The sequence below is a fragment of the Numenius arquata genome, chromosome 1 (genome assembly GCF_964106895.1).
Source record: "Numenius arquata chromosome 1, bNumArq3.hap1.1, whole genome shotgun sequence".
Lineage (NCBI taxonomy): Eukaryota > Metazoa > Chordata > Aves > Charadriiformes > Scolopacidae > Numenius > Numenius arquata.
In genome coordinates, this window is record NC_133576.1 from 51,154,442 (window position 1) to 51,226,530 (window position 72,089).

Below are 72,089 nucleotides of genomic sequence, written 5' to 3' on the forward strand. Positions count from 1 at the left end.
AGTATAGTCTCTGTGGACATTCTAATGCCCAAAGAGATGGTCCAGGTTTAACTGGCGACAAGAATCTGCTTGCGTATGTGGCATAACGAGGGTAAGAGAGTAAGACAGTCTGCTGTCTGTACATGGCTTATCCTGTGAATAAACAAAGGGCTTCTGTTTGCCATACTGCCAAGTGAACACCTTTAATTATAATTTAAATTAGCTTTCCTGAGAAATTAACACAGTCAACAAGTGTCTTTTTTTAAATTATAAACAGACGGTACTTTTCAGCAAAGGCGAAATGTAATTAAGAAAGCTAAAACAATTCTCTGGTCTTTGTTAGGAAAAACAATTTATGCTTTAAACTTTTAATCAGTCAAAAGATTCCGATTTGAAGTAGAACTTACCATAACCATATAGAAGTTTTTTTGTATTGCAGTTGTTTATAAATGACATAATTATATATAATTTTCTCTCAAGTAATTTGTGGCATTAATTTAATACCACCTAAGTGGTACCAGAAAATGATGAAAACATCAAAGAAGTAGAAGAAAAGTATGTTTGTTGAAAATAAACATAATAAATAACATAATAAATATCTGTGCAAGTGGCCTTTGAGTACAAAACATGCTTTGCTTAAATAGTAAGAGTCCCATGCATAGGGACAGCAATGTCTAGTTACTCGGCTGATCAAATAGGAGGTCTATTTTTAGAGTTAGGACCACATTTCCTTAACATCTGCTCTGGTAGGAACACCCGATGTGTGGACTTCAGCCATCTCCATAGTGCTTTCTTTTGGACTGTAGCTACTTGGCCACCTGTCAAGATGAGAGAAGGATTATGTCTATAAAGGTGGGTAAGAAGTATATGCTCTGAAGAATGTATCTTTAAAGCATGATGTTGCCTGGCATCTAGACACATTATTACATGTGCCCTAAGACTGGCAGACATTATATCACTAGAGAAGGAGGGTGAGGGAACAGATGGAGAAACCTGGCTTCTTGTTACTGTTGTGAAATGGGAATGCTTTTACTGACATGGAGTCCAGACTCAAAGCGATGGAGTAGATGAGCAGACACAAAATAATAAGCCAACAGCTGGTAGCAGCCTTCTGAATGGATAGAAAATGTTTCAGTTTTTTTTCAGGGCCAAAAAAGAGAGAGGGAGATATGTACAACAACACACACAGCATGGGGAATAAACAGGAAGAACTAGAGATCTGTGTGTGGTCACAGGGCCATGATATCATTGCAATTGCAGAGATGTGGTGGGATAGCTCATATGACTGGAATGCTGTCATGGATGGCTAGGTACTTTTTAGGAAAGACATCCCTGGAAAGGTGATGGAGCAGCTCATTCTGGATGTCATCTCTATGCATGTAGAGGAAAAGGTTATTGGGAGTGGTCAACATAGATTAAGCAAGGGGAAATCATGCTTTATCAATCTGATAGCCTTCTATGATGGCATGGCTGGCTAGGTAGATGAGGGGAGAGCAGTGGACATTGCCTACCTCGATTTCAGCAAGGCTTTTGACACTGTGTCTCATAACATCCCCATAGGTAAGCTTGGGAAGTGTTGGTTCGATGAATGGACAGTGAGGTGGATTGAGAACTGGTTGAATGGCAGAGATCAGAGGATTGTGATCAGCAGCGCAGAGTCCAGTTGGAGGCCTGTAACTAGTGGTGTTCCCCAGGGGTCAGTACTGAGTCCAGTCTTGTTCAACATATTCATCAACAACCTCGATGAGGGGACAGAGTGTACCCTCAGCAAGTTTGCTGATGACACAAAACTGAGAGGAGTGGCTGACACACCAGAAGGCTGTGATGCCATACAGCAAAACCTGGACAGGCTGGAGAGCTGGGCAGAGAGGGACCTAACGAAGTTCAAAGAGTGTACGTGTAGGGTCCTGCACATAGGGAGGAATAACCCCATGCACCAGTACAGGTTGGGGGCTGACCTGCTGGAAAACAGCTCTGCAGAGAGAGACCTTGGAGTCCTGGTGGACAACAAGTTGAGCATGAGACAGTAATGTGCCCTTGTAGCCAAGAAGGCCAGTGGTATCCTGGGGTGCGTTAAAAAAAGCATGGCCAGCAGGTCAGGGGAGGTCATCCTTCCCCTCTACTCTGCCCTGATGAGGCCACGTCTGGAGTACTGTGCCCAGTTCTGGGCTCCCCAGTTCAAGAAAGACAAGGGACTATTGAAGAGAGTCCAGAGGAGGGCTATAAAGATGATCAGCAGACAGGAGTATCTCTCTTATGAGAAAAGATTGAGAGATCTGGGTCTTTTTAGCCTGGAGAAGACTGAGGGGGGATCTCATCAATGCTTATAAGTATGTAAAGAGTGGGTTTCAAGAGGATGGGGCCAGACTCTTTTCAGCAGTGACAGGACAAGGGACAATGGGCATGAACTGAAACTCCATCTCAACATGAAGAAAAACTTCTTTACTTTGTGGGTAACGGAGCACTGGAACAGGCTGCCCAGAGGGGCTGTGGGTTCTCCTTCTCTGGAGATAGTCAAAACCTGTCCGGATATGTTCCTGTCCAACCTGCTCTGCATGAACCTGCTTTGGCAGGGGGGTGGACTAGATGATCTCTGAAGGTCCGTTTCAACCTCTACCATTCTGTGATTCTGTATCTTGGACGTGGCTGTGGAAAGGTTGTAGTTCAGTGTAATTTCAATCATCACAATAATGAGAACCCATGTCTTATACACTGCAAAACCTCTAATTTCAAAATAAAATTGAAAAAAAAAGAGGCGTGGATCCTACTTACATCTGTTTTCTTCACTATGGAATATCAGTTCATTTCACAGTCTAGGCAAGATTAAATATCCATAGAGAGAAGCAAATTACCTAATTATACTTTATGGCTACTTTGTGGATATGGGCTATTAGGTCTGTGTGTAACCTTGGTACTGGAACTTCATGACTTTTTGGGTGAAAATATATAACATTAGCAATCTTAGGGGAACTTCTGTAAACAAGAATTACTACACCTCTTGGTTTTTATTGTATTATGAAGGATCTCACTGTGTTTCCTCATATGTGTTTAGCACTACACATCCACTGCAAATTAGATGGGTAGTACTGATTTACAGCGTGTAAATGAACCGCTCATATGCTGATGTTATCTTTGTTTCTATTGTAAGGTAGTCCAGCTGTGACTCATGATTTTGCATAAATATTTAAACTACGATTTCAACATTTTCATTTTGAGCATACTGTGCCAAATGCTGCTGTGATAGCTTCAACAGATGCTACTTTCAAAAGCAAGTGGGAATAACTGATTTTTTTTTTTAATGAAGGTATAACAAAGTCTTCCAACGATTTCAGATGTTCAAAGATATTCTGTAAACCAGTATCATCCTACTGTTATGACCTTCAACCACCCTGTTGCTTGTTATATTTATCTACTATTGTGTTACTCTGGGTTCTGAACTGCTAAAATTCTGGTATGTTTTTTTTCCTGCCTTTCCTAAGTGTTTACCTCACACATTGAATACTAAAACCGTAGCTGCATGTTCCAATATACAACGTGCCTCATTTACACGTCAATTGGGACTGGGAATTTCACATAGATTCATAGATTCATAGATTGGTCGAGGCCGGAAGGGACCTCCAAAGGTCATCTAGTCCGACCTCCCCGCAGTCAGCAGGGACACCCCCAACTAGACCAGGTTGCCCAGGGCCTCGTCGACCTTCACCTTGAATATCTCAAGGGAAGGGGCCTCAACCACCTCCCTGGGCAACCTGTTCCAGTGTTCCACCACCCTCACGGTAAAGAACTTTTTCCTAATATCCAATCTAAATCTCCCCTTCTCCAACTTAAAACCATTGCCCCTCGTCCTGTCACTGCAGGCCTTTGTAAACAGACCCTCCCCAGCCTTCCTGTAGGCCCCCCTCAGGTACTGGAAGGCCGCTATGAGGTCTCCCCGGAGCCTCCTTTTCTCCAAGCTGAACAACCCCAGCTCCCTCAGTCTGTCCTCATAGGAGAGATGCTCCAGCCCCCTGATGATTTTGGTGGCCCTCCTCTGGACCCGCTCCATCAGGTCCATGTCCTTTCTATATTGAGGGCTCCAGACCTGCACACAGTACTCCAGGTGAGGTCTCACCAGAGCAGTGTAAAGTGGCAGAATCACCTCTCTGGATCTGCTGGTAACACTTCTTTTGATGCAGCCCAGGATGTGATTGGCCGCCTGGGCTGCGAGAGCACATTGCCTGCTCATGTCCAGCTTCTCGTCCATCAGCACCCCCAAGTCCCTTTCCTCAGGGCTGCTTTCTAATACCTCATGCCCCAGTCTGTATTTATACTGAGGATGGTTTCTTCCCAGGTGCAGAATCCTGCACTTGCTTTTGTTGAACCTCATGAGGTTCAACTGGGCCCACCTCTCCAGCTCTCCAGCCCACATACTCATGAATAAACAAATAACCTATTTCGAGATTAGCAAATAAAATCTTTCAGCACTATTATAATATGTTTAATTTAATTAATTAATTTAATTAATATGAATTTCACTTATTACTTAACATTACTTAACACCTAGAAGTTTGACAAACCTTGCATTGTGCAAGCTTGTTTGTTGGTGTAATAACAGCAGTCAAACAGGAAGACTGGTACCAATCAGAGAAACGAGGGCAGGATCTGAAATCTATTGCTGGGTATGACAGCCCTTTATAACTCTTGAGTCGGAAGTTCATCCATGAACTGAAACACAAACCAAGGTAAGGTACAATTTGTTTACTTTAGGGCTTATGTATTAGAGGGTCATAGAATAGAGGCATCATCTCCCATACGAAGTGTTTTGCACCTTGTTGAAGACTAACTAGAGTCCAAATAAGAATAGCTTGTGCTGATAATATGAACCTGTTTCCTGGGGGGAAGTGTCTTAAAGAGACTTAATAACATGTCTAAGTTTAACTAAGACACAACAATCATTACATAGGAAACAATATTAAAGTTATCATCTCGCATTTTCCTTCATGATGAAGACAGGGTTCTTGCACGTTCCCGGTAGGTCACTCCCCCCACCTTCTTCCTTAAAACAAGAACAAAAAACTTGGAGAATATCTGATGCCTCCAGTATTTGTAATGTGAGAGCTCTCGAAGCTTTTCTTCTTGTTAAAGCAGTTTCTTCTGCTGAAAAGTCAATTCTCCCTGAAAAAGCATGGTTGACAAGCAGCACTAGCACATTCGTTTCCAGAAAACATTGTCCACAAAAGATTTGGAGTTAGATTTTAGTTATAAGCAGATAGAGAGTGCAGCTATTTACGTAGTTTTTCAAGTAAAAGTTGAAGTTTTCCCTTCGTAATGTGGCAGCACTCGGCTTTAATATTTGTGGAAGAAGGTGATGTTGATACTAAAACATCACACAGGGTGGGCATTAATATTTGTGTTATGCATCCTCTCAGGTGTAAACCGACTCTGGAGTAGTAATACAGAGGGATTTCTGTGCTCGTGAACACCAATGAATCTTGAGTCCCTCTGTATCAGCCAGTAAGCTCTAGGGCAGGTTTCCAGTAACCTGCTCATCTGCGAGACAAACACAGGCAAGGGAGATGGAGAGGACTGATGTAGTCAGAAAACTTAGCAAAAAAACAGTAGCTGAACTGATACACTCAAAACTCCTGAAGCTGTTTATGAAGTAGCGCAGGAAAAGTGGGTGCTGTTGAGCTGTTTGGCAACCCATCCTGTTGCCAAAACAAATAGGAGACAACTCCAGTGGCTTTACAGCTGGGAGGGAAACCACTTGTTCTAGACAGTGACAACTGATCCCCAAAGCTCTCCTGTCTGCAAGCTCTTGCCTCATTGCACAAGACCCGGCAAGGGTGTTGGGTAATGGGGAAGCCAGACCTGCTGGCTCTTCAGTTCCCAGAGCGCTCCGTCCCTGCAGAACTGAAAGTAATGATGCAGGAGATCCTTCCAAGGGGATTGAGTGTACTTTCAAGGGCAGTCAGAGATGGAACCCTCACATCAGCAGCCCATGGATTTAAAGAAAAAAATACTACAGACAAAAAGAAGCAACTCCCAGACCAATGCCTTCCATCACAAAAATGTAATGAAACCATATATTTAGGTTTTGCTGACTAGAATTTAACTGTGGTCTCTTTGGAAGCACGTTACCCCATGCTTGCCTTTTGGGCTACTTTGAAGCACCTGACGGTATAATTCCCTGTGAAAAATGGGGCATTAGACTGAAGCAATCACGAATCTGGAAAACAGTTATTCTGTTTAAACCCCCACTAGAAACTGCTTAAAAGATTATCTCTCAAAACTAAAACAAGGGAGATAATAAGCCCACACAATAGGGCTGACTCTTCCAAAACAAGTGCACACATGGGATAACACAGTAATAACTCCAGGTGAATAATGTTGAAATAGAACAGTGGGTGAAAACTGACTCATATAAAGTGAACTGGTTTTGTCCAAATAAACCAGCATTTCCTTTCCCCTGGCATTTATTCTTAGGTGTCTCAAGCCTTCAGCCTGTGTTGGAGACAAGCTGTGACTGACCTAATCACAGACTCACAGACCAGCAGAGGCAGGAGGGCACCTCTGATCATCTGGTCCAACCCCCTGCTCAGAGCAGGGTCAGTGAGAGCAGGGCTATGTCCCATTGGTTTTGAGCATCTGGAAGGACGGGGACTCCACAACCTCTCTGAGCAATCTTCTCCCATGGGTGCGACCACCCTCGAGCTAAAAAATGTTTTCTTTTGTTTGAATGGATTTTCCTGTGTTTCAGTTTGTGCCCATTGCCTCTCATCCTGTCACGGGGCACCACTGAGAAGGGTCTGGCTCCATCGCCTTTACGCCCTGCATCAGGCGTTTATACTTGAGCTCTCTCCAAGCTGAGCACTTCCAGGTCTCACAGATTCTCCCATATGACAGATGCCCCAATCCTTTAACCATCTTTGTAGCCTGTCACAAGGCTCATTCTGGTGTGTCCGTGTCTCTCTCACACTGGACCCAGCACCCCAGATGTGTCTCACCAGGGCTGATTAGAGGGCACGGATCACCTCCCTTGACCTGCTGGTGATGCTCTGCTTGATGCAGCCCAGGGTGCTGTTGGACTTCTTTCTTGCAATTGCTGCCTCATGGTCAACTTGGTGCCCACCAGGACCTTTCCTTCAACACTGTTTCCCAGTGGGTTGGCCCCCAGCACGTCCTGGGGTTGTTCTTCCCCAGATGCAAGACTTGGCACTTCCCCTTCTTGAACTTCAGGAAGTTCCTGGCAGCCCATTTCTCCAGCCTGTTGAGGTCCCTCTGGACAGCATAAGAAAATCAGCAGCAATGTTCTTGTGTCATTTCTGGGCTTTAAAGGACTGCTACTCATTTGCCTGCCCTTATCTCCAGGACTGATGACTACTACTTACATAAATGCAAGTACTGGGCTTATGTTGCAGCTCTTAATGGGACAGCATTCCAATAGCTACAGATCCAGGATTCTTTAGATGAACAGATTATGGCTTGGATGCTAATACGGATGTTAGGAAGCTTCTTTGTATAACATACCAATAATAGACTAGACATTGTATTAGCTTACATCGAACAAAAATAAAAATTCTTTATACATACAACTTGCTGGTACTAATTACATTAATGAAGTTCCCATCTCATAATATTCCAGCTTGATGAATCATGAAATTTGAGTATGCTCTTGTGCAGCGCAGCTAAGGGCAAGGCTGTAATTCTGATGTGTGAAAGGAAGACTTCAAAGTCTCATGAGCAGAGGGATAAGCCTGATATTGAGTAACAACATGTTACCTAAGGTTTCTGCGCCGGTATGATATTTAAATGCCTTTTTTTCAGGGGAGGGTGGAGAGTGGGGGTGCTTCTGACTCACACAACTGATTTCGATATAGGGGACTAAAGGTTTTGCAGAGCCTATGGATGAAGGCTATATCCTTGCTATACTTATGCAGCGCTAGATGTGTACAATACAATAGGGAGCCACGTGGAGACAGAACAAACAGGTGGCCAGCAGGCACGCTGCACACGGGTACCCTCCTCATAGACACATGCCCCCGCTGCTTCTTTCTAAAAACAACAGAAACACCTTACGCTCCTGCCTAGTGCCCCCAGCCATGTTTTCTATTCCGAACGTTTCTTCCCCCAACTCATAATGGCTTTTTAATCTGTAGCAATTACCAGACCATGGCATAAGAGCAAAAACTGTTTGGCTCCAAGCAACATTGGTCGAGACCTTCGGATCAAACCTGTATTGCAACTGTGTTCCTTTTCATCATTTTACTTGTGTTTTCCTGCTTTCTCCTGAATACGGAGGAACTTGAGGAAACGTAAGGTATTTAAGAAACGTGTAGACATGGCACTTCAGGGCATGCTCTAGTGCCCGAGATTGTTGGTTTGTGTCTGTTTGTGGGTGGGATGTGGTTGTGGGCGTTTGTTTTGGTTTGGTTTTGGTGTTGGTGTTCTGGGATTTTTTGGGTGTGGTTTTTTTTGTTTTGGTTTGGTTTTTTTGTTGGTTGGACTCGATGATCTCAAAGGTCCCATCCAACCAAAAATATTCTGTGATTCTGTAATTTCTAATCCAGTCCTTGAAACCGAATATGTCACTGAAAAGCAGCACACGATGATCTGAAAGGTCCCTTCCAACCTAGACAATTCGATGATTCCATGTACTTGAGCCGTATATCTCAGCAAGTCAAAGCACGTGTCTGTGACACTTAGAGGGCACGCTGTTGTTTAATACGCATCAGTGTACGCTACTGCTCCATGTCAAAAAAAAAAAAAAAAAATCAATCAATGAAAATGTGTCTGAAAGATAATGTGCAAGAATAAACTGACAGCTTACATCTATTTATTTATGGTATTTTAATACCAAGTTAATGCATTTCTTAAGTAAGAATTTATAAATCTGGTAATTTATAGAAAAAATAAATCACAGCTTCACAAAAAGCTAACTTTCAACAGTTTGTCCCCTCCCCCCAACATGCAGTTTACAATATATTTCAACTATGTTGGTAGAAAGTTAACAGTGATGTGAAATTCTTAAAAAATATTTGCAACAGCAATTGAAAATAAAATAATGATTTTTACTCAGTGAAAAAGTAATAGGAACTGTGTTTCCCAGTAAAAGATAAGTCAGAAAAGCAGCAAAAAATCCCGCTCCTACTTCTTATGTGCTACCTTTCTCCCCGCCGCAAACATCACTGGCAAAGGCAACACTTTGACATTAATCGTTCCCAGGTTCAGTGCTTCAGTGATTTTGGCAAGAAGTCGTACTCAGAAGTCCAGTGTTGGAGGTGTGTGCTGCCCTTCCCCCGTGTGCTCCAAAGGCTGCTGGTACTCCTTTTCCTTGGGGTAAGGTGGGATCGGCAACAGCTCCCAGTAAAGGTAAGGAGTATAAAGATTGTTCTATGGGTTGGTGTTCATTTTTCACTCTTTCTTCACCTCTCCAATACAAACTGGAAAACCCAGAAATTTTTGTTGTCACACCTCACATTTGAGTATTTATAGGAGATTTGGGATTTGATTGTTAACGTTATATTTTCACCTGTGCACAAAAATCCCTTCTGTTGAATTTATACATGCAACCACAGGACGAAAAATGTTCCTTCTCTAACTTCTTAACTAAAAGTCACATTTTCAAAGGTCATTGCACTTGACAATAAAAAGGCAATTAATACGCATTTGATATTAAATACATTGTACAGACCTGAACTTCTGTGCAATCCATTGCTTCAGACACACACATATTTAACATCTTTTTATAAACTAAGCCTGTAGTCATAGTTTAACAAACAAAACCAAACTTTGCTAACGACTACTTTTTTAAAGACAAAAACTTTTAAGAACAAATGCACACAAAAACCAGCTCCCTTTAACGCCTAGTGCATTTAAACACATCTTTGAAATTCTCCGTGTTGTTCCCACATTTAACCTTGCTATATCATTCTGTACTGATCTAGTGACACTATACAAGCGCACGTTTTCCCTGACCCAACCAATAAGGCTGGCATTTGTCACACTGCTGGTACAAACCGGAAAGCTGAAGATAAGATTATTGCCTCACTCCTTCACCTGTGGAGGACAAAAAGTTTCAAAGTGGACGCAACCCAGTTGTCATGCAAGTTGCCTGTGAATTCCAGTGGCCCATTTCAGATGCCAAGTGCTTACTCTTCCAAGCCAGGGTTTTGGGTTGTCCCAGCATATTTTGTGACAACTTGCTGTTAAAACTATGGACATGGAAACTGAAGGGGAGATTTTGGTCCCTGAGATACACTAAATGACATCAAGAACTAAAGCACTGATATTTAGTTTGGAGTGGACCCTCTTTAAGGAAAACTAAGGTAGCTTCAACTTTCAAAACTTTAACAAATATCCTTAAGCAGGATGACAGAATATATGCAGTATTGGTCAAGAAAGTGCATTGTACAGAGTAGTTTTAAGAGTTATCAGTTGCTGAGGACCAAGAAGCTGTCCTGTCGATAGCTTGCTGTATCAAGTTCGTCTTTCCAAACTAATACAAAAGCACAAGAACATGAAACATGGCCTCAGCCAAAACATCTATCACCTACTCCTCTCTCACACGACTTAGTGTCTTAAATACTTACAATGGGTAAACTGACTACATAGGCTAGAAGCCAAACCAAGCATTTTAACTTTGTAATTGATCATCTCAGCAGTGCTCTGTGGACCATATCAGCAACCTCTTCATTGCCAAACCGGTGGCAATGTGTGCTACTGATAATAGATTTTGAGCTAGTGTTTAAAAGGTTTGTACCATTGAATATGTTTCAGACCAGTGGCCACTACAGTAAAACATCTTTGGCAACCATAGACAGCAATAGAAAGGCAATTCACAGCAGCTGGAAGAATTGTAAGATGTTTACAAAGTTCTATAGTGCATCATTAACTTTCTGCAGTGTGTCGTATAAAGTACCAAAACCCTGAAAAGGGTAGCTAAACATCTGACATCATTACCTCAGAAGCTGCAGGGTTTTGTCATACCAGCTTTCTCAAACAAAGCTAGGGCTTGTGAAATTTAAAAGGGTGATGTGAGATGGTCCATGCAAGGGCCTCCAGTGCAGTTGGAGTTGATGAGGAAGGGGACAGAGTAATGAAGGGCTGAAGACTCAGGGACTTGCAACAGACAGCTTCAAGAATGGATTTAGTCACAGAAGTAGTCTAATCACATTGGTGGTGGAATCTCTTCAGACAACAAACCAAAATGAAACAAAAATATCAGCTGCATCCAGAGAGTTCACTAAGTAGTCTCATTTATCAGCACCTTAAATGAGAAACAATGTGCATTAGTAACAAAGAATTTACTCTAAAACATTCATAACACTCTATTACACAACTGAGCTGTAAGAGGAATTCAGTATAACCATCTTTTGTTTTCAATTAATACAGTTATGACTTAGATGTATCTTGCGACACCAGATAAGCCAGCACTTAAGTGTGTGGGTCAAGTGAAGAGACCACACTATTAAGATGGGTAAATTTTTAACAAGTAGAGGAATAGAAGAAACATACTCTAAGCTTATTTTTTTTCTGAATATGAGCTCAGCTTTCAGAAATTTGGGAAATATTATTGCAATTAACTTGCAGAACTGCATAGTGATCCCTATATTAGTATGCAACTTGGCAGTAACTTTCACAACACAAGAAATTAAAAAGGAAAATCAGAATCTTAAAAAAACATCCAAAGGATATTTTAAGCAGGAAATAAAGGGTATTTAAGCAGGAAAAATATAGTAGTACTATCAGCACTGACAGCTTACTCTGTGAAAATAAAGTCAAAGAACTTTATACGTCAGATGTCATGTAAGATCCCATATATAGCCAATCCCCACTTATACCTCACTTGAGAGGTGCCAACTTAAGCATGCAAAGGCATTTCTTTAAATTTGAGTCTAATAAAATACTGTATCAGTTTCAGTTAATTTCCCCCCCAAAAAAAAAGTACAGCTACAGAATATGTTGAAATCACTCAGATGTCCATTTCCAGAACTAGTGTGAAAAACGTAACAGAATCTTAGCATAAGGACTCCAGTTGCTGCACACAACGTGCTTTGATATTGAAATAAATCAAAATATTGTCCCTTTCTGCCTTGGGAGAGAAGAAGAAAGAAGATCATAAAATAAGGTACAAGTAATTGACCTGATTTTGACAAAATTATGAAATTATAACATGAAATACGCTATTGTTGTTCATATTCAGTCATCAGGTGCTGCACAAAAAGGCAATTAGTTTAGCAGTTCTGTAAAAAGGTTTTTGCCACGTTAGTGTTCTCTATTCTGCCACAGCAGATTTTCCTTCACATTTCAGTAGTTGTAAAACCATGGCCCTGCCCTACAGAGACATGTTCAATAACAGCACTGTTGTCATGCAAGACTTACTGCTGTTTCAGCACATGAAGGATGAATTCAATCCTCAGTAGATTCAATCCTCAAACCTACTACACTGATGACTGCGTTGGAGTTCCAGTGTTTCATTAAAAGATAAAATGTAACAATTTAATTAATGGAGTTCCTGTACTGAAGTAGAAGGAAAGTCTGGTCAGCTAGTTCCAGCTTTTAAAAGCAAAAAGATAAGGGGGAAGCAGCCCTGCTCCAATCAGCAACATAAATTCTGTATATCATGTTCTATCCTAACACACAGCTGAGCAAAACTGCAACCAGTACATATCATCACTGATGCTATTCCTTTTTAGACATCATCATTTTTAAAACAAATAAAAGCTGGAAATTTCTTGCAACTTCTCCTGTCCCCAAGCATACCATGTATATTTGGTCTCAAAATTCATGGATGGAAAAAACTCATGGATTCGATGGATGGACCACTCGGTGGATAAGAAACTGGCTGGATGGCCACACTCAAAGGGTTGTCAATGGCTCAATGTCCAAGTGGCGGCCAGTGATGAGTGCTGTTTCTCAGGGGTCAGTACTGGGACCAGTGCTATTTAACATCTTTGTTGGAGACATGGACAGTGGGATAGAGTGCACCCTCAGCAAGTTTGCCGACGACACCAAGCTCGGTGGCGCAGTTGACATGCTGGAGGGAAGGGATGCCATCCAGAGGGACTTGAGAGGTGGGCTCGTGCAAATCGCATGAAGTTCAACCAAGCCAAGTGCAGGGTCCTGCACCTGGGACGTGGCAATCCCAGGCACAAACACAGAGTGGGCAGAGAATGGCTGGAGAGCAGCCCTGAGGAGAAGCATTTGGGAATGCTCCTGGATGAGAAGCTCAACATGAGCAGGCAGTGTGCACTGGCAGCCCAGAAAGCCAACCGGATCCTGGGCTGCATCAAAAGAAGTGTGGCCAGCAGGTCCAGAGAGGCGATTTTGCCGCTCTACTTCACTCTCATGAGACCCCACCTGGAATACTGTCTCCAGCTCTGGAATCCTCAACAATAGAAAGGACATGGACCTGTTGGAACGGGTCCAACGGAGGGCCACGAAGATGATCAGAGGGATGGAGCACCTCTCCTATGAAGACAGGCTGAGAGAGCTGGGGTTGTTCAGCCTGGAGAAGAGAAGGCTCCAGGGCGACCTTCCAATATCTGAAGGCAGCCTTCCAATATCTGAAGGGAGCCTACAGGAGAGCTGGTGAGGGACTCTTTTTCAGGAGATGTAGTGACAGGACAAGGGGTAATGGTTTTAAATTGGAAGAGGGGAGATTTAGATTAGATACCAGAAAGAAATTCTTTGCTGTGAGAGCGGTGAGGCACTGGAACAGGCTGCCCAGAGAAGTTGTGGATGCCCCATCCCTGGAAGTGTTTAAGGCCAGGCTGGATGGGGCTTTGAGCAACCTGCTCTAGTGGGAGGTGTCCCTGCCCATGGAACTTGATGATCTTTAAGGTCCCTTCCAACTCTAATCATTCTATGGTTCTATATAATATACCAACATGCTGGTATATAAAGTTACTATATTGGTATATATAGTAACTATATATATATAGTAACAGTTACTATATCAATAGTTACTGTTATCTGAAAACAAGGGCAAAAATGGGCTCTGAAGTCAAAGTGAATTGAGATGAGTAAGTTTTCCACTTGTGGGTGAGAAAAGCACTGAAAAGCTTAGGGAAGGGAGAAAAAATAATTTTTTTAATGAGTTCCAGCAGTGCAAGTTTAGCTATTTATACGCAGGTTACTGATTAGTTATTTTTAAAAAGCAATACACCCAGAATTTCAGTTGCTTATCTACCCAGTTAACATTGATCTTCATATTATTTCAGGTATCATCCATGTGGTGAAGAACCTGACCTGGAATTAATATTCAAGTTGCTTAGTTCAGCTTGTTAAAAATTTACCCACTTATTCAGCGCTGGTTTTATTTTATACTTCATAATCAAAATCGTTCTCATTCACAGATACATTACAGAGTTAGTAAATCAACATCAATCCATTTGCTCAGCGTAATTTTTGCCTAGCATTTGTTTAGTTTGATTTTCATTCTCCTACAAGCTCAGTCAGTCTCTTCCATGCAAGGAAAATTACAATTGAATAGTTAATGCAGGCTGAATGAGTATAAATAAAATACAAACACATCATCAGAGGAGTATGCTAGAGTCCTCAATTGTCTGTTTAATTAATACCCCCACCCATCCTGCCAAAACCAAAACAAAGAAAGAAAACTGAACAACCACCCCCTAAAAGCTTACTAAGCAGCAATAATGGCTATATTGTAAAATATATTTTTTGGAATGAAATTATGAAACACAACAACAAAGAACAAACGACATCACCATATAAACTTTTTCTTACCATAAGAATATCTTAATGAAATGTCTTACTTCTGGCATAAGTAACTAACACCGTCATCCATATTAAGAACTTTCTTTTAAAATAAAAGATATATTAATAGGTTGAAGATGCATCTTCATTGTATATGCACACAGTCCCTTTCCCCAGTTTTGTAGCTAGGCCTTTTAGGGTCTCTTCTCTTTATACAAAATTAATTCACTTATCCATCAAGAGCAAAGTACAAAAAGAATATGCTATAGGTTTAGTAGATGAAGTTTTCTAACCATATAATAGTTCCAAGGGATCCAGAAAAATGAAAGGAACGCATGAAGCCTTTCAGGAACAGAAGAAAAGTCTTCACTTTATTTAAACAAGATCCTCAAAATAATTTTAAACATATTGAGAAGAATTACAGAATAAAGGATGGAACCTTACTCTATCTGCAATGCACACTATAATGCAGGCAATGAAAAACTCAGGCTGCTCCAACCCGCATCCCTCTTATAAATGGTGTAGAGTCTGCATAGCTAGACAAAGGGAGAGGAGTGTTCAAGGTTTCATGTGCCTCTAACAACTATGAATTTCATGGCACATGAGGATGAATTCGAGATGGCATTCACTTGGTTCCCTTAGGTACCATATATCTAATTCACACCCTCAAACACTCGTGTGCATGAACAACAAAAAGCATCAGTCATTTTTGCTAAAAATAAACAGATGGAATACAAAAAAACCCAACACTTAAAATAGTGTAGATAGCTTTTAAAGTGATCTAGTTTCAAATAATAACTAACCTGAGACGTACTTTGCTCCGATTAACATTATCATGCTACTGATAATAAAAAAACCCAAAGGCAGACTACAGAAGATACTAGTGTCACCTGATGTCATCCAGGGGAGGTGTTTCCAGTCAAGCAAATCAAAAGAGAAATATATTTATAAATTGCAATATATGTGTTAAAAATCATATGAACAGCAAAAAGTAACAAATGTAGTGACATTTGCAGAAAAAACTAAAAAAGATCATGCATAACCCCCACATAATTCAAAACAGGCTCTCAATATAAGAGTTCAAATCTGAATTCCACCGTTAGCACTATCTAGGTTGAGCCCATTTCTAGTATTCTTCAATCTTAAATACTCCTAGCAGGCAGAAGACAAAGTTTCAAAGCAAGAACTAAGAAAAATAACATTTCCCCCCCCAGTGTTAAACCAGATAATCACTGAGGGTAAGTTTTGATAAACATCCCTTTTCTCATGAGCTGAAGAACAAGATCTAGTTTTATTTTCTGCAAGGCAGAATTTTCTATCCTTCAAAATGAAATAGAGGCATATAAGTAAGATACACATCAAGCATTTGGGATTTTAGGATACGTAACAGAGAGTCTAGAGGTAAGGCTAGTAAATCATAATGGACAATACTGAACCGAGTCTTGTTTGTTACTCATGCTAAGTTACCTATTTCCCTTCCAAATTGTCTTGACAGAATTGTTTGTATAACCATGGTGTGAAATAAATTAAGTAAACCAACATATAGGGTGGTAAAATGAAAATTTTAGCTTCAGCTTTCAAGAATAAAGTAAAAGACTTCACATAGCTTAAGGCCTGCAACTGTGGATTGTAGGGAGGTTTACATTTTGAGGATTCTTAATACTTTTCATTTCAATAGTTTTTCCAACAAATAAGAAATGAAATGAAGATAAAGCCCATCAATGAAGTATTGTAGGATGATTCAAGACTAAAAACTTATCTTGAAATAGTGCTGAAATATAAATTCAAATTATAGATCATAGAAGACTGCAGGTTTTATTTAATTCAAACCTGGCAGATGAAAAAGTTCTCTACTTCAAAAGAAAGATCTTGTTCAGTCCCTCAAAAGTGTTTGTATATTCTCTGTGTGTGAACAATAGGTCTATGCAATTCTTCACTTTATGATAACTTCTTGCTCTTAGCCCTTGTGGGTCAGATTTTGATGTGGGTATCAATTCTCCTTCCTATACAGCAAGTAACAAAGGCAAGATATAGCAAGAAAAATCACAGGATGAAACTTTTCTCTTGCAACATGAGGTCATAGTCGAAGAAAGTTTATGAAATCTCTGAACTGTCTTAGAATTATGCTGTATCTCTTCTTCCAGGTAAGACTTTTTCTTTTGTAAACCAATGCTATTCTACAAAACCTGCAGTTAGTCTTGATTTCAGGTCCTGTTTTCAGAGCCCTACAAGATATTGCTTGTGCTCTCCTTTCAAGTGAAAGACCTATCTATCTGCATTCCTGTTTCATTTTGACAGTGGTTTTAAGTAGTAATTTTTAAATCTTTGGAATAGTCCAGAGATGGTATGAACAGAAAAGGTCACCAAACTCAAGATTAACTACCTAGGCTAACAGGTTAATTAATAATATTTGACCTGCATTAATTTCTGGTTTACCATTTGAAGGAGCTTCAGATGTCTCCCAGCCCATAGATTTCATCACAGCTTTCTTCCATCTAGCATAGCGAAATTCACTTTCTGAAATTGAGAAATCAGCAAACAGAAAGGCCTCTCAATGCATATGAATACAAGTATTCAAGATGCAAAGACTACAATATTAGCTTTCCACTCTTTTGCACAGAACAAGTATTATAAAATGCTGTTTTGTATAGACAAAAACCCCCTACCAACCCCAAAACAAACCAACTCAAACCTCCACAGTTATGCACAGGAAGGAGAAATAAACCTTAAAAACAGTTTTCTGCACGTTCACCAATAAGAAGATTTTTAAGTAGGACAAAATGAAGCAATTTTTATTCATGTAGAAGCCTTTCAGTGCTGAAAACACTGTCCTGAAGTAGGGATTATAGCAGGAATTTTTATCAAAATAGTAAGACAAATTTCTGTACAAAAATTAAGAAATAATTGAAAAGACAAAAATTCATTTGTGGATTATGTCAAACACGTGCTTTCCATCTTTAGAAGCACTTAAGAACTGATGAAAAGTTAGCTAGCTAAAACCCAATAATTCATGTAGGCTTCTTAAAGCCAAAATAAAAGTCTCTCCAAAACAGCCAGTCTGTCCTTTCTACATTTGTGAAAACTCACCAATGCACAGGACCTTTAGGAAACATCTTTTTCAAGATTTCTTTGATTTCACTTGCTATAAATTGAAAGCTAACTGCAATGACCAGCGCCAAGCTTCTTTCAAAAAGAAGAAAGAAAAAAGACCCAACACATCCCCCTGTGGATTTATGTTGTTTTAACCATTTTCTGATCTTACTAGTCAATAAACTGACAAAACAGCAAGTGCAATGCACTTTTCTCTAAACCAAACACTACAAAGCTGATCTTCAACGTTTGTGAGGATATTTACATATAGCTGGTTTTATATCAGCATGTTAACACTGCAAGGAAGAAAAAACCTGATCTGTTGGACATAAAATATTAAGTTTGCAACTTCTTAGATATTAAGAAAGGCTTTTACCTTCTGGGTTGATCTGTGGTTCAAATCTTTCACATGTCACTGCTGTCAAGTCTCCAGGATTCAGACTCCAAATTCCAACTCCTTCTGCAGCTCCTGCTGCCATAGCAGCTCCTAGAGCTGTTGTTTCAGGCATTGATGGCTTTACTGAAGTAAATTACAGAGAAGGTCATGATGATTTTTAATGAAAATCATTGCTGACATGATAACTAAAGTTTTACATATACATCTAGAATGATATATATTTTCTGCAAGTGCTATATGATTCCTTTAAGTTTACCAAATGCAAATCTCATTTTATTGCCATTCACATAGTTATGAGTCTAAGTTCACCTGTGAGTTGTCCAAGTCTGAAATATCTCAGATCACTACATCCTTCAAGACTGAATCATGCAATTGCCATTTTCATGCTATGAGCAGGGCTGCTGGCCTCAACCATCCATTTCCTTAGAGTAGACCTGGGTTTTTTAACTTTTTTTGTCTTCTCCCCCTCCTCAAAGCAGTGATCACTGGCTAAGTTGTCAGTCTTGTTCCCATGCTATAGATATTATGTTATTAAAAGCATTTATATTTAGAAAAGAGATCTTAAAAGAGGCTACACACCTTACTAGCTTATTTGCCTTCCACAGACACTATAGAATACCATCCCACCCCCAAGATGTCAATCGTAAATCTGTTCCATTAATTCTAGAACTGCCTGCTTCTCTGCTTCAGGCAGCGGATCCTTTGAAATCTGATTTTATTGATCATATCCTTTTATCTGCTAATTATGCATCTGCACTGATAGTGTGATTCTCGTGTATTATGTATTATTAAAGGCAAGCTACAGTATCTCTCGAGTCAAAAACTTTGTGTCTCATGTTTATGCATAAGAGACAACATGAAGTTTTTCTAAATGATTTTCTAAAAGTTGCATGTTAGGTAAGATTATTTGTTATTCAGTGATATACTGCATCCTTAAGGATGCTAATGTATAGGTTACAATACTCAGTAACCAGGGATCTGCTACAGGTGTTAAAACACGTATTCAGAAGGATGGTCCCTTTTCACTGACACTGAAATGCACCAGGTTTCAAGTGAGGTCTTTGAAGAGCTCTAGCGCACTGAAACACATCCTTCAAAAGCTAAAAAACCGTTTTATCATTCTCGGGGCCTTCTGTGAAAGAAGCATTACATGATCATTTCTAAAATGGCTGCATTGCTGTTGGGTCAGAATTATGGTATTGTAAACTTTCATTGGTTTAGAGAGGAACAAACCCATTTGGGTTTGTATTTCATATCATGCATGCTAAGAAAACTGGTTGCAAGATTCCCACTTTTGTTGTGACTTCTATTCCCTTCTTCATTGCTGCTGTGGGAGGAAACTGAACAATGTGTTTTGTGGGTCTTCTTTTACATTGTAAATGAAATCAAAGGTCTGTGCAGGCAAAGGGAATGGAAAAAAGAGTATCTGCCTTTTGCTGAAAAGCAAGAGCAAAACATGAGCAGTGGAGGTGCAAAGTTCTGATTTATCTCCCAGCAAGATTCTCTGGGCCAACACATCGCAGGAGAGAATTTCACCAATTTTAAAATTGTTAGGTGTTTAGAAATTGGTATGACAACTTTAACGTTCAGTACCATCACAGTGCTGTAATATTTAAACACAAGCAATAAATCAGTGATTTCTGTGAATCTCAAAACTGGATGCAAGATCACAAAACTTTTTCTGAAAAAACCCCCAACATTCTCAAGTAGTAGCAAAAGACCAGCAACAACAACAAAGCAAGCAATCCAAATTGCCCTCATTAGCCATTGCAAATCAATGGTGTTTTCAAGTTTAAAAAGAAAATAATTTAAAAGAAAAAATTACAAAGGTTTGTAATTTCATCTTACCTACTGGAATACAGAGAATGTCTGATTGGAGTTGCATGAGGACTTTGTTGGTGGTCATTCCTCCGTCTACTTGTAACTGACTTAGTGGTATCCCACAGTCCTTGTTTATGGCATCTAAAATCTTAAGTAAGAGTAATATATGTTATGATTTAATTGCAGAGAAATCCATAATACCCTCTGAGTGTAAAATACTGGTAATTCAGCATTTGTTGAAGACTGCTAAGTAGATAATTTCCCCCCTCCCCAATACATCAGGAGCGCGAAACAGAGCTAGTGACAATAGAGTTTTGTTTAACATACAGCAAATGTACTCTATTTATTACAGAAGTCCTAGTGTAGGAAATGGTGCTCCTCTGATGCTCTATAACTAGCCTATGTGCTGCTTATATGGTCTGAGAAGAATTTTGAAACAAAGCTGATGACAACTACAACATTTATCAAAGCTAACAAAGGAAGAAGTAATACTAAGTGGAGTCCTTTAGCTCATTACAGTTTGTCTAGATACTTTCTCTAATTTGATGCATTAAAGAACTGAAAAATTAAAACATTTGAACCGGCAATCTGGAAGACACTTTAATAGGAACTGCTGAATGTTGAACTGCTTTGAAAAAGCAGCCTCTTAAAATACTTTCACTTAGTTACTGAAAATTGAGATTTTTACATTATACGAGATAGACTGCAAAAATAAACTTAGTGTAATTTCTTGTAAAATTTTGTTCTCTTTTTTTGGGCACAGTAGATAGCTGAAAAGAAATGAAAAGTGTTAAAGTGTTTACAAGGGATAATTAACTAAAAGTGGAGCATTTAATTCACCAATATCAATATGTTTTTAGAGGGTTTCCTAAAAATGTAAGATTTGCCTTAAACCTTAGCTACTGATAACACTATGGCATTATCCTACAAGCACCTATTAAATGCAGAATAGTGGGTTTTCTAGGATTTTGTAAAAGCAGTCAATTAAATGTTTGATTTACATTTTTTAAGGGTAGTGCATAATTTTTGTTGACAAAGTTAGGAATTAACTAGTACAGAATGATAATCTCTTTATAATTTTTCAATTTATTTGAATAAAAAAGAGGTGTGCTTTTCTCAGCTTTAAATGATAAAGCAACTGTATGCCACAAAAAAGAACAAAACTCTAACTCATTCTGTGCTGTTCCGTAGTTCACAAAGTACCCAGTTATACAATTCTTACTGGGAAAAGTCAACATTTTTTTTTTTTTTTAAAGAACAAAAATTCTAGGTTTGTAAGGCAGTAAAAACTATATAGAGATGAGTTGTCCCATAGACTCTACCCATACCCAGAAATTAAGTCAGCAAGGTCCCTTACCAGAAAATTTTTAAAGGAACTAAAAGAACTGCCACAGGATAAATAATGGTTAAAAACTAGACGGTAAAAGGCCAGTTTTCATGGTGGCAGTATCTGTCCATGGGCCTGCATTGTTCAATATGTTAGAAATAACCTGGAAAAGAGGATTCATAATACAGCAGCAAAGTTTGTTGGCAGTACTTAGTTAGCACTGCTCCCCACCACTTATTTCCTTCACATATACCATTTCACATTTGTCTATGCTGATTTCACTGGCCTTTTTTACCATTCAGAACTTCAGCAGTGTCTCGTAATCTCATCTTTACACACACATATTATTGGAGGCTCTGGCTTTGTTTACCACTGTGCAAGAGCATGTTGGATCATACTATGTACTCAGTAGGGATTAAAAAAAATGAAAAGAATTCTAGAAATCAGGAAGGGATGAAGGAACAAAACAAATTATGATCATGCTACTGCTATCTCTATTGTACTGAGATTGGATGAAGAGCAAGGTACCCGAGTATATAAATTTGGTCTAATAACAGCATTGTACAGCTGTTAGAACTGAAAAATTACTTTTTTTTCCATAATGCCTTCTGGAAGGAAAAACAAGTGTCATCTGTCTGGACGAGGAAGGAGCTTTTTGGATTACCAGGAACAGAGACTTAGAAGGATTGGATGGCACAACAAAACAAATAAAACTCCACTGAACATGAAATTTGAGGGTTTTACTGAAGGATACAAAAGACTTCCATTTTAACTGGAATTAAAACAGAAGAACTTTGTTTCTGACAAGACAGAACTAACAATGTATCTTTGAAAAATGTACACATATTTTATATGTGTCACTAGGACTTAATCTGTTAATTTAATCATGTCCAGAAACCTAATCAGGCACTCCTGTCATTGTGATAAAAGCACATTGACTAAAGTATGAAGAAGTATTAGATCTCCTCAAACAGTTAACTTCACTCTCACTCAGAGAGCTTTATGCCCTTCTCTCTTACTCCCAGCCACATAACCTGTCTCTTGTTCTGATATTTGCTACACTCCTCTGTGAGGCAGCTGAGATCATTAATCCAGCAGAAAAATAGCCCAGCAAAAAGAGGGATAATTTTCTGCTAGAAAGTTCACTGAGCTGTCACATGAGAGGAAATGGATGGGAAGAGGGACAAGAAAAGAGAGGAGAAGACAATGAACTAGACTATCAGTTCAGTTCCCTGCAAATTTACCCTGACTTCTAGTACTAGAATTAGAGATATATGCTACTTCAAGCTCCTTCACAACTTTCTGAGGACTCAACGGCTGTTAGCACATTTTCAAAAGCAGACATCTGGCCCACAGGACTAATTTTTCAACATTAGCACCAGGTAAAAAGAAGAAGAGCATCCAAGTACAATATAAAGCATACGATTAATCTTCATTAAATCTTTTCAATCCTCTCTCTTCCTGAAGAGCTGCACTCCGTGTTACCATAATAATTTACAATAAATTTAGCAGTCAATCTGCCGTTACCTCTCGTGTTTGAAAGCAGACCGCTTCTAGTGCAGCAAAGGCGATGTGGTTTTTATTTGTAAACTGAGTAAGGCCACAGATAATACTGTTGAAGAGAAAAAAAAAACCCAAACAGTCAAGACATACTTATTTACCAGACACACACTATTACTTCAGACCTAGGCCTTCTAATTCAAAGCTCATTCAGTTCCATTGTATGAGGACTGCTTTTTAATATTAAAAAGCTTGTTTCTCTTAAATCTAAACTCTCTCATCCCTGTTTTCCTCACAAACATGTTTCCAGTGTCCAATCAATAAAATTGCCATAAATTAAAATTTTATTGCCAGTCTTCATGCAAATGGGTGCATATTAACCCATACATACACAAACACATACAAATTCTAGTCTTCCTTTAAGAAAAGGAAATGTATGATTTAGGCTGATTTTTCTTTAAAAAATAGTATTGCCTATCTTTAAAGTCTTAATAAATTCTCTAGTGCTTTCAGTTCTTAAGGAAAAGCCCCACTGGGTCTGTGCTCTAAATGCTTAAAATTGTTTTTAGATCTATTCTGATCATTACTTGCTCCTGTACCTTCAAAGAGATTTTTGGATATGGAAATTATGCTACATCTAACGATGAGTAAGCTGAACTCTGTCTATGTACTGTGAACTGCAGAACAAATACTCATCTTCTTATTCTATTTCAACATCTGAGGAATAGTAAGTAGTGTACTACACAGAAGTCCTGCTATATTTGGTGCTGGATACATGCAAGTTCAAAGACATTAAAGGACATTTTTGTTTGTTATAATTCAAAAGATCAACTTTTAACATTTAAAAAGTTAAGCACTATGTTCTGAAAAACTGTAAAAACATCAAACTCAAAGATTTTTTTTCTTCCCCATGTACAAAGAGCATCTAAATTCTAAAGATGCAACTACTTGAAACCTTGGGAACTAGATATTCTTCAAGAATTATTTTCTCACTTTAGGAAAGTTATTTTATATTTAAATTTGTTATGGTTCTGTGACTCCCATGGCATGTTGTGATTCCAGCAACAGTAGGCAAGCTCATAATAGCAGAAGAGACCAATATTAGATTATTCTTTGAACTAGTAGCTCTAATTAGTACAAGATAGTTAAGTCTTAACTACAAAAGGGACTGGAAGGAGAGGAGAAAAGAGTGTTTAATAGACTGGTAAGAAAGCTGGACATAAGGGGAAGAATAGGAAGGAGAAGTGGGGAGGAATTAATAGTCTGTATCATTTAAGATACCCAATACAGCAGCCATGGGAAACTGAGCTCAAAAAACCTAATCAGTACTAAATTCTTCACTCTCTACTTTTGTTGCCTGACAGGTCACAGGTATGAAGATCTCCTCTTTCTCCTTAGTGAGATGAAAATCCTTTCAGAAACAGAAATGTGTGAAGAAAAAAAGCTGGCCAGAGTAGTGGCAAGAATGATAGAACTATCTTGTACTTGTCCTCTGAAATGCACAACTGAGACCAAATGTTTTCCCTGGCCCCCGCCACCTTTTTTTTGGAGGTGAGGGAGAGGAGGGTGAGCAGCTGAGCTACCTAATCCTTCTTTTTATCCCAGTAGCTGTTGCTGTTTTGAACAGATTAAATACAAAAGAGAAACACAGTAGTTGCTTGAAAATGCCACAGAGAATGATGTATCCAGACACATCAAAGAAACAAAAAAAACCAATTTCACATACCTAGAAGGACTAATTATAGTATTTGTAAAATCATTAAATCTCCCTGCAAATGCAGTATTTAGTCAGATCCTTACCCCCTTGCACTGGGTTCCCAGTATGGTGCATACAGTCCTGAAAATGCTGGCACAAAGTAGCAGCCATAGGAAGTCCCCGCTTCAGCAGCCAGTTTTTCTAATGCACACACACAAACAGTCTTCACTTAGCTTTCCACAACTCTACTAACACTTAATATTACACTTAAAGGTGTTATTATTTAAATAGAGAAAACATTCAGAATATGTTAGGTAGCTACAAAAATAAGAAAGAGACATACAATTAGAAAATACAACTAACTGGCCCTCTGTTCCTCATTAACTAGTTGTCCATTTTCAACAATATGAATGGAAGATGGGGCATAAGGAGTTGTGGGAAATGTAAAATGAGAAATCAAAACTGAAAACCAAAATTGTGTACTTAATATTCTGACCTAGATTCCGTGAGGTTTTAAAAGGATATCCTGTGGATAAAGAATGCAACCTTCAAAGCAGTCCAAAAGGTCACAATTTACTTGTATTTAAGTCAAGGCAAGCAAATGAAACTGGATCAAGACCAAAGGGAGTTCAAAACTAAATTCCCATTAATTTCAAATGGATTTAGAGGTCTAAATTCTCAGCTTACGTATATAATCACAAGGCCAGCTACAAGGAAATCTGAAGTTTCTTAATATCTGAGTAATAACTTTGGATATCTTAACTCCCCAATATTAAAACATTTGTAATTTTTTAAGTTATATTAAAACATCTAGAACTGCAAAGGAATTATTGCTAATGTGCAGCTCCTTCCTATAACAAGAAAGTATCTTTTTTCTGCTTTTGTAAATTTCTTCTGTTTGCATTGATCAGAGAAGCATAACAATAGAGAAAAGAAGTAGCAAAACTTATTCAAGAAGTCTTTTTAAAATAGTACTTTCATAAAAACTCCACATAAAAAAGGAGTGAAGGGAGAAGGAAGGACTTGTTCAGGGAAGCAGGAAGAGAAGACGAAGTCTGACATGATTTTAACAACACTGACAAGATTAAAGTTCTTGAAACTCAAACCTTCCAAAGGTCTAGTCAAACTTGTGAAGCCAAGAGGTACTGTAGTGTTTCTACAGCTGGCTAATTCATGTAACAGTAGTATCTATTCTTCTGTATTATTTGCGAAGCTTTCTTACAGAAAAACAGACTGATGCTTTAAGCATTTGCCTAATCTTTGAAGTTTTACATAAAATTTTAATTCTAAATTTTTTCACCTGTGAATAAGATATCAAGTTATTAAAAATATGTAATGAATTGCTTTTTAATCCTAAATCTCATTAAATCAGTCACTTTCAGACTGTTACACTTGCATGCTTCTGACATTTTCTCCTTTTTCAGAGTTTGATATATTCCTAGTTTCCATAATGTCACACAGCAGCTTGTTTCAGTTCAGCGCAAGAAGAAGACATCAGCTACCCAAACACTAAAGGATTATTGCGTTCTTACACGAAATAAATTACCATCCTCCACAATTCCTTTAAGAGGCAGCCTTGCAAACTGAGGTCCCTAACTCAATGTATGTGAAGCCTTCTACATAAATTGTTGCACATGTAGGGCCTCAGGCTTTCATATTTATGACAGGGATGAATATGTAGGTTTAGGATCAAATATGCTCTGGCTTCTGTAATAGACACTTAAATACTCTTGGCTCTGGAAAACTCAATATTGTATGAAACTAGGAAATACACTGTAAGTATAGTATCTTCCTGAGTTTCCTGGCTAGGAAAACTACTAAAAAGTACAGATTGCAATAGAACAAAGCTGACAAGGAGTTTGAAAGACTGTATTGATATGCTGTATGAAATACATACATTAATAAACATTGATTTTATGGATGCAAAACAAATTGTTCAAACACTGCAAAATATATACATCTTCCAGCTTTTCTTTACTTGAATATTTTGAACTTTCGTTCATCTTTAGAGACATCAAGACACTGGAAAACTTAAAAAACTGAACAGCTGCAAATTGTGAATACTCACCAACTTCCTGTGAAGTCTTAACGATACCTAGATTGTCCCTCAGCCAACGAACAACAGCACCAGCTATTGCAACAGATCCCTGAAGGAAACAAAATCACTACAACATCAGGAGACAACAACTGGTAGCTTCATTATCCTTTCTACAAGACTGGAGAGGAGGGATAGCTGCGGCCTCCAATTGTAGGCTTACAGTCACAGCTTAAAGCACTCCCAAGAATGCTCACAACCAAATCTCAAGTTTCTTGGCAACTGGAGACTGCCATGTAAGAATGGCAGCCTGTTATGCAGGTTCTGTGTAGAAAAGGTGTACATTGCATGATTTTTTTCCATGAAGGGGAGTTACCATGACATTTCTTAAGCAGTCTTCTTGTCTATCTAATTTAGTCATGAGGTCCAGTAGCCTCAGCCTTCTTCTTCCAACAAAATAAGATTTTTATGTTTTGATTTAAAAAAAACGAGACTGATTATGTCTAGAGTCTAAACATAAATGCCCAGACAGACATAAAATTTAGGCACTTGCATTTCTAGCAAAATTCCTCTGTTGCCTCAAGAAATGGCCCTAAATAGCTCCATCACATCATAAATGAATGGCATAGCTCCCATCTCACTCCAAAGTCCAAATGGACTTCTCTACATGACAGTTTCAAGTCTACCTACTAAGCTTCAAGTAATATGGGAGCAGCATTGTATTTTCACTGAAAGCCATTGCTAGAAGGAGCAGGGGTGTTTTCTAACCAGCTAGCTATTACATCTCTGCAGTATCTTATTACATCTCTTATTACATCTCTTGCATCTCTGAAAAGTGTCTCAACCAGCAGATTGTAGATGATACTAGCATGGATACAGGAGAAAGAACACTGAATATCTTCTGTTGAAGCTGTTCAGAGAAAGACTGTAGATGAGGAAGAAGCTAAGTACACATGCATGTGTTTCAGCATGCACAAGTACAAAGCACTCTCAAGACAGTTCTAGTTCTTGCTTTAAGAACGCGAGTTAAAAATATAACAAATCTCTCACACACCTGCACAAAATGAAACCCCCAAAGTTTGCCAAAACACAGCAAATGCAAGATCAACTTTCCTTAGGGAAGGAAAAGGAAATGAACACAGCCTCCCACACCCTAGTAAAGTACTGCAAGCCCAGCAAAGAAAATCCTGTGTGTTGTCTTTGTCTGTTTCACATGAAAAACATGGGCTCTCTACAGAATGGCAATGGCAGCAGAGAATTCAGTATGCATGTTTTGAGAATAACTATTAGATCAAGCCCACCAAGCAACAGAGATGAAAGAATAATCATTCTATTTATCCTAATGAAGCTCTGGTGCCAAACAGGTGCTCAGCTGATCTGTGTTTCAGAAGCATAGCTTTAGAATAATGAACCCTGAAGTTCCACTAAAAAACCAATTTTCTACAGAATTTGGACGCCCTCAGAGTTGTGTGGAAAATTGAGGAACCACATTCTGGAAGTAGGTACCTAAGTCTTAGTAGGTAAAAAAAGTTCAATTGTTAGAGGATTCTTGTCCCAGAAATTTGGTTCAGATCTTTAAAAGTTAGAAGGAAAATTCATTAGAATGAAATAAAAAACAAAGACATCTAGTGATGCCTTTTATTATGAGAGAATAACTCAAACACTAGTACTTTTTCTCCTTTTTTTAAACCAAATTTTAGTATAAATTTTTTTCTTTTTTATTTATTTATAACATTTATTAAGGATTTGGAAGATTGTGTAACAGAAAAAATGTTTTAGCCATGATGCCCTGAAAATATAAATGATGTAATGTAGAAATATTTTTACTAGATTACATGATATAGATTGGAGATAGGGATAACCAAAAGCACACATAAGCCTTGAGGCATAAAAGCTATAACACAAAGCTGTTTTGATTTCCATGCAACGGATGATAACATAAGAATACTAGAAAACAGAAGTAAACAAGAACATGTATCACTACAAGAAGGAAGAAATTACTAGACTTACCTCTAGTGCATAACAAACAGGTTTGTCTCTACCCAGTTTGTAAGCTATTGTTGTTAGAAGACCATGCTCCGAAAACACAGACTAAATGGGGAAAGGGGAAAGAAAAGGAAAATCATGAACAGAGGCAAAAAATATTTAAATAAAAATATTCAAGTGATAATGAACAAGAGACAAAACCTTCACTGGAAAAAAAAAATGAGCTATGGAAAGTTTAAACAGAGCAAATTATCAGTCATTCTAAATAACCACCTAAGATAGAACCCTCAGCTTGCTGGTGTTAATTCTCATTTCCACAAGCTGCCTCAGATCTTTCCAGCCTCCTTATAGCAAAGAATTGGGGGTTTTTAAAGATGTGAATGAGAAATAAGCCAAACATTTGCATTATTTATTCAACTACAAAGAAACAATGGGAGAAAATGAAGGGAAGAAATAAAATAGCCAAGACAAGGAGAAAAGCTTGTGGTTAAGTAACACAATACTCAGCACTTCTGGGTGAGAATAAGAAACATATAAAAAGGAAAGAGTAAGAAATTTGATATGAAAAGTTCTTTTTGGAAATTTAAGAAGCTAGGAAATGAAGTCTTACTGAAAACACCTTGAACAAATTATTACTTTCTATTCTTTCAGATTTTGGTATGCACTTTTCCTTATCTCTAGCAATGTAACTGTTGCTAATAAGTTTAAGAAAGGTTAATATATAGTTGCACACAAGAACTTAAATAAAGATTGTAAATAAAAAGTGAACACCTAAAAAAATGCAACCGACCTTCTGACCTGTATTGCACAGCAGGAAACATCCTGTTCCATACCTAGCGCGAAAGCAAGGGAAAGTTAAAACCAAGTTGTTTAAAGGATAACACGTTACTGCAGTTCATGAATCCGTGACTCCCCTGTGGAGAATCAGGACACCACATTTTGCCCCTTGAAGGTTAGGTTACCATTAACTGATGATAAAGCCATCCTCAAAAAGTTGATTAAAGGCAGCCTGCTGCTGAAAAATCTAGTCCCACACCTCTCTGGTAATTTCTTGTGTAATACTTGATCAAGGAGCAGATACCGCTGAAAACCAAGTGTGAATTCCTCTTTGGTGGCACTGTTTACCTACTTCAATTTAAGCTGATTACAAAAGCTCCTTTATAAAATAAATACTTCACAACGTTAAATTCAAGCTTTTAAAGGGGAAAATTTAAGAAACATTGTTCCTGTCACAAAGAGGAGGGAATTCTTTGAACATATTCAGTTCAAAAATTTCTAAAAATGGCATGTTTTCCACTTGAAGGCCACATTTATGTGTGCATACGCACACATATAAGGACACAGTCTAGTAAAATGACTACAAAATACTTTAATCCACTCTAACCTATTCTAAGAAATTATGAGTTTCCTACCTTTTTAATACCCTGAAAACTAATAACTTAAAATAGTACCGAGAAAGTCTTCAGTTATATTTGAAGAGAAAAAGGGTAAAGCAGTAATATAAATAGGTTAAAAAAAATAATCTTACTTTTACTTTTCAGTTTAGTGGGATTTTTTAAAAAAAATCTCTTGTGTTATAAAGTATTTCTTATCAAAATACATCGTGACATTATCACTTAGAACCATGTTTGGTTTACTAAAATAGAAGGCTATTAACCATTAAATTTGTGTATAAATACAAAAGATAAAGTGAAGGTTAATTGGCAACAAGTATAGATTAATGTGTAATTAAATCTGTGGAAGTCCAATACTGTGTATGTACCTACATGCTCAGTTAAGCACATGGTTGTAAATGGAACAGTAAGTCATTTAAGCAGAGAGCTTTTCCTCAAATGAATGTTTGATTACACCAGTTGCCTGATTTAACTGATCAGCTATTTTAAACAAGGGACAATAAGAGGCTGAGAAGTAGAAAAAAACAATATAAAATTCTCCACACTGAGCTAGACACAGAAGCAAAACTGAAGACTGCAGCTGAAATGAACTTTTCCCACCTAGCAATGCTGTGGGTTTTCTGTCATTCAAGTCTATGCAATCTAACTTATATGGCCTGTATTTCTTTAACTTTTCACAATTTAAATGATACTGCAACTGTTTTAATCTATGTTTTGGAGAATTTTAAAATTAAAAACCTCCTATCACACAGAGATATTTCATCCCAGTGACTTTGATCCAAAATATGCCTCACAAACAATTTAAATTTAATATCTCCACTCTTTTATATAAAATTTAGGACACTGTTTACTTTGTAGGTCAAAACAGCCAAAGGTAGAGCTGTAGTTATGTGGTAATTACAACAGCATTTAGCAGTTGTCTTGAAAGAGAACATAAAATGAAATTCAAAACAGAACAGTGACGTACTGTTTATCTTACAACTTTCATAATAACTTACGTATTTTTTGCCTGCCCGTCTTGAAAACACATTTGCCCAACGAGAGCTGCAGACTGGTCACCCAAGCACTGAAAACAGAATCACACGCATGAAAAAAGTACATGAACAGATATATTTAACTATAACTCTAATCTTTTAGGAACACGTGGGTAATTGAAAGTGATAAAAAAATACAGAGAGACAACTTGTGCTTTTTACTATTCTTCCCTTTGTAAGAACTGCAAATGAAATGTGTCGTGCTACTTATGGTGAACAAGTTTAAGAAATCAAAATTAAAATGTACTATCTTTATGCATGTTGTATTGGAAAAAGATTAGAATCTGCCCAACATATCTGGATTATGTATATACTAAACTCCCTTTACATATAAAGCAGAGCTTGCTTCCATTTTGTAATGTTACTTATTTACTTAGAGATCCTATATTTCCAACAGCACTACACATAGGCATTAAAGCTGTTAGCTGTATTTCCACAGCCAGACCTTAACTTAATAATGAAGAATCCAGTCAATTAATAATTCAACTTCAAAAGTATACTTCATGTTTAGCATGAAGTAAAAAACCATTAACTTAATATGTAGCAGGATTCACCCATCTTAAAGCTTTTACTAGTGAAGATATGTTCATGCAGTATCAGGTTCTCATGCTAGAATCTGAGTTGAAGTAGGACTTACCCCAGAAATTGGTACACCTGTCAAAGCTCCAGATTTCTGATTTGCAAAAACAGAAAGAAAAACTTCAAATTAGGTTTCAATGAATACTATTTAAGGCAACAGAAAAAGAAGCTAAAATTGTAATGCTCAAAGGAAAACAAAGAAGGGTCACGTAAGCAAGATGGTTCAGTTCAAGTGTACATTGGACTTCAGCTTAACGCAGCTCATACCTAAAACACCAAAAAACAGAGAGCGGGAAATTTACAGCTATACGTTATGTCACCTCAACAGTTCTTAAGATAAATTTTGTTGAAATCATAGTGTACAGAAAACTAGGTTCAGGGTAAACTGTGCTGTCAGTGTCAAGTATAAAATGCAAAAGTGCAAAATGGTAAAGTGACTAGAAAAAAATGTGATTGTGATGGTACACTAAGCAAAGACAGATGCCTCATTTTAAGATATAGCATTTTGAGTCTCATATAGAATTTCTTCCAAACACTACCATGCAGTTTTTCAGTTGCATTCTCGCAATACGTATAAGAAATTTATATCCTAACAATTTTTACTTCTTTAAATTGTTTCTTTGCGCAATTGTGAAAATTCAGTGAAGCCATGCAAGTGCATTTCCAATATGAATTTTTTTTTCTTTAATTCTCATTTTCATTAACTGGATTTAAGGTAACTGAGTTTATAAATGCACTACAAACCCCTGCATGAATCTGATGTTTCACTGTAATAGAATCAATATTTGTAGACTGAATGTCCTGCTTTTCTTATTTATAAAATGAGACAGCCAACATTTATTAGCCAATAGCTGTATTTTTTGCTTCACTACAAAAAGAAATATTCAACAGCCTGCAAGTTAAGGCAAACATATACATCAGGACTACATTTTAGAAACAACTTTCGCATGAACTCCAATTTTAGTATCTCAAATTTGGAAACACCCACCAAATTTGTTCATCTAGAGCATTGTTCATGCTTTTACTAATCCTTAAACCAATGGAAATGCACAGTATCTGAATAGAATGGATAAGACATAGGTGGTCAGCCTAATGGAAGCCTCTACTCACCAGGCTAGGACAGATTTTCTACAGTCAGCAAAAGGAAGAAAAAGAAAAAAAAGTGGAAGGAAAGAGGAAGAGAAACAGAAGTTCACATTTAAAGTGACCAGCTATTCTGTTTCGGTTGCCAGGTAGTATCTTTTTCCATTTACCTCAGTTATTCAGCTTAATACAACTCACTCTCATCTGAGCTTCACATTAATAAAAGTCAGCAATGACTTCTAATGGCATCTCCATTAACAGGTTAACAAAATTACTTACATTTTAGGCAAGTTAGAGTTATATTTTAAATAAAAATCTCGTAACTTGTCTTAATTACAAAATGCTTGTATGTTCTTAGTAAACAGCAGGGCAAACTACCAGGAAAAAAAAAAAGTAATATGACAACATCCAGTTTATCCGATTCTGAAGCTAACAAAGTAGATGTCACTGTATCAGAAGAGTTGGTGCTGCATCAAAGTAAACTTGAAAACTCAGCCCCATGATAATAATTAATGATTTACTCATAAGTAATGTCCAGAGCTGCATTGGAAGCAGTGTGATTAAAAAGACATCACAATAATCCAAAATATTTTTTTTTACTAAGTGCTATATAAATATACATTGCAAGAGATGTTTATTTTTAAAAAGAATGTAATCTAAGGTGTCACCTGCGATTTCCCAGTTCACGGAAACTGACTAATCTTGCCTTCAGTTATGTGGAAATAAGACATTACATGTCTTGTCCAGTCTTCTTAGGTCACGAAGACTTCCACAGCAACTTTCATCTCTACTTTTCAATTGTACGAGAAGTAAAAATATTGTGTTCTAATAACAGCAATCTCATTCTTTTAATCTACTGATTATACATTGCATTCTGATCGGTAGTTTCTAAATTGATAAGTAATTGTAATAAAAAAATCAAATTTTTATCGTAATCAAAAAAACTCTCCCATCTTGTTATGTTTACTTGACACTTAAAAGAGAAAAAAAAAAATTCAACTTCATATATTATACAACAGTAGATAATGACACACTAATCATAAATCAAACAACACTGGTCTAGAAAAATCCATTAGTCTTAATCTATGGAAATTCTGTCAAATCTATATTGATACAGTTATATTTTTACAAGATTCACACACACACAAGAAAACATACCATTAGGCCATAAATCTCAGAGGAGCTTCGTACTTTCGGGAGTATTTCTACAGGAATATCAAAGAACCTGAACACAATACAAAATAATTTATATGTATGGCCAGTGCTAAATCACAAAGCATTTTGCATTTATTTTCTTAAATAAGTTTAAGCTCTAAAGAAAAAAAATCTGTAGAAGGAACTTTGATTTCTAGGGTTTAATGTATAACCATGTATTTTTCCACTTGCTACAGTATATGACACTGCATTATGGAGTAAAACAGCATATATTTGAATATTTTGAAGACATATCCAACTCTTACATGTGGGAAATCATTCCTCTTCCACCAATATCTTTATGATATTGCTGTTAATAAGTTTACATTTAAAATAGAGACATTATCATTGTAACTGTCTTACAAATTCAATAAAAGAATAAAGAAATGACTAAATGTCATAGTTTCCATGAACCAGTCTTCTATCAACAGCAAAAATCTGCTACTTTTAATTAATCCAGACAGTTGTTATTTGGACATCTTCAGAACAACGAATCTTAATTACTAATGTTAACAGTAAATACAATAGTAATTGCTGACCTTAGTCTAGAGAAGAGATTCTTACTATTAAACGAATTTCTTCACACATTACTTATAGAATCTACTTAAATAACAGTATTCCTGAAAAACTGAACTTACTGGCAGAGCTCAGGATCCCATTCCAAGGAATGAATGTTAAACAACATTGTTCTACTGGCATTGGTTACATCTGTGCAGTGAACGCCTCCATTCTTTCCACCTGTCAAACTCTGAACAGAAAAAATATCAACAGTATTCACCAAGAAAAGATATAGGTTTACTTCAACAAATTACAAAAAAAAAGGTTCTAAATTCACAAAGCTTTCAGCTTGGGACTGGGTACTCCAATATTTCTGCAACAACTAAAGAGGCACACCTAGTAAGAGTGGAACACAGGCATGAGAGAGGTAATAGGGCACAGCAGCACCTCCTGGATTCTTATATTGCGAAGGTGGCTAATACACCTTTCTGAAGTCCAAGATTTTTCTAAAAGCATGAACAAAATTTTAGAGCAACTACAGTAAACTACACATAAGCATCTACACACCAAAAAAAAAGAACAGTGATACACGGACAGCGAAAGTTCGTCTTGTAAGGAACTTCAATGGAATTTCTTTAGTGGCTTGTATTGACATCACTTTGTGATAAGTAGGCATCATGTGTCACAGTACTCTGCACAGGAATTTGCATTATATGGAAATTTGTTTTAAAAAGAGTGATAATAAATTCACAAATACATACCCATATAAGCCATGAATCAATAGTCCCAAACATAGCTCTTCCATCATCAACCGCTTGCCTGATCTCTTCCACATTGTCCAAAAGCCATCGAAGTTTCACTGCACTAAAATAAGTGCTAAGTGGAAGACCAGTCTTAAACTGTAAGATAAATAAATAAAAAAAATCATGTAAACACCATGTAAGTATTTTTTCCATGATACAGTAGTTACATATAAAAATGGTGATAGTAAGTGAAAAACTGAAGACAAACTTCAGAAATTACACAAGCTTGCTATTTAAATAAGTACTAAGCACACAATACACAGGTCTGAAAATATCAAAACCAAATGACTAGTGCATTAATGGACAAAGATCAAAGCTGATCTAAATACAGTTCAAAGACCAGTTATGTGGAAATAGTTGTTTGCAGAAGTCCTGTCTTATCTAGGATATCTCCATATGACTAGACAGCAACTAAAGACAACAAAAATGAGCAGCATGACACAGTAAAGACAGAATTTGTATTTTACTAGACTTAAAAATCAAATAAGTTTATATGCTTTTTGACATTCATTTCCTGCCTATAGGAAAACATATAGTACATAAAATAAATAATATTTATACAATCAATCAAGGAAAATATAAATAAAAGAATTATGAAACCTTTTCGTAAGCATTTATTTTCCAAATTGTTATATATATATATACCCATATTAAAAGAAAAAAGAAGTAATTTGCTCTTTACAAACTGTCTTCCCAGTTCTCAGATTGGTTGCAATTAATTTCAATATTAAGGCATAAGATGCGAAAGGTTAATATATTTCATATCAATAAAGTATTTTCCAAACTGTTTTTTCTGCTTGCTCCTAATTTTTGTGTGTGATGTTTACTTGTCATTGGATAAGTAGCATATGATTAAGTCACTAATGATTACGCATTTAACTTCTTTAGTGAGATACGTAAGGAGTGTTAACCACTCATTTTGAGAAAAGTAAACATTTTCCAGTCTCAGATTGGTGTATAGTATTATGCACATATTTTTTTTCTTATTTGACAAGCTAAGAAAGAACTAGAAGCTACAACTTACTTTGTTTTGTGGAATTTTAAGCACACATCTCCAAAATATTATATACTGTAGCAATAAGAGTTCAGCTAATACTTAAATGTTCTGGAATATCTTTTACCTTAAAAAAGGCTTTGTTTTTTCCCGGAATTCTTTTAAGAAGCCGTTCAACTGTCGACTGGGTTCTCAGGTCAAGCCACACTAAAAACATGAATAAAATTACGATTTAATACATGAAAAGTGACATGTACGAGCTGCTTCTACAAAACTAGAGCTCTTGCCAGTAAATTGCTCTCTATTTTTAGCTTTTCAAGTAGTTGAAAGAATATTGTAGGGCCATTGTATTTTAAATTCACTGTTGTAAAAATTAAAAATGGTTAGAGAAACTCATTTGATTTAAAAGAAAAAATTATTTGAGAAATCAAACAGGATTTTCCACTTAATAGGATATATACTTTTCTCTATTAGACCATAAGCAAATGACTAATACTACTTTGTTTACAGCAGATGACTGTCATTAAACTAAAAGGTTAAACCAAATAGCAGGTTGTTTATTTACTATTCCTATGAAAACTTTGAACTAGAACATTATGTCAGAGTTATCAGGGTACAGCTGGGCTTAAGATAAAGCTGTTAACAACATATATTTGAATACAGAAGAATTCTGGATTTTCAGTGATACTATGCTAAACTAAATCTGGCACTTGACATGGCCTAAAAGAGCAAATGTAGACAATTACCATTTCTCAGCTGACATATTCTGAAAAGCCAAGGTAACAAATATAAAACTCCAAATCAATAAGTATTCATTAAACCTACTTAACAGGGTTTTCCTTTAAGTTAAACCAAAAGCATCCTGAAAATTTAGTAAACTTCTTCATTTAAAAGGAAGTGATTGGGCTTAAGTCAGAGCTTCATTATATGTCAGGGATGTACAAAACCCCTCAGGAACATTTTTTTTTTTTTGTTAAGAGCCAGTAAAATGATTTATTAACTATTAAGCAATAATTTTAGCAGAATAGGGGGCTTTTTAATTGCACTGGTGTATACAAACAGACAGCTTATGACATAGATATCAAAAAATCAAAGAATTTAGTAGGCTAGGCCACAATGAGATCTGCACAGGAAGCTAGGAAAGCATTTTTCTACAACACGTTCATTTTATGATATTACATATTCAGAAAATATAGTAGTTACCGATAGCATTATAAAGCGGTTCCCCAGTTGTCTTGTCCCAAACCACTGTTGTTTCTCTCTGATTGCTGACTCCAATGGCTTCAGGACAAAATAGAAAGAAGTGTCCTTTTCAGAAGGTTTGTTTTCCCCTTTTGGGGGGTGAGGGAGGGAAGGGAGAGGTGGAGATGAGGGGGGAACAGGTAAGAAGAGGAAAGTAAATGGGAAATAAAAAGCTTCCAACTTTTTAATGTTATAATGTAAAAATAGTACTTCTGAAAACTCATCATTCAACTTTTGCTGCTTAGCCTACGTACTCTATCTCTTTTTTTTTTTTTTTTTAGCCCCAGAGACAGCAAAAACACTGACAGGGAAACTAGCTTTTCCCAATAAGTCCTAATTTAAATTTCAGAATTTCTTCATTTATACTTGTCTCTGTGTTTTTGCAAGATTAGGTTAAGTTTACTTTGTATATTTTGCATTGCTAATATACATGAAGGACTTATTTTCTCATTATTCCTCCCAAACAAACTGATCTCAATTCCAATTTCACATCTTTTTTTTTTTTTTTTTTTTTTTTGAGGCCAGCACATGCTCACACCTTTCTATTTATTAACTTAAAAACTAGAGAATCTGACTTCCTCAACCATGAGTATGTTAAAGCCCTCAGTTACTCTTAAATACTAGGAATACCTTTTATGTTAGTGATGTCTATGTTCAGTTGTTGCAACTTCTCACAGGTCCTTTCCACGCATTCATGGACAGACTTTAATATTTCCTTTGGCTCTTGTTCCACCCATCTTTAACAAACAGTAAACAACAGTTAATAAAAAGACAAAAAAAATACATTTAGGGAAAAAAAGAAATTCTAGTCTGAAAAATCAACTGAACATTTTGACACAATGGTAACTACAAAGTATGCTTTACATATTTAGAAAAGGTGTAATGAATTTCAACCCCTTTTTAAACAGCTGTATTTTCACAAGAAAATCTTCTGTAGAAAACAAAGACCTTTGTTTTGTTTTATTCTACACAGAGGGCTTTTGCAGCAAAAAGGTAGGTCAGTTAAGAACAAACAAACAAAAAACACCTCAGAGAGCAAACTAAACAATTTCTATGGAATAAGCTGAAGATTATGATTAAATTGTAAAAATGACCAGCTATACCACTTTAATGAGATGTTAAGTCTCATTTAAACCTTAGTTTTAAACTTTAAAGTCTAAACTTTAAATATGATAATGAATGGTCAGAGTAAAACACTAAGTATTTCTAGTTTACGTAACTCAGAGCGCATACCAGACACCCAATGTCGGGGTTTTTTATGCTAATTTTTTCTACCACACAGTCTTTTATAGCAGATACTATGTTCTTAATAATTATTAATCAACTTCAGTTTTGATCATTCATAGATAAAAAGGCATAAGCTCTACCAAAATGTGCACAAACAAATAAAAAACCAAAGAAAATTCATACCCTTCTTTAGGGAATTTCTGCTGTATTTCAACTTGATGGTGACTTAAGAGCTCTGCTGTTTTCGCATTAAAAACCTGCAAATAAATTACACAACAGAATTTTCTATGAACACAGAAGCTTAAACAACAATAAATTAACATTTATTCTTTTGAACAATTACAGTGTCTTGATAACTGAAAGTAATTTTCTATCATCGACTCAAATATGAATATAACCTGGGTTCAGATATATGAATTTTTGTAATTAAGGTGAGCAAATAACATTTTGATAAGCTTTGCTGTGAACTATAACTGCTTTTTTTTCTTGATGGATTGGGAAAGAACCAGATTTTTTCTTGTGGACATTGTAGAAATTAAACTAATGATGCATTTTAGAACATACCTCTCAGTAAAATACCCATTGCTAGTCATAACAACATTTCTCTAGTTCTTGCTCTGACACTCTAATGCCAGAGCTACTCCTTTTCTTGGATTAGCTCACTTCTAGGAGAGTCAGACAATCTCATGTAGTTTAGAAGTCACAGAAGGGACCAAACTGTGAAGAAAGAGGGTTCCTAGGCAGCACACAGTTCGTTTCAAAACAAACTATAAATACAGAGCTCATGAAGAATCTGACAAGAAAAGATCATCACTGCAGCAACACAATCCATTAAAAAATGAGAACATGCAGAAAAATGACTTATATTTGGATATACTACAAAAAAACCCAGCAGAATAGAAAATCCTTATGACTATACTCATGGCTATTCTTAAGGAATTACCAGTTAGAGGCTCTGCTTTGCAGTAGAAGTTCAGCTAGAATACCCAGTGATCTTAATTAACCATCAGTGGCCTGTTTCCACAAGTAATCTACTGTGGCCAAGCTAAAATGACATCTAGTAAAACATCCAGCTTAATTGTACAATGAGTAAACCAGCATAACTGACTGAGAAATGATGACATTCCTATGAAAATGGTTCTTTCTCACTAGCAGCATGCAGAATCTTTTGCTTGAAGAACGTTCAGGGACCTACAAAGTAAAATCTTACAGCAGACTCAGGTGAACTGCAGAACATGCCAGAAGGACACAATCCTATCTTTTTATGGCAAGCAGAGGAGGGTCAGATTTAGACACCACTCTCATGCTAAGGGTACTAAATTCAGTTATACCCACCTACTCTCTAGGATACAACCGAATCTCTTCTAGACTTCCTTGGTAATGCTCTCTTCTCATTCCACAAATTTTAGGAATTTCTCTTAAAGCTTTTAATTTCTAAATTCTTGATTTCATTTAGATAGTACAGTTTACTCTGAAACTATTAGAACAGTTCTGACAAAGAGCAGATGAAGTCCTGATTCTACAGTTTCTTTGAAACCTTAGAGTGTATCTTTAGGGTGAAACTTTGAAGTTTAGAAACATTCTACTTATATATTAGAATCACAGAATAATTCAGGCTGAAAGGGACCTTGAGAGATCTCTAGTGCAACCTCCTGCTCAAAGCAGGGTCAGCTATGAGATTAGACAAAGTTGCTCAATGACTTTTTCTATGTAGGTCTTGAAAACCTCCAAGGATGGAAACAGCGCAACCTCTCTGGAAAATACTAAAAGCTAATTTTTCCCCTCAATGCCCAGGAAAGAAGTCTTAAAAAGGTATAGGTTCATTATTTTGTTATCATTTGGAAAGATTACATAGAAAAAGCACCACTGTATTCTTTTTACCATATTTACTTATCTGTATTTCACCTACCAGCTCAGGTTTGACATGAACCTATCCTAATAAAAGGGTAAGCTTTGTCAGTACTACATGTTTGGAAGGAAAGAGTATAATAGGAAACAGGTCTTAAAACATAGTTAATAGGAGGGATTAAGTTTTGCCTGCATGCAAGATTTTTTTTACTTCAAATTGCCTTTCTGCTAAAAGCATAGTAACATTCACTAAGTTTTATAATAAAGATAGAAGAGTTTTTATTGAACCTGTATATATCTGACCTAATAACAATTAGGTAATATCAATTGGTAGTTAAATATCAATTGGTAATCATTCACTATTAATCATTCAATATTCCTTGAAACAAAAGGCAGTACATAAGAATTCCTACTGTTAGCAAGGAATAAATACAGATTGAACTAGACAAGCCTATTCATTGAACCTGGAGTGTGTGACCTGCAGATAATAAAGGGTGAAGCTCTAGCACAGCAAGGCTTTTGCCTCCTTCTAAGCAGGCCGTTCTAACAGCAGTAAATTCTCAACAGAAGCAATAACATTATAAATGCATAGATTTTTCCATGACCATAGAGAAGAACTAAGTAAACATGCACTCCTAATCCATCACAAACAAAACCGCAAACTTCTGACATCCTCAACGAAAGCAGCAGACACTCCCTGTACCTCTGGGCAAGGGATTAAAAAGTTTCACTGAGAACAATACCATGTTCTACAGTGATAAATAGAATTCTGATACACGAAAGGATGCCAAACATAAATGAGTCATTACACTTAAACCTAGAAGACGATAAACAAAGCAGGGAATTAGAACAAATAGGATGCCCCCCAACAAATAAAAAAACAACCAAAACCAAAACCAACAAACAAACAAAAACCTCTTGCCAAAAAACCCCAAAGCATTCCTTGTTTTTATCTGACAGTGGTGAGAGAGAGAAATAGGTGAGAATAAGTCTGGGTAATTCAGATAAGGTCAATACATTCCTGCTGAAAGAGGTTTGAAGTGTATTTCTGTCACTGCTTTCCTTCCTTTCATATTCATTAAGAACTGGTTCCACTTTACGATATTGATCTCTCACTTCTTGTAGGGGGAAAAAAAATTCCAAGTCAATTTTGCCCTAGGTCTATCAGCAGTAGTCACAAAAGAATTGTCTAGGATATTTGGACATATAGAGCTATCTTGAACAGAGATGATTTGATGAAAAACAGTGAAAACCATCATGTATGTACTGAATTATCTGGTGAGAGATTAAAGAAAAGGAATAAATAACACCCTTCTTCCACTTCCAACAAATTATCATACAGAGAATTAGAGCTTGAGCCTTGAATCTTGGAGTGAAGGAGATAAGAAAGACTTACTTAGCAATGCTGTATATAAGCATGCAAACTAATATATATAGCACGCAAACTAATATATATATATAATAAAAGCACCATTCATTCTCTAAGCAATCCTGCTCATTCTCTAAGCAATCCTGCTTCAGCAGGGGAGTTGGACTAGATGATCTATATGGTCCCTTCCAACTCTAAAAAAAAATTCAGTGAAATTCAGTGAAATTCAGTGAAACAAGCATAAGGGCTGATCATTTAATTCAAGCTCTTTGTAAGGTCTCTAATATAATACATGACATCATATGAAGGGGTGCAAACAGCTGCATGGCTTTACATTAAGTCTCTATTATCTTAGTGGAAAAGATCAATCAGTTGTAACAATTTTCAAAGTATGAAAATAAATATGAGACAAACAGAAACATGAGGCTCATGGTAGTGACTGAAGAAATTGCACAGCTGAAAAGACAACAGCGAAAACACAGATTTTAGAAGCAACTTTTCATGACTTTCAAGCTTTGCCATGTAACTCTGCCTGCAGAAAAGCTACTTTTATTAACCTATGCTGTATCTTCATGGCTTTCTGTTAAGCTGGAACAGATATGGCTTTGCAGGCAAACAAGCTCAGGGCTGGAGTTCTGAAATTGCATTGAAATCAACCCAACTGGGGGAAGGATGACAGAGGAACAATAATTCCACCTTTAGCTCTTAACTAGGATTAGCAATGAGTCAGAATTTATGAATAAGCACAGTTTAACAAGTCTCTTAGAAATGATCTTGCCTGGAAGACTGCTGAAGAACAGACCTCCCTCCCCCCTCAAAGAGGTGTTTATGATTATGGGAATAAAAAGCCAAAATACAGTGTATTTTAAGTGATAAAAGCTACGACTTAGAGAAAAATGGAAGTATTTGCAATATCTTTAACCCTTCTTGATAGCTCTACAATCAAGTTTTCCTTTTTCACAAAAGATCATGTTAGTTCAGTAGAGTGGTGAAACAGACTCTGCTCTGAAGGGTAAGCTCTACGGGTACTAAGTTTTTCCTTATCTAAAACTGTTTTTTGTTTACTGAAAATAATGTTTATAGTGTCATATAGCTTTATTTTAATGTTTCTTCTGCAAATGAAGTAAAGGAAGAGAGAAATATTTCACTGAGGTGGGAAAAAAATGTTTGCAGCTGACTGACAAACTTAGAACTTGATGTATATGTACTATATGTATTTCACTGGATGTGTACTTCACTGAATATTTCAATTCTTGCTGTTCCTGGATAAAATGCCAGAAAGATTTTACCTAGCAAATACCTTTCAAAAGATCAGGCAGTGGTTCAGCTGGCCATTAGCTCCTGCTCCCAAGACTTTTAGCAAAAGAAGTTACAGTGGATTTTTTTGATGTGATTCTTGAATGAGATAAAATGGAACATGAGAGATGCAAGTATTTGATGTAAATATTTGGCAAAACATCTAGACCAGAATTTAGTTATCTCGGTACACTTTTTTAGCCTACTCAATTAATTTTCCTGCTTGATATCTTTAAGAAAATGAGCCTTATGCAACTGCAGTGGTACTCAAAGCACTGGGCTCTCCTTGGTGACTCTGAATCTGCTGTCTAGATTCAACCCAACTTAACGAAAAGTTGAGATCTCAAAAATAATTACAGTTTACTTTGCAAAAGCAAGTAGCTTACTGAAGAAAAGATTCAAATTAGGGTCCTCGGATGGTAAAACTACAGCATAAGCTAAAACTGTATGTGTATTGTGTGTGACAGGCAAGGATAAATAAGGAGTGACAGTAACAGAAATGCACCGAAGTTCTGGTGTTTCTTTATCGTCTATGTTCATAAAGCCTCATTCACGCAAGCAGGAAAATCTCACAAAACTTGGGTCCACGCACAGAATAACTAATTCTGGAAGGAGTCTCTGGAGGTCGTCTAGCCCAACCCACTGCTCAGGTGAGCTTAAATTTAAAGTTAGACTGGGTTGTTCAGGGCCTTTTTTAGTCAGGTTTTGAGTATATGCAAAGGTGGAAATTCCAAAGGCTTTCTGGGCCTCTGATCCAGAGCTCCCCATACTGCAACATTTCTTCCTGGCATATATTTGAAACTTCACTTGCTGCAACTTGTGTTCATTGCCTGTTGTCTTTTTCTGTGCCCATCTCAGAAAAGGCCAGTTCTGTCTTTAACTGTGGTTAGACAGCTGAAAACACCCCCTTAAGACGCCGCTATGATGAAATAACCCCTTGCATGCCTCGTGCTGCAGTGCACTGACCGTGTTAGTGACCCTCTGTTGGTCAAAATCCAGTCCCTCAGATTCTTTCTTCCTCTGGGGGGACCAAAACCAGACACAGTGTTCTCGATGCTGCCTCCTAAGTGCCACACAGAGGGCAATAATTACTTCCTTTGATCTGCAGTCTGCACTTTTCTTAATGTGGTTAATCTTCACCACCATAAGGACACACTGCTTACTTATATTCAACTTGCTGTCCAGCAGGAATCCAGGTCCTTTTTCACCTAGCTGCTTCTTAGCCTTCTGTCCCAAGTGCTAAACTTTGTTGAACTTCACGAAGATTCTGCCAGGTCCTTTCTCCAACTGAAATTCCAGGCAACTCCTCCCCCTGGTCTGTGGTCATCTGCAAACTTGAGAGGGCATTCCAACCCATCCCCCAGGCTGCTGGTGAAAATACTACAGGGTATCAGCCCTTGCTACTGACTGCTGTGGAACACCACTTGTAAATTGGCCACCTGTAATTGTGAATTTAGCCTTTGAACTGTTGATGCTACCCTTTCACCCCAAATGACCCATCAGTTTTTCACCCAGGAATCTTTAACCTGGTCAAAATCATGTCTTCCATCTTAAAAAACTAGGTAACAGTTGCATTGTACTACTGAATAGACATATCCAAAGTAACCAACAATTCGATTTTGACTGGTGACCTGACAAAAACGAAAATTGTTGGAAGAGCTAGAGAAAAAAAAGTAATGTAGAGAGATCAGTGAGAAAGGTATGCAAAACAACTAACACAGTAAAAGATTGAGAGGTAGTAAGACAGCCAAGGAAAAAACTTGAGAAAAAAGAACACCACATTACATTTTTGTTTAAATTATTTCAAAGCAGAGTCTCTCTTCTAACTGTGGCAATCTCTTTCCAACACAGAATTCTCCAGATACATGTGTATCCAGATACATGTGTACCTGAATGACTGATGTGGCTTGTAGCAGATCCCTGCACATTTTGTCCTCTTCTTCCTCCCTAGCCTATGTTCTGATTTAATGTAGTGATTATGTACCTTTTTTTCTCAAATTCACATGACTATCATAATAGTTTGATCACACTGCCAAGTTTAAGACAATGCTGTATTTTGAAATGAATTGAGAGAAACTGAGATGGATACAAGAATAATTTAAGATTGACAGGCATAATACACTTTTTAAAAAAAAAGAAAAAAAAGTTATGGCCTCTTATTTATTTGTGTGAACACCTGAATCTTCAAACAGGGAAAACATACCTCATGTAGACAGAAAACCCTCCCAACTGTATACAAACCAAGATGCATTCATCAAGTGCAAGAAATTCCTTGTTATAAGAACTTGTAAAAATACTTGCAAATAGAGCTTGAGTATAAATAAAAGCTTTCAGTGTTTCTTTTATTTCTACTAGTGTTATCCTTTTAGGCTAAGAAAAAAGTTAACTTGGGATACATGTAAAGGAGATAGAATCTATCTTCAGGTGCTGCAAGGAACTTCTCCAGATTCTTTTCTGAAAAGGACTCCTGACTGGCATTCAAGACAGCCTGCTGGTGTCATTTGTCGGTTTGGAGTTTCTCTCCACTCTCAGAGCTGTGTTTTGTCATTTGTCAATCCCATAAAGGTCATGATATTAAGTAATAATGGTAACAGAGGTCAAGAAGATACTCTAGTCTCCCGCTTCATGAAAGAAAATTGCACATGGGGGAAGCATTTAAGAAAAAAAGAAAAAAAAAGAAAAAAACAAGGGCAACATTGTGCATATTTGACAACATTTTGTATCCAGCCATTATCTATCTTTGTATCTCTATTCCACTTCCACAGTGGAAATTATCTCTGCGATCTAAGTCAAAATACCATGACATACTGACTAGGCAACAAGACATTTGTAAAGATTTGCAAGCAGGAAGTTTATATAGCAAGTGTCGTATATAATAACATTAGTTACTCTCTATTGCATAATATGGAAATAAGTTCCCTAAACTAAAGGGCTTATATACATATATATATAGTTAATATATTAATCATCCCAACCTTAAACAATCTTCCTCCAGTGTTTAAACAGGCCCGTCTTTCATAAGGTGTACAAGTTCAGTCACCTCAATACCTACAGTGCACGGGATGCACTGACACTAGGATTGTAGCCTCCGAGACTGCAGCAGTCACTCCATCAGGCAAAAGTTTTAGAGGGGAACACAGCAGTCATTGAACAAGCAGTTTGAACAGCAGCTTATCACAGTCACTGAACTCACATGGATCTGTTTCTCCAGTGCCTGAGCGCTGTGTCCATTTGACTTCATTCAGGGGGAGATACCCGAGAGATTTAAAACACAACCAGCTGGAAGCAGCAGGATTTTGCACCTCCCTCAAGCAGCGGGCTGAAACGCTGGCCTCGGGCTTGCTCTGGAACCGGGCGGGCACTGCTGGCACCGCGGCCGACTCTCTCCCCCTCGTTCTCTGCGGGACGGGCAGCCCTGCTCGCCTGACAGCGCGGCGGGAAGGCGACGGGGGTCTGATCCCCGAGGGACACCGCCGGGGACACCGTCGCTCCGCCACACCCGCATTGCCCTAGCGCCCGATTCTACTCGCGGCGCGGCAGCTCCGGCCCGCACAGTGATGCCGATTCCGGGCAGGAGACAGGAGCCGGGACAGCGGCATCACGGCCCTGCGCGGCACGCTGACCCTGCCCTTCCCCAAGGGCACGGCAAAGGCCGGAGGCACCCCGCGACGATGCGGTAGATGGAAGGCGCCGAAGCAGCGGCTCCCTCAGGCCTCGGGGCCGTCGCCTGCCCCCCGCACGCCTTAGCGCCCGGGGCCACCCCAAGCCCCCACGATGTGCTCACCAGGAAGCGAGTGGAGCTGGTACCCTGATCGATGGCGCCCACGAGCGGCCCCAGCACCATCCGGTCCGACGCGGCCATGAGCCCCGCTCAGCCGCCCGCCGGCTCCCCTCAGCGGTCCCTCAGCCAGCGGGTAACAGCCGCCCTAACGCTCCCCGGGCAGCTCGCGGCCAGCAGCGCGTGGCTGCCGGGTGAAGCCGGCGGGGCGGGGGAGGCGGGGCGGGGCGGGGGGCGCTGCCGCCCGCATTGTCAGCCCGCAGCGAATCAGCGCTCGGGGCGCGGCGGGGGTGGAGAGGCGGGGGGCGGGGCCGGGAAGCGGCAGGAAGTGGGCCAGAGGCGGGGAGGGGGTTGGAGTCACGTGACTTCGCCCGGCGGCCGCTGGCGTGAGGGGGGCAGGCGTCGGGCGGAGGGGAGGCGCGGGAAAGCTGAGGTGTTTCCTGAAGGGAATCCGTGTCGCTTGGCGAGGGCTGCGAGAGGCGCCTGGGATAACCTGCCGAGCGAGGTCCCGGGGCCCCAGTCCGGGGTCGTGCGTGTCCTGCGGCGGTGTTCCCTGAGGCGAAACCTGTTTCGCTTGTCACTGGGGGGAGCGGCCGGCTTTCCCCGGTGCTGCCGGTCTGAGGTGGGATGAGCGCTCGGGAGGTGGCAAGTCGGTGTGTCCGCTGGAAATGTTCTGTTCAGAGCGCATATTGCCGAGGAGGCGTTCAAAACTGAGTCACCACAGCCATGACATCGGCTGGAAAACGTTAGCAGCCTCGAGGGGGCTTGTTTCATCTTTCAGAGCTTTACCCTCCGTCAAGCAAAAATATTCATTAAAAAATGCGATCTCGACCCTCCTTCCTTACTATGTGTTGGTAACTAGTGCTTCAAGAAAAACTGCTGGTGTTGCAAGACCCGTGATAGAATTGCAAAAGCTAATAATGCTGACTACAGCACATGAGAAGTTACCTAGTAACACATGTTGCCAGTAACTCAGCCCCCACAGACGCCAGTAAATAGATTTGTCTTTGTTGTAACTCCCCGTTAGTGGTAGTTGTCCAAACTCATGGTGTTTTGTCGGCATTGCTGCCTGATAAGCAAAATCTGATTGCTGGAGCTTGGTAATGTTTTGCGTGACATCTTACCCAATGCTCCTGACATATCCTTTTTTTTTTTGTTTGTTAGTACTTCAGCTGGCATCTAGGAGCCTTGGTTGGGATGCGAACAGCACTATCTGCTAGTGTGTAAGAGATAGCAAGGGATTTAGTTGCAGCCCATAATTAAAAAATCTATTTTCAAGAGTGAGCGTAATGGAACGCTGGAACCACTTACCAAATAGCATGAAGGCTTTTCTGCTATTCTAAAATTTTATAACTGGTATTTTTTCTTAAAACTTAAGCTGTAGTTCAGGGATCAATTTGCTCAGGGACGTGCTGCAACCCATAGAGGAGGATCCCCAGCAGGTCATACTAAAAGGTCATTAACGATCCCTCCTGGCTTAGCAAGAGACACCCCCCACCTACTTCGTCATGTTGTCAACTGCAGTTGACTCGAAAAGCTTATGCAAGACTACACCATCTCCACGTAGATTCAGGGAATTAATCTCATGGGACCTTATTTAAGTCTGAATTCATTAGTATAACTGCTAGGAAAAGTGTGGGGTTTGTGTTATTTCTTTTGTTTCTTTTAAAAACTGCAATATGATGGGTGTACTGAACATATTTTAACTCAAGGTAAGACCTGAAAATTTTCTGCAAATGTTGAGGTCTCTCAGGATCCAAAAAGGGAGAAAGCAATATCGTGACTGACACTTATGCATAACATGAAATAAGACCACAGCTATGTAAAATTTATAAAGATCACTGAATTACAGAAATTTTCTAGGTGGTGCAGATCTACCATTTTCTTGGGTATTCTTTAGCAGTGCCTGTGTATTTTCATAGACAGGAAACAGGAGGGGTGGCAACGATAACCTATGCCATTTCTTTAACCTGCAACAGATATGAAAATGAGATAGACAAGAGGGGGAAGAATTTTGTCCGAAACTAGAGAATGCTGACTTGGGGGGAATAGCTTATTCTTCCTAGCTCATTGAACAGTGTACTCTCCCTTCTTTTACATTTCTATTCACTGTTTGAAGAGAACAGGTTTTTTTCCTGTGGTATTTATTTTACAATAGGTGAGCATTACTATTTGCAGAGTTATTAGTACAGATAGTGGGCACTGTCCCAAGGAAGCTGACTACAGGCGAAGGAAGGGTGGAGCTGGGGCCATACCTTTATGGTCAGATAGTGTGAGGCTGTACTCTGCCGAGATAGTTTTAAAGGGATTAACTTCATTTAAAGGAAGGAGCATAGATATCTATGTGGACTAATTTCTTCTGCTTCTAGCTCAGATCTTGCTGAGGCAAGTCTACACAATGCAGCTTAAGTTGTTAGTTATTCTATTCCCCAACTGAAGAACATATAAAATGGGGGAAAAAAAATAGAATATCAAGCTCATGTCTAGCAAGTGCTAGTTGGAATCCTTGTATATGTCATTCATGACAGAGAGATTTTCGAAGTTAGATATACTTACTATAACAATCTCAAGCCTGGCAGAAATAACGGAGGCTCCCATTCTTTTTGGAGAATTTAATGACAACAAAGTTGAAGTTGTTTCCCCAAAACATTACATTTATGATGATGGCGCTTGTTTTCAACAGCCTGTGCAATGTGGGTTCCTGCAAATGGTGCTCTTGTTCCATATGCAGCTTTTTGAGCTATTTTTCTGCAGTCTGGACTCGCATGGAAGTTTTCATCACCCCTCAATATAGCCCCACTTTTTGGGGGGATATTTTAAGGCAGTGAACACATTTGAAACACATTCATTAAGCACTTAAAAGCGCATTTTTCAGAGACAAAATAATTTCGTTCCTAAAGAACTATTTTCAATAACAAATGAATCCATTTTGCTTTTGGTTTGGGTTCTTTTTTCTGTTTTGGTTTGTTTTGGTTTTTTTGTGGGGGTTTTTTTTTTTTTTTCCTTCTCAGCAGAATGGAGGGATATTGGTAATTACATTCTGCTTTTTCTAGCTGATTCTTTTTTATTGACCTCAAGTTAAGGACAAAATGTGACTGTGTCAGGCTACTCCAACCATGTGATACAATGTGAATTAGAGAGTGGATGCCAGAGGTCCCCTCTTAGTGGCAGAGGGCTTGGCAGACAAATCCTGCTCTTCCCTACTAATGTCTGATCTTGGTGTTCCCCCAGGAAGAGCTGAAGGCAAATATTTTGAACTAGCCTGGAACAGGTGTAGGTATAAAGTGTACAGTGTGCCAGGATAACAAGTCACGCTGTCATGTACACCCTTTTGCCTACTGGGAAGATGAGTGGTATGTGTGAGAGTGCCTATGCCTGCACACGGGGATAAATTCAGTCTCTCTCACTGGCTCAGAGAGCAACCTCAAACAGATCATGACCTTGGCTGCCAGTGCCGTTACATTTATATAGATCCTCTGCAGCACCCGTATGCCGGGAACCTTTTCATAGATCCAGAGGAAGGCAATTAGAATGAGGAATTCTACATTCTGTCTCCTCAGTTTATTTTGGAAGGTGTCCACATGTAGTACTCTGTCACCATTTGGCAAGAACAGTTTTATTGTGAAGCCACGACTGTGGTGATGCAATGAATGTCTCGCAGGATGTGTTTTACTTCTGACCTGATATTAGACAATAGTTTTCCCTGAATGACATTTTATATTTAGAATCACTCTCACACTGTTCAAACCCTGAGCAATCGTTGTTGCAGTTGCTGTCTTTCTGGTGGACAAAAATAAAACTTAGATGAAATAATTTCACATTTTAAAGACAACTAATACTAAATACTTTGAAAAGCAGTTATTAAGCCATTAAGTATTTACATGCATAGTATTATTCAAATAAAAATAGGGAAATCAGAAAACAAACAAACAAACAGGAATTTTATATAGATAAGAGTAAGCATTCTTGGGAATTAAAATGAATAATTCAGAGAAAAATGAATATTTATTAGTGGTATAGTAGATGCTCTGTGCTTCCAAATCCTTAACTGAGATTCTTGGTCTTCTTTTCTAGCTTCCATACAAAAATATGGCAACCTACTGTAAAATTTACTCCTGAAGGAAAACGTACACTGCATTGAAGGGAAGCATTAAAACTGAGTTACTTTTCTACTGTTTTCGTAGCAGCTGTATTTTGCTAGCTTTTTTTTTTTTTTTTTTTTTTTTTTACTTATTTTTATCGAATGAGTTGATCTAGTTCATGTTCCATAAACAGATAATAGGACCAATTCTCATCAGCTCGTTCTGTTCTTTACTTTCGCTTTCAAGTTAGCACAGGCAAGGCAACCGCTGCTCATACAGGCCATATTTTCACATGCTTAATTGAAATTTCTATGTGTGATAGTAGGATTAAAAAAAAGGTGAATTGCTCTAAATACTGATATTTGACACTTTTGTCTCTAAATCCTAGCTCAGGATTGAAAATTTAATGATACACACTCCAGGCTCTGGCTTCCATATATGGTGAACACATTAAAATCGAGAAACAGCAGTGGAATTGTATAAGAACCCTGAGACTGACTCTACACTGGATTTAAGCAAATTCTGGTAATCCTGCACTAACCTGAGCTCTCACATGATGCAGAAAAACTAAAGCAAAGCAGAAAAAAGTAAAATTTCAAGTGAGAGGTGCCACATGTCCACAGAGAGTACAGAAGGATAGTGTTTATTAAAACATACCATCAAATCTATGTTCATTTTGTAGAAATGTATTTAATTATGTCAAGGAAAATAGACATTTCATATACTGAAGAAAATATATCCTATACTTTCTGTTTTCTGTTTCAGTTTGGTTATTGAATGTTGAATTGCTGGGCAACATCCTCAGACAGGGCATTGAGAATTTAGTACTGATTATTATATAGTGGTTTAGTCATTTACTCTAGGTAATTAGATGTCCCCGGGATCCATACATTTCTTTGTCTATGAACTTCAAAAGCTTTTGATGTATTATTTCTACAAAACCTCTTGTGCAAGTGTAATGCTTCTAACATTTCTTTACAGATACGGAGGAAGGCTCAGAGCAGCTAAATTACGGGCCAGCAGTCACGTAGCAAGTCCTTAGGAGAGCAGAGGTAAAGGAGAACTTTCCATCACATCTAAAGGCACTGTATTCCTTAGCCACTGCATTTCTCAGGAACCAGTAACTGCATTCCTGTTGACTCCAGAGAAAAAAGGACTGAGTAATCTAATAATAACCAACAGAGGCAGGATTCCATAGGGTAAGTTGATCTAGCCGCACATAGGTCCTAAAAGATGATCTTTTTACCCCTACCAATCCGCTTCTGGCTGTGCACAGTTTCTGCTTATTGTGCAATGGGTCTGGTTTTTGTTGGATCCTTACTTGAGTTGTCTGAGCTCATTAATATGGCAGAAAACATACCCAGACAAAATAAAAGCAGATTGTTTTCTGCCAAGAAACTGAATTGACTCACTTGCTGTAATGATTGCCAGAGCTGGTGCAAAAGCAGAGCTTTTCACAGCTAGGAGCATGGGAAAGGTTAAGAATAAGTAGGAGGTGATGTGGAGGAGACTAGGGACAGCATGAAATATTCAGCAACTGTAACCTCTTAGATTGCCTCAGCTATGGACGACCTTCAACCTTCATATCATCAAATCTAATGTTAGCTATCTGTTGGGAAACTCTGGAGATTTTAATGGCTACACTATTGTCATGAAGACTGAACTAAACTGTGGTTTTGAGAATATCTTGTTTTTGCTGTTTCCAGTTTTACATCACACAGAACTAGTGTATCTCACAAAACTGATGGGAGAGCTCAGCTGTACAGAGGTCTTCTGTAGATTCTTTATGCTCTGGTTATATCCTAAGGCAAAATGATGTTAGTTACCAGAGGCTGGAGTCCTTGGGGACTGGTAGATAATGTACAAAGAGCATCTAAGAGAACCTTGATTGTACAGCCATAAGAAGAGAAGGCGTAGGGGACTTCTTACTGCTGCCTGTAGCTACCTAGAGGGAGGTATAGAGGAGATGGATCCAGTCTCTTCTTGGAGGGTGTGGTGACAGGGCAGGAGGGAAGAAACAACAGTTGCAATACATGTAATTCTGTTTGGATGGAAGGAATGGCTAGAAACAAGCAATTTTTTATTTTTTTTTTTAACTTTCCCTCTCTCCCCTCAGTTGGAGTTGTCAAGCACTGGAGCAGATGCCCAGAGAGGCTGTACAGTCTCCATTCTTCAGGATACTCAAAATGCAGCTAGGCAAGGCCTGACTAACCTGCTCTGACTGTGCCTGCTTTGACCAGGAGATAGAACCAGTTGACCTCTAGAGGTTCCTTCCAGCTGGCGCGATTCTGTGATGTTTTTTGAGGGCTAGTGTAACAAGCGCTCAGTACTGAGTACCTGTAGCTGTGCTCCAGCTGTACTCCCTTTAACTCCATGACAAGTCTGCAGGTAGACATCAGCTTTCAGTACCTCTCCGTTTGTAATCTAAACAGAGTCAAGTGGGAAGATGAAATAGAGACAGAGGAGAGCATGAAGCTAGTGAACTAGTAGATAACAGTTCTCAAGAATTTAAGCTGCGGCTAAATAACCTCTTTTCTTTCCTTGGGAAGTACTGCATGCTAGTTTCCATGTGATACGTCTCCAAGCAGAATCTGAAACAATAAAAGTGCTTCAAGAAAACAACGACCTCAGGACTGCTGCTACTACCTGTACCATTTCCAAATGCTTTAGCAGTTGTGTAGTGCTTCATAGTTTGTAGTAGTTTAATAAAGAAGCCATAAGGGGCCATCCTATACCCTTTGAAGATGGAGACAGTCCCAAGGTCATTCTGAGACAGTCAATCGCTGATGTCATTTTTGCCCTAAATACCCAAATTTCAAAATTTTCAAAGATACCTCTGTGGGGCTGGGTGTTAGCAATAGGAATGAATGATATCAGAGAGCATTTGAAAGTTTTGAAATACAAAAAGGCAGAGCCCCATGGGTATCCAAGGAGCACAGTGATTCTTCCATTTTAGAGACTGGTGGACTAAGAAAGCATACAGTTTCAGCTAATCTGGCAGTAAATTTGGCTACATTCTTATGCACAGGCATGATACGTGCATGAAGGAATTACCCATCAGAAAAACAGGCTTGTTAGAATGATCTTCTGTAAGCACCTAAATGTCACCTACATTGCAAGTGGAACTGCTGATAGCTGTGATGGTGACTTCCATACCCAGGTCATCAAGGACAAGTAAGGCAAATCCCAAGCTCAGATTTCACAGTGTCAAGGAATTTCTTGCCAGAAGAGGAGCATGGGACACACATTTCCTTCAGTTATGCGTCAGTTTTTAACAGCTGAGGAATGGGTAGAAATTGCTACTAGATTAATAGTTAAACAGGTACATAACCTACACAGACATTTCAAAATAAAGGAATGAAGGCCTAGGAGCAAAGCTTGATAAAGTAATTGGATAACCCAGACTTAAGAGTTGCTGCCAGATTAAAACATCCCCTGTTTTTAGGGCTCTAATCATTTTATATATTTTTGAGTTTTCTAGCTATTTTGCTAAATGAAAGAAAAGGGTGGGTATTTGAACAAAAACTCTGTAGTCCCAGCAAAGACCTGATATGTCCAGTCCAATACTTCTGCAGAAGATCACCAAGTAGGTAAGAAGAGTCCAGTGGAGACATATTTCTAGGTGAAGACATTCTGGAGAGATTGGGTGTTGGATATCATCCTATAAACCTTCTTCAGTGTTGCTGACTCCTCCGGCAGTACCATAACGTTTGCAAATACCTTCCACAAGAGATCATGAAAACACCCTGAATTTATGTTGTGATTCTAGGGGTTCTTTATGTAGGGTGAGAAATCTTTTCTAGCTGATATCAGGGATAAATGGGCCATTTTCATGAAAAAAAAACCCAGTGTTTAGAAGTGCAGAAAAAGACAGCTTTGCAGAATCCGGGACTGATGAGCACCACTGTCAGGACAGAAGAGGCAGAACGTCTTGTGTGAGAAGCATCTCTGCTCTAATGGAGTTTGGGTTCTAGAGAACCCCGGACAGTCCTAGCCTTGATGTCAGGAGTAGCCCTGCTTCGTAGCCTTTCCTTTCTGATGGGTCCTTTCTGATGCCAAGGTCTGAAACTGACGTGATGGCATGCACCAGCAGAAGCTATTCCTGAAGCCTGAGCTTTCCATTTTGGAGTGTCGTAGGTTCAAAGGAATAGAGACAGACACGTATAATGCACGAGTTTCTTCCTGAGTCAGAAAACTCATTTGCTTTGTAAACTGGCAAATATAGCTCACTGGGGACACCAAAATGAACACCAACATTTTTGAATTTCGTAAAAGATGCCTTGATGTGTTTGAATTGGGAGTTGAATAAGATTTGAAAGGAATTTGGAAGATATTGCATATATTTCTTTCTGGGATTGCCGAAGCAGAACGCCAAAGGTATGCTTATGGGGGAAAAAAACCAACCACCCAGCTCTAGAAAGAAGAAACTCAGGTGGAATCAACTAAAATAAACTACAAGAAAAAGACAGGAAGGAAGCTAACCAAGCTATCAGTGAAGATATCAATGAAGCTGCCCAAGAAAAAAGCGCTCTTCAGCAGCAGAGTATAGCTGAGGTTATGAGGTAAAAAAAGCTGTACAAGTCCTGAGGAGAGAATGAGAAAGTTGAAACATATCTAGTAGATATAGTTAGGGCAAAAAGCCCAGTCACTCAAAGAGAAAGTGGATATGTGGACCGATCTTCAAAGACTGAATTTGACATTTTGATAATTTATTGTGTGCTTTCTGAGCATCTGTGGAGACTACATATCTTAAACATTACTTAGGACAGCTAATCTAGAGAATGCACTTTCCTGGTGCAATGGTGGAGGAGCAAAACACACAAAAAGAAGAAAATTGCTCATCTGAAACAGTGACCGATTCAGCTATTCTTGCTCCTTTACTGGGAGGCAAGGTTGACCTGCTCACCATACAGTCCTGACCGAGCACAGGAGCCAGCCTGCCATAGTCCAGGAAACCAGGGTAATGCTGGTGTTAATACTCACTTCTGTCAGAGCCAGCTGGATTACAACCAACCCTGAAGGACAGGATGCTAGACCAGAGGCAAACATAAGGGGTGTGTTTCCCTGGAGTGACCATAAGGTAACACTTAGGTATGTAGCGTTGCAGGCAACCAGAGCGGTCAGATTTGCATACTGGATTCTGAAGCACAGATGCTTGTGCAACAGGAGTTGTTTGTTCCAGGTTTATATATCCAACATAAAGATGGCTCCATGTATGCTATCAGTTATGGCTACTTCAATACGTTATTATGCAGTTCTGTACATTGTCAAATTATGTGAATCTTATACATTGGCTGCGTGGTTCTGCAACAGCAGGTTTCTGTTTTTCTTTAATGTACTTCAAAGCATAATTTCCTGCTCATGTTTCCTGAGGTAAGTTCCTGATAACTGCAGCACACTGTAGTCATATTATTCCCTCATATTCCAGGGTCTTTGACATTTCAGTCTACCCAGAAGTGGTATGCTAACAGAATGTACTTATATATTCATATTGCAGCTACTTGTTATTAACTTCTGTCTAATTCCAGTAATGCTCTTGGTCCATTATCGGAACAGCTTATTCATAGGCATTTGGTTCTCTCCGGGCACAACACACTTCTGCAGGAGCAGAAGCTCCTTAGGGGCAGAGTTGAGAGCTAGGATGGAAACTGCTCCAGCTGCCTTGTTTGTGAGTCATCCTGTGAGTACATTAACTTCCAGAAGCTGAGTTGATTCTTCTATGCGGTTTAATAACATTCTAACGACTACAAAAGTGTGATTTGTCTGTATATATTCCTTAGTGAGTCTATTAGGACAAAAGATAATAAGGGCATAGATAAAGTGATAAGGCTACAAATTCAGATGATGATCAACACTGTAGCAGTGATAAAATTCATCTACTTACTGCAGAAGTAGAAAAATTGCCTTTCTAATGACATTATAAGGTTCCTATTATTCTACAATATATTCATAGCTGACTGTTCATTCTGTACAAGATTATATTTTTGGCATAATAATACAAAGAAATGTAATTGCTAACTTTAGACTCTTATACTTCTACCATATTGTTTGAGACAGGGAGTCAGCCTGAGGCAACACACTGCGCAGTTTGATTTCCTATGCTATAGATGTAGTTGATTCTTTCTGTTCTATGCAGAAATAGTTATCTGGCTAGTGGCCAAGACACTGGACAGTGAGTGCATCACAGCTGAATGTTTCAAAAACACTTTGGGAAAATTCTTGCTCCCCCTGCAGTCAAAGGACTTTCTTGCAGTGAATTTAGGAAGGAAAAAAGACGTGTGTTTCTCCTGTGGATGCCCTAAAACGTGCTTGATGTTTATGCGTGTGTGTGTTTGTGTTTGTTTGCTTTGCTTTGTCACTGCTTACTTAAGAAAGAACCTAGATTAAAATTTTAACATCAGAATACATTTTTTCTGGATATCTTATCTTTGCTTACTATCTTTATTTGCTGTACTTTTTTAAACAAGATAAACAGTTAGTAAACAAAAACCTACTTCCATGGTGTATGTTGTACAAAGTTCTCAGATGCTTAATGGTGGAGCATGTGAATCTGCTAAAATGAAAGAGGGCAGAGAGTATTATTAGTATATTAGAAATCTCAGAGGCGTTTGAAATGTAGGGAAGTACAGTTCTAATTAATTCATAACAATATTTAAAGCATGATGTGAACCTTGAAAATAAGTGGTATTAACAGTAAATAATTATAATTATTACATATGTATGTAATATATATGATTTAATGAATGTCATATATATGTAATATAAACATATATAAAGTTTTGTATAATAATATAATATTTACAGATATATTAAAATAATACCACAATATACATTGAAAAGCATGAAGTAGTAAGTGGTTTTCTAAGAGTATAATGCCATTAATTTTCATATAATATTTTAGGTTGGGAGAGAACTCAGGTGGATACTTCATTACCCTCTTCTAAGACTAAAAAAAGAACCCCTTTTCTTTTCATAGCGATTCAGTTATGCTATTTCTGAAGTTCCCACAGGATGCAACATCCAAATAAAAGGATTTTTTTTCTGTACCTTCTCCTGGAAGCCTTATTCTTATTTTCTTTTTGCCTCATCCTCTTTCAAATTTTGTAATAATTAGAAGCCTGGTATAAAACAAAGAGCTCTTCTGTGACTGAAATGCTATGTTTTCCTTATACACGTCAGCAGAAGGCTTTCCTTTTTATCATTTTGACAACTGAGACAGCGTATGTGAAACAGGTGATCCCAGCTAACAAAGCATATTTCTCATGACAGCTTGCTGGGCAGGAGAGGAAGGATTTAAGAATTGCATAACAGAATTAACCACTGAACACTTCAGATGCTTTAAAGTCGGTTCAGAGCTATATATTTTGGCAAATAAAGGAAAGATTTTTTCATCAAAATGGATTAACTATGAGAAGTTATTTTTAGCTTGGAATATTTTCTCCAGGCCGGTCCCATAAAATTTGAAGATCAGATTTATACTGTTATACAGAAAACATGTCCCGAAAGAAACACCCTGCAGACTATCCTTTGGCTATGCAAAAAGCCCTCACCAGGTAAACTTTAAACAGCCAGCCTCCCAGGGAAATCTGGTACACACTCACTTATTGAGGAAGAGGCTGTTGTGGAAGAAAGGTGAGAAGCTATTTTCCCTGAGTGTGTCATGTCCTTCTGCACGTAGAGCAGCTGGTGTGTGGAGACTGTATTTGTTAGAGAGTTGCTCTGCCTCTCTTTTGTTGACTTGAGTTCAGGGACTTTTTTTATAACAAATTTCACTAGTCGTGGGAAAGTTCGGTCTATAATTTTATGAGCAATGCTCAGTTCATTTACCTCAGGAGGTAAAGAATGAGGAACTGGAATGTGCTCTGCCAAAGATGCAGTTCAAGGGTGGGATGTCCATTTCTTAGCAAATCTTATAAAATATGTGATAGGACAAGAGGAAACGGCGTCAAGTTGCATCAGGGGAGGTTTAGATTGGATATTAGGGAAAATTTCTTCACCAAAAGGGTTATCAAGCACTGGAACAGGCTGCCCAGGGAAGTGGTTGAGTCACCGTCCCTTGAGGTACTTAAAAAATGTGTAGATGTGGAACTTAGGGAGATAGCTTAGTGATGGACTTGGCAGCATTACGTTTATGGTTAGACTCGATGATCTTAAAGGTCTTTTCCAACCTAAATGATTCTATGATTCTATGTCTTATCTCACTAATGCAAATCTCAAGAGCCACTTCCTCTCACCTTTGTGCCTTTAAACATAAGCCATGTCGCCTGCAGTGGATGAGTCCAATAATCTTCTGTCGTTGTGGGCCTGAGGACTGGAGAAGTGATAAAAACATGTAAAAGGATGATTTTTTGCAGTCTACAGGTAAAAGAGGTTATTAATTCCCAAATGGTTTCATAACAATTGTTTTTTCTACAGGATAGACAGGACAAAGTTCCCTCCCCACTGCATTACAAAGACACCCACTATTCCTCATTTCAGGCTGCTGTTCATCACATTAGCAAACATTTCACCATTTAAGAGGTATGTCCAACCTTCTAATCATAAGGAATTCAATTTACCACTTAAAATAGCAAAGGGGATGACTTAGGCACTCTGAGGCAGATTCTGCTCTCCTCTCCTCTCCTCTCCTCTCCTCTCCTCTCCTCTCCTCTCCTCTCCTCTCCTCTCCTCTCCTCTCCTCTCCTCTCCTCTCCTCTCCTCTCCTCTCATGAGGACTGTAGCCTACCGGTACAGATTGGATCAATCTATAGCTGCTAGCGTTGTGAATCAGGGTGCTGGTAGTTTTTCCTCTTTCCTGGGCTGCTCTAAGAGCTGAGTATTTGATGGGAAGTGGCCTTCAATTGCTATGCAGAGCTGGTAAGACCTGCTCAGTTCTTCCCCGAGGTCACATTGCTTGGCAGGAGAGCAAGCAACAGAATGGCTGAAGTTATCTCTTCTCTGCCCTCTTCTTTGCCATAGCTGAAAGGGCAGCAAGGCAGTGGCCAAGAAGCTTCTGCTCTTCAGGAGAGCTCATGCTTCAAGCTGGATATACAGCTGGGTCTGTGGAGAAGTTGTGGGATGTCACTGGGGAGATACAGAGATATGTCCCCCTCCCAGTCTTTTCTTTAGAATGATGTAGCTTATTCAAACACTTCAGTTAAAAAAAAAGTCGAACCCTTCAGGGTAGTCATCAGAGATCACATCTTCTATTTACACACTTGACTTTAGCAGTCATACCCTAGAGGTCCTCAGGGCTACCAGAGAGCATTATAATATGACTACTTTCCTCTGCAGTCCAGAGTCTGTGAGTGATAAGCAAACAACCTGCTTTAAGGGCAGCGAGCAGCCTTAATCCTGAGTTTTGCCTAGGCATAATAATATGGAGTTCAAAGTACTGTGTTCTGGTACAAGGCTAGATACAAATTTCTGTGACCATTGATTGCATCATGTATCACACGTGGGTGAGTCAGGGATGTTGTGAAATATTTCCTAGTTACTTGAAACAGTAAATCCATAGCAGAATGTGAATTATGCTCTGATGCTAAGTGCTACTTATCTTATCACGGCATCTGGGTGTGTATAATTATTTTACAAACTTCTTCTATTATTTCGTTTTGCCCTGGCTGACTTAGCATGAATGGCTCCTCAGTTTGGTGATGATACAAATGTCTGTAGGGTCACTGTAATTTCTATGTTACAGTTTCTGTGTTGCAAGTAATGATGTTTGTGCAGCTTGGTGTGATACAAGACAAAAAAAATTAGGAATGGCACAAATGCTAAACATCTGTAATTCCTGGTGATTCATCTAGTTCTTTCCTAATAAATATCTTTACCAAGTCATTAAAGATGTCAACTACCTAACACAAAAAAAAAGACAAACAATTTAAAGAAAAATATAAATTATTATATTTCAATTTGTGTCCATTACCTGTCGTCCTGTCACTGAGCACCACTGAGAAGAGTTTGTTGTGTTTACTCCCCCCATCAGGTACTTATGCAAATGGATAAATCCCCCTGAGCCCTCTCGTCTCCAGGCTGAGCAGTCCCAGCTCTCTCTACCTCCCCTCTTATGTCAGGGACCCCAGTTCCTTAAACACCTTTGAGTCCCTGCGCTGGACTCGCTCCGGTGTGACCATGTCTCATAGTGGGGAGCCCAGCGCTGGATCCAGCATTCCAGATGTGTCTCACCAGGGGTAAGCAGGGGGGAAGGTTCAGCTCTCTCAGTCTGCTCTGCACAAGATGATACTTGCCTTCTTTCTACAAGGACACAGTGGTGGCTCATAATTTTAATTTTTTAATTTAAAATGTTCTACCTTATTTCTAAATCTTGGTATTGTTTCTGTCCCAGTCTTGCTGAATGTGTATATGTATCTTCAGTAAATCCTTCAATCACCACATCAAACATAGACTTTTCATTAATTCACCAAGTTCCACCTTAACACAGAAACCACACTGGATCCGTTTTTCTTAAATTGTTTTCCTCTTACTTAAGGAATGAAATAACTTTTTGCCATTGGTTTTCCTTGCAAAATCTCAGTTCCAGCCTCCATCTGAAAAAGCTTCCTTAGTTCTCTACCCCTGTGTAATTGCTTCATTTAATGTTTTTCTGCCCCTTACCAGGAACCACCTCTTCCAAAAAATCAACTCGGCGACCCTTAGCTTTCAGTCTGCATTTCAGCAGTTTGTCCGTGGCACCATTCCTCCCTCTCCTCACCTCTGCCAGGACCTATGCCCCTGGATATCGTTTCAGCAGCAAACTGCCATGAGTGTCGTTTCTTTGTCAGCAGACAGAACAGATGATTTGTCTGTGATCGTTCCAGCCTGTAACATTTACTGCTTTTCCTTTTTTTTTTTTTTTTTTTTTTTGTTTGTGCAGGAGACGGTTGTCCAGGAATACCTAGCTCAAACAAAACCACAGGCAATGGTTTGCTGGCATCTGGTTTGTACGGACCAAAGTGCAGGAGCGTTTTCTGTTATTATCTCATTAAAAGTACTCAGCAGATCAGTGGCTTTTTCTGGTGCTGCTTCCAGATTTTCCTGACCATCTCCATTGTAAACCTCCTGAAGACAGTGACTGAATTCAGACACAATTTTCAGTTGAATGTTACCGGCAGAGTGTGCTGGTTTTGGCTGGAGTAGAATTAATTTTCTTCATAGCATGGGGCTGTGTTTTGGATTGTGCTGGAAACAGTGTTGATAACACGGAGGTGTTTTAGTTACTGCTGAGCAGTGCCCCTGGAGGATCCCATGCCAGAGCATGTCGATGCCCAAACGACTGCACCCCATGGAAAGGACATTTTGTGACACTTGTGGACATTTAATCAACATTTTACAGGGGTGGTCCGTAGACTAGGGGAATGATATCAGTGTATAGTATCAAATGACAGGAAGGTGGGAAGGAGGTGGTTAATGAGGATGTATTGGATAGTGGGAGACCTGAGCATGATGTAAGTGATATGGAATAAGGGGTGCAGAATGTGCTGGTTTCGGCTGGGGTAGAGTTAATTTTCTTCATAGTAGCTAGTATGGGACTATGTTTTGGCTTTGTGACCAAAACAGTGTTGGTAACACGGGGATGTTTTAGCTATGGCTGAGCAGTGCTTACACAGAATCAAGGCCTTTTCTGCTCCTCACACCACCCTACCAGTGAGTAGTCCAGGTGTGCACAAGGAGTTGGGAGGAGACACATCTGGGACAGCTGACCCCAACTGACCAAAGCGATATTACATACTGTATGACATCATGCTCAGTATGTAAAGCTGGGGGAATAAGAAGGAAGGGGATATTTGGAGTGATGGCGTTTGTGTTCCCCAGTAACCGTTATGCGTGACGGAGCCCTGCTTTCCTGGAGATGGCTGAACAACTGCCTGCCGATGGGAAGCAGTGAATGAATTCCTTGTTTTGCTTTGCCTGTGTGTGCGGCTTTTACTTTACCTTTTAGCCTGTCTTTATCTCAACCCATGAGTTTTCTCACTTTTACCCTTCCAATTCCCTCCCCCATCCCACTGGGGGGAAGTGAACGAGTGGCTGCCTGGTGCTTGGTTGCTGGCTGGGGTTAAACCACAACCCAGAGAATTTGGGATAGCTGAAAATGTTGGTTGCCAGAAAGATGTAAGAGTAAGAAGTGAGGGATGTAGAAATCAGAGTCAAAGTAAGAACCAGTACTTGAGAAAAAGATACATGAAATTCAGCCAATTATTACTGGATGGCTCTACCTAGAAATTACCGACATGTGCCAATACACCTAATGTAACCAAACCTCTGTAATACCTCCTGGGTTTCTGCAATTTTTGTGGTATTTTGAAACACTATAAAAAAAAATCCCTTCTTAGGAGCCCGACTGCCTTCGATTTTATTATGTTACACTGAGGTACAGTAAAAACTACAATAGAAGAAAACCCCCATCTATTGCTCAATCCTGTTTTCTAGTTAAAAGCTCTTTGTCTGATCTTAAAGCCTCACCAGTAGTGACTAGTTGTCACTGAACCAAGAAGTACATTAGCAGCGTGACGCATGATTTATTTTTAACAAAGACTCAGTGCAAGCACTGGAATTAGAGTATGTATCATATGGCAGGATTTTATGCAGGTAGGCAGCGTTCCAGCCAATCTTGTATCGCCTTTGGAAATAGCATTTGAAACTTTTATAATATAATTAACTAGTTCCTCCTTTGGAATTACACAGAAAATCCTGACTTATCCCAGAGAGTCTGTCCAGCCACAGTGTGAATCTGATGGAAAGCCAGGAAGAAAACTACCAATATTGTACTGAGCTAGTCCCACAGGGATGAATTGCCTTCCTGCTGCTCAAGATGCAGACAGGTGAAACAAGCAGCTCCTCCTCTTATCTGCCAGGATTTGCTGAGGCTTAGAGCTTATTAAATCTGGAGAGCTGCTGAGAAGGGCATCCAGAGCTCACCTAGAGGCAAAAAAAAAGCAGAGAAAGGTTCTTGGGGGAGGAAAGCCAAGGGGAGGAGAGAATGGTAGGCTACACCCTGCGCTGGCGACTTTGGTAAAACATCTGCAGGCTTTGCTGCCCTCTTCCTGGGAGGGTGGTGTGAGCTGCTGGAGTCTCTGCTCCAGGCACTGCATCTGTGAGAAAGACTCCTTCAATAAAAGGTGAGACTACGTTCCAAGCAGCAAAAATATTTCCTCCCAGATCTACTGATCAGTTTTGTCACTACGATGTGCCTTCCTATCTGGTACGTAGGAAGTAATTAGCTGCTACTTAATTAAGTGAGCATGTGTGAGTAATCATTTCAGACTTGTGAAGCAAAGAATGCGGTATAACATCCCTGTGGGGTTCCTGCGGTAGGAAACGATCTGACATAAAGGCTTAAGCACTTTTTCATTCTGCAGGAGATGCTTTGAAATGCAGGGATCTGGGATGGCTGCTTTATTTATTTGCCACCTGAAATGCCAATTTTGATCACTCCTATTCGTTACATACACCCAGCTTTACAAGTAGAAAATAGCAATGAAGAATTTTTTTTACATTGCTTGTTGAAATGATTTATATGAATTTCAAGCATTTAAAGAAGTTTTCAATGTATGAAAATCATTAAATAAAACTAAAACCAGGAGAAACCACCAACCCTCCAGATTATATATACATATTTTGACAGTTTAGATACTTACAAAGGAACGATGCATCTTTGGGAAAAATCCGTAAAAAAAACCCAAAACTTGCTGCTAAGTTTCGTCTTTGAAAATGGACTTTTAAAGAAACGGACAAGGCCTGCCACAACAGAAGCTCTATGAAAGGAGCAGAACTGATATCTTTGCATCCTGGAAAGCTTAAAAAATGACCCCAGAAGACTCCCTAAAAATATCTGGAAGGTGGAAACATAAGCAAGGTTCTAGCCGCTGATAAACCCTTTAGGCGAGCTGGCTGCTGAGATGGGGAGGAATAGGCTTCGTCGCTTAAAGAGCGGTTGCGGTTTGCACTCTGCCCAGCGCGCTGCAGTTTCCAGCTCCTCTCGGCTGCTGGCTGAAGTGCATCATACCCCGAGGTGCTGCACTCAGCAGCAGAGAGCCAGCTGTACACAGCATTTACGATGTGCGTGGGTATCTCAGTAAATATGTATCGATGTATCTGTACCTCCCGGACCACTTGCTACCATTATTATTTGAGGCTAGAGGGGTGTTAAAAAATAGGTGGCATTTAGGTGGGTTTTTTTTTATTATTATTATTATTATTGTTTAAAACCATCCATTTCGAAGTTGTTGTGCTGCTAGTTAAAAAACAGAAAATGAAAAAAATGAGAAGTTTTTGGCTTTTGGCCAGACATTGACAATGGAAAGAGGGCAGCCCGCCCAGGACACTGATGCTTTACAGGCCGCTTGTGATTCACGCCCTGCAGACTAAGTAACAGTGCCTATGTGTTTATATGCCCATATGTGGTTATGCACGGAAACCACAGTCTGCTCTCTGCCATCAACGGGATCGCTTGTACAGTAAGGTACTTTATTCACAATACATTGCTGCAGCAGTATTTATGATCTTCATTAAAAAGATATAGGCAGAACAGTTTGACCAGTAAAGGTAAATAAAAGATTATGAATGAAAAGAGGTTGAGATTGAAAGGAAAGGTTTCTGAACTGTGACAAGACCAATCTCCTAGTTCATGTAAATTAGTGAGAGGAGAAAAGAGCATGAACTGAAAGGACTTAAATAACTGGCTATTCATGACTAAAAAAGACTAATGCTGGGAACATAATGCAGAACAGCTTCAATGTACTATGTCCAATACTGCCATCTTTTCTCATAGAAAACTCCCTTTGGCCTTAAGGATTTTATCAGAAGGTGCAATGGTCTTGCTTATAATTTTCTCATATCGAAGGCCTTGCTTTTTTTTCTTCTTGATTTTCACATAGATTGAACGCGTAGAGGTGACTGGATATAACTAAAATATTTATGTGAGCCACAAAAGAGAAACGACATTAAACACAAGAATAAATTGTATCTTTTATTGACTAGAAGGAGCCTGTAAGGCAGCAAATGTTCCCTATTACATTGTCACTTGAAGCATATTGTAATGTACAAAGAAATCAGGAAGTTCATGGCCCTTGCCTCTGTAGATAACTAAAAGATTTAGTAGTAATTTTTATGATGGAATGACCATTTTGAAGTATCAGACTCTGAGTGCAAAACTTGATCGATTTAGCTGTGCAGAAGGGGCTGTGCTCCCTGACTCGGGTTCCCGGAGGAAAGGCTCTGGGCCCCAAGCACAGCCAGACTTCTGAGTGCTGTGTGGGCACTCCCTTGCTGTGGGCAGCTGGAAACTGCAAATACACGTGACCACCAAAACTCCCCCGCCTTTTCTAGGGTGGCAAAGCTCTCTGTGCATCAATGCCTTTTTTTCCCTCCTGGGAAGCACGTGGCCAAGAGGAGAACGATGGCACAGCCACTTTTCTTCTGCATAACATGCAGAAGGCTGGAGTAGTTCATCCGGGAGACTCCCTTCAGCCTGAGATATCTCAAAACCAGACTTGCCTGGCATTCATTTGGAAGATGGGAATCCTCACATTGTCCTTAGAAAATTGTATTGATCCGTTTCCTACTGCCAGCAATGAAGAAAGAGGAAAGAAAAATGTCTATGATGAGGGCTTCTTCTCTGTTTAAAGACTGATATTTTACTCAAATAACTTACTTGTGTAAGTAACACATTGGAAAATGAGTTTCAGGCTCTAATCAAGTGTGGCGTACTGGAAAGCTTGAAATATGACTGATTTTGCTGCTGTAAGGAACATAAATCATTCCTGATTATTCTTTATGATGAACTACTGCCTAATGGGCTTATCTCCTCCCCATAATCTTTTCCCTTCCAGAGACCAAAAGGATTCAAAATATCCCTTTTGTCGTATTGCACAAAGTAATTATAAACTAGGTGGTAGTCTTAAGGTGTTATCTTTAACCTTTTGAGTTTCAAAATTCCTAGTTAATGGTACAGACGTACCAAATGGGCATATATCTAAAATTGTTTGGTAACATGATAGAGTTTACTGTGTACATACCTGCCTGAGTACATGTTCAGGAAAATTGATTTATTTTCTGCACTTATTCTTACTATTCATTTTAACAAAAAAAGCTATGGAATATCTGTCCTCTCAAATACTCTCAATTTATAATTTTTAGGATACAAACATTTCACCTACAAGTGACAGGCAGCTGCCTTCATGGTGTTTGACAAAACAGGCCCAGGCTAAGCAGAGATTTGTTTATAGTGAAACTCTGTGGTGGAGCCTGTAGCTGTACAGAAGGAACTTCAACCTTCTCTTGTGTTTTATGGCAGTGTAGCGTTATCACTTACAACCTGTTGAGACACACTGGCTGATTGGCATTGGTGAGCAAGGGTTACACAGGGGAAAAAATTATAAACTGTCTAGTACTATCCTATAGATTGGTTCCTTGGCAGCATTTTTCTGTTCTGCTTACATTAACCAATAACGCACCACATTTGGAGTGGATGTGGACAGTGAAACAGCTGGTGCTGAAACCCTGCCTCTGAGGTAGGTACGTTCTGGGGAGGTTATTTTGGACTAGCTGCACTGTGGTCCCATGAATTGGGAAAGTTGGCCATGGCAAATTTCAAATATGGTCCTGGTGCCTGTCCTGCTAAATTTCATCCAAAAGGAATCTGCTTCCTGTACTTCAAGAGGCAAAGAGACATACAACTGGCAGATTTATTTTGAAAATAAACTCTTGAACTGAAATAAAAAAACTAAGATAGATGTACTTAGGGTCAAAATTAAAGCAGTTTCCTAGAGGAAACTCCCTGGGAGTAGAAGGAACGTGGTAGAGAAGGAAACAGAGAACTGTGCAACTTACTTGAAATGTTTTTTCTTTTTGTTTCTAAGGGTGTGTGTGGAAATAACACATTCTTGATACATTGGATTTGCTGTAGCAAAGTATGCTGACAAAAATAAAGTTGGCGTGGCCTCAGACAACCTGAGCTACATTGACAGATGAAGACATTGACCGAATGACTCCCTACGGTGCTGAAGCTTTCCTTCTCTTCTCACACCTATTCCTGGGTGCAGGAGGCACAGCTCATGCGGGGAACGGTGTGAAAGAGGTCAGGTGCCGCTGTGTTTTACAGTCTCCCAACTCATTCAGCTCTGAATCTGGCCTTCAGAGTGCTACACTCAGAGCAGCTGATAAGCCACAACGTAAAAATCCATATAGGACAATGCTTCTTAGCTGAGGATAACCCTTCCAAGGTCATGAGTGAACACGGAGAAGGTCACTAGAATAAACGAGTGTCCCCAAAGCCTAGACTGTTAGGATGTTAACGTGACATTTATATGACAAGAAATGACAGTTCTACATCTTCCTTCCATAGGCACATATAGCTACTGTGGAGAAATACAGTGTCTTACTTCTAGAGCACTAAAAACATTACAGGTGCATGACTGAATAAAAATAAAGGCCACTTATTTTTTCTAAATCTAGGTGCCCGAAGGTAAGTCTTAAATCCATATTTAGGTATCTCTATGAAAGCAGATAGTTTTTTCAGTGGTTCTGGATAGCTGTGCTTTTCTGGCTGTGGAAGCACTTTTTACTTTCAGAAATCTGTCCATTTGTATCTTGCTGTTTTTACATGGATTTAGATGATTTAAAATATATTTTGAAAACTCTCTGAGGACCTTTACAGAAATGCTTTTTTATACTACCAAAGTTATTTCCCAACAGTCTAACTAGAAATATTGAGCTCTTGTGTATCTAGAGCTCTCTGGATCTATGGAAGAGGTAAAACTACCTAGTGATTTATTTCTTGCTCCCCTCAATACTGTTTCAACCAGATAGGGAAACACCAAAAAAAAAGTGTTGGACCAGTATAAATTTGGCAAGGCCTGAGATTGGTCTGGAGACAAAAATACAATAATGTTACTATTAATGTTAATGTTAAGCATAAAATAATTGTTACTACAGTAGCTTTGTTTCCACAGGGAGTATTTTTACAGCAAAAATACCTGTTGAGATTTGCATTAAACTGCCAGTTTTGTCCAGTTTTTGTGCTTTTTAGATGCTGTTGATCCCAACATACCATATGATTGGGTAAAATATTATTTGATTAAACTGTCGCATGAATTAACTAAGGATGTGTAAGTAGGGCCAGACTGACATATGTACTTTTTCCATGCCAATAGCTAAGAAGACTTTGGATACTACTCCTGATCACATATCATATCACAGCAAATATTTAGCAAAATTATGTTAATAAAAACATTGAACTACAACATATTTTCTGGCTGGCAGAGTTGGAGTCTTCTGAGGGAAAAAAAAAAGGTCCTCAGTAAGGAAGTTAAAATACACTGAGAATGAAAATAAATTTCTGTTATTATTGCAATGTATGGGTGCCTGATGATGCCTTTTTAAGCAAATTCTGCACATCCTGTTGGGATCAGTTCAAAGGGTCCAGTTACATCCTTCTGAGAGCACTTGTCCTCTGTCTGTCCTTTGAGGAATACTCCACCACCAATCTCAAAGCCATATTCACTGTCTGTACACCTCAAACTTGGAGGGTGATCTCCCGCTTGCCCAACGTATTTTCATACACTTCCCCTGCCAAGACAAGCTGCCTGCCTGGGTACGGCAGGCACTGAGGTACTGAGTGCACCTCGCGACAGGTTTTGCAGATACCAAGCAAAACCTGATAAACCAGCTGAGCTGTGCTGTTTGGTGGAAGCTGAGATGTACGAGGGTCTGTAGACAACGTGAGCCTGCCGTGAAATGCATTTCTGCTTTGGCATCTCACTCTTCCTCCCTATCTGAGACGACAATCTTGACATGTCTAGATGTTTTGCTGTGTCCATTAAAAAGAGAAGGGAAGTGGTTGATATGGGGTACACTGTAAATTGGCAACAAATGAGCAGTTTCTCTAAGATTATTCTAGCTGTTAAATTCACTAGTGGTTTGGTTTTGGTTGGTTTTTTTTGTTTGTTTGTTTGTTTGTTTTTGTTGGTTTTGTTTTGTTTCGTTTTGTTTTTAATAACAGTTAATAAAGAGAAGTCCATCTGCCTGGACTGAGTGTGTTGCAATCATCTATTTTAACAGTATGCAGTTTCACAACAAAGTTTCATTTACACATAAAAGAGGAAGCAAGTTCAGTGTGTTGCAGTTCAGTCAGTTATAAAACCCCCTCATCTCCCAAGGGACTTTCTTTCTATACTTCTGTGCTGCAGAGGACTAGAAATAAAACACATGTCATCTTAGAAGTGTATGTAAAAAGGAAATAAAAACAGAACATTGCATTTTGGGGTAGGACAGACTCACGGGAAGCTTTAAACTGGTTAGAAGACAACAAATTTTCTGTACCTGGTCAGCTGCTGTATTTTTGGAGGTAAGAACTAAAATACATTATATAAATGTATGAAAATATTGCTTTTGCTTATCAAAGTGTCTCAGTTCTGTTTGTGTGGCATCACAGCTGGTAGCTGGTAAAATGAAGATGTACTTTTTCTGTTTTGAATGCATGTGCATGTTTGCAGAGTCTCAGCCACTGTCCACATGTAGTTTCTGCTGCCTTGAGAAGTGATGAGAACTTTTCGAAAGTGCCATCTTCACAACCATGACTGACCATGATTGCAATGCAACTTCAAGATACAAAAAAAATTGTACCTCTGATATTTCCAGTCTTTCATATAATTATACTAAAAAATGTTTTTAGAATACTTTTAAAGCAAGTCTTACCAAGTGTGTTGCTTTTGTCCTAATTTGGGTATTTTTAAAGATCTTTCTGTGCATGTTAGTGTACTGTCTAAATAATGTCTTTGGAATACTCTGTTTGTAGATTAGAAATAAAAATAGGCACCAGGATATAAACATGGGCATTATATTATATTATTTTTATGGAAGCCTGTCCCCCCAAACTCCACTTAAAGGTACAACAGCACTCAAACACAGTAAAAATGTATTTTTTTTCTAAATGAAGTAAGCCAGCTGCATCTGAAGCTCACTTCCATCCATTTAGCATAATTAAAAATGGGTAGACACTTGTATAACAAGAACATTCAACAGTACAATAGACATATAAAGTATAATGTGTTCCTGGGGAAGATGTCTCTTCTCACTTGCTTTCTGCAGCCTGTCCTTCAAGGAGATTCCCTCATACTCTTGAAACACAGGACTACTATCCTCTCAAACCTACTCTACTTGTTCCCCGCAAGAGAGCCCATATTCCCCTGTGGAAAAGGTACTCCTAGCTGTCCTGCATCTCTCGAACTGTTGACATGTGAATAAAGAGATGAGCTGGGCTTATGTTTTCTTCTACGGGAAGACCAAAAGATGAGAGTGAAGAGAGCTGTGGGGAGGGAACAAGAGGGGTTTGGCTCATGACCACTGCTGAAAGAGCTTCACAGCACAGTCCCACAGGTCCCAGATCTTCCAAAGCAGCAGCAGGGAGAGGAATTTACATATGCAGCAGGTAGCATTCGGATGCTTGTGCAAAAGCACCTCTCGGCTATTCCTCTTCTCTTCTGCTATGGGCAAAGTGGGCCAACTCCTACATCAAATAGCATCCAATGTTATCATTGAATCATAGAGCAGTCCACGTTGGAAGAGACCACAGCCTGAGTTGGAAAGATCATCTCGTCCAACCTTTCATGGGAAAGGGAGCCTAGATCACATTATCTAGCACTCTGTATGATCACATCTTGAAAACCTCCAGCAATGAGGACTTTACCATGTCCATGGGGAGGTGAATTCCAGTCATTGATTGTTCTCACTGTAAAAAATTTCTTTCTTATATTTAGAAAAATCATCTCCCAATGCAACTTGCACCCATTGCCCCTTATCTTCTCGGTGTGGATCCTTGTGAAGAGAGAGCCTCTGTCCTCTTTGTAGCTCCCTTTGAGTACTGTAATACTGTGATGAGGTTTCCCCCCTGGCCTTTTCTCCAGGCAGCAGAGTCCTAACTCCTTCAATCTTTCCTCATAGGGCACGTTCACCACCCCTTTGATCATCTTCGTGGCCCTCCATTGGACCCTCTCCAGTCTGTCCACAACTTTCTTGACTTGTGAGGAACAGAACTGGATTCTCCAGGTGTGGCCTGACAAGTGCTGAATAGAGTGGGATGATCACGTCTCAGCCTCTGCTAGTAGCGCCCTTGTGGATGCAGCCCAATTTGGCTTTGTTGCTGCAGTGCTGCACTG

The 72,089-nt window shown here is 38.9% G+C and overlaps 1 protein-coding gene across 3 annotated transcripts; it reads right to left on the minus strand.

Annotated features, from left to right (window-relative positions):
• Positions 1-8,778: 8,778 nt before the first annotated feature.
• On the minus strand, positions 8,779-47,075 carry GK (glycerol kinase). Of its 3 annotated transcripts, none has more exons than XM_074146020.1 (20): positions 46,880-47,075; positions 38,766-38,839; positions 37,986-38,092; positions 37,317-37,394; positions 36,241-36,320; positions 35,078-35,215; positions 34,457-34,566; positions 33,783-33,849; positions 31,600-31,635; positions 30,927-30,994; positions 29,325-29,367; positions 28,559-28,639; positions 26,582-26,660; positions 24,618-24,714; positions 22,845-22,929; positions 20,018-20,138; positions 18,149-18,292; positions 17,119-17,199; positions 15,486-15,572; positions 8,779-11,227 (listed from the first exon to the last, which is right to left on the minus strand). In XM_074146020.1, the coding sequence occupies exons 1-20, from the start codon at positions 46,955-46,957 to the stop codon at positions 11,214-11,216; spliced, it is 1,668 nt and encodes a 555-aa protein (XP_074002121.1). In that variant the 5' UTR covers positions 46,958-47,075; the 3' UTR covers positions 8,779-11,213. The 3 variants fall into 3 exon arrangements, with proteins under 3 accessions (XP_074002121.1, XP_074002201.1, XP_074002038.1); XM_074145937.1 differs by lacking the exon at positions 8,779-11,227 and adding an exon at positions 32,652-32,669 and having other exon boundaries at positions 15,481-15,572; XM_074146100.1 differs by lacking the exon at positions 15,486-15,572.
• Between the last annotated feature and the right edge of the window lie 25,014 nt (positions 47,076-72,089).

Excerpts from the sequence above, each read along its gene's own strand:
- GK (XM_074145937.1), bottom strand. The coding sequence starts at position 46,957 with ATGGCCGCGTCGGACCGGATGGTGCTGGGGCCGCTCGTGGGCGCCATC. Across the intron at positions 26,661-28,558 it reads CTGTTTGTTATGCACTAGAG|GGATCTGTTGCAATAGCTGG; the intron begins GTAAGTCTAGTA and ends TGTTTCCTTCAG. Across the intron at positions 18,293-20,017 it reads CATTCTCTGTATTCCAGTAG|TAAAGCCATCAATGCCTGAA; the intron begins GTAAGATGAAAT and ends AATTTACTTCAG.